The sequence below is a fragment of the Triticum dicoccoides genome, chromosome 6A (assembly GCF_002162155.2).
Source record: "Triticum dicoccoides isolate Atlit2015 ecotype Zavitan chromosome 6A, WEW_v2.0, whole genome shotgun sequence".
NCBI classification, from domain to species: domain Eukaryota; kingdom Viridiplantae; phylum Streptophyta; class Magnoliopsida; order Poales; family Poaceae; genus Triticum; species Triticum dicoccoides.
Window position 1 is genome coordinate 65,949,891 of NC_041390.1, and position 71,258 is coordinate 66,021,148.

Sequence of the window (71,258 nt, forward strand, 5' to 3'; positions counted from 1 at the left end):
TGCTTATTTAGGCTGATTACTACTCGCGAGATCGATCCATATTCTTGCCCAAGCTGAGCTTCTATGTAACAAGAAAAATGTCGCCATTAGAAAATAAATTTACTTTATTCTTTTATTAAAATGAAACTGAACTTTATGGAAAACCCTATTTGAGGCGTGATGCAGCACCGTTATTACCCAAACAAAGATATTTATCAAAATATAAAAAAAGCTGAATCATTTTACTTTCTATTCATTTGTATATTCAGTTTTGCTAAGTCTCAGTCGACTGAAACTTGGTTATGTCTCAGTCGATGCTATATTCTTTCGATCTTGCATGGGGATCCAAGCAAAATTTTGTTTTTAGCTCTGTTCTTCTTATGTACTATATGTCACTTGACTGAGACTTGGTTAAATCTCAGTCGAATGAAACCTAGCCACACCTTTGTATATTTCTTTAAAACAAAAATGAAACAACTCTCTTGTTCCATAGCTGTTTGAGTGAATTCCATTGAAAATCTATGTCTATAAGAAAGTATCGAAGTCCTTACTTCACATAGAACTAAAATCCTGCTATCTATAATTACCTAAGTTTTACTCCCTCCGTCTCATAATGTAAGACGTTTTTTGACTCGCATTATGGGACCGGCGGAGTAGAAAGTAGTTGCGGCTTCACATAGGGGGGCCGACAACTCCTTCTTCATTTATTTTCTTATCATTTCAAGTTTATTTCTTCAAGTTTATTTTTATTTTAACATAAATTTTCAGAATTTTTAAAAATAGCACTTTTTTAAAAAAATGTTCAAAATATAAAAAAAATCATGTCTTCTAATTTTGTTCAGAATATTTTAAAATGTTCAGAATTTATTTTAAATATAATTTCAAAATTGTTCATATTATTTTTTAGAAAATTGTTCATAAGTACTAAAATTTAAAATATTTATAATTTCAAAAATGTTCATTTTTAGGAAATTCAGAAATTATTTTTTAGGGAATTTCAAAAGGATAACATTTCAAAGTTTGTTCACAAATCCAAAAAATATTCACATTTTCAAAATTTGCTTGTAAATTCGAAAACAATTCAGGGAGTTTCAAATTTTGTTAGTGTCTTCATTAAATGATATTCCTAAAATATTAATTTAATAAATTTGAAGTGTTTAAAAAATATTCACTTTTAGAAAAAATGCATTCATAATTTCAAAAAATATATTTAATTCTGTCTTGACTTATTGTTCTTATACCCCGCGCTGCCTATAGAGACACTGAAGCTTAGCAACTACAGTGCTAGCGACGAGGCTCACTAGTGGGAACTGGGAGGTCCCTTGTTCTCCCTCACGTGCACATGACTTTTGTTTGCGCGTTGTTGGGCCAGCTTAGGTGGGTGAGCCCCTGTGCAGCGTGTGTCTATTATACGCAGCGTGCAATACATAGGATGTCCAGAACTTTACTTCAAGTCACTTCCACCTTCCCATCAGAGAGTTTTTTCTTTTCCGTAGATTCGTGTATTCAAAATGTTTGATTTCTTAAACAATGCATCCAAAACATGAACCGTTTTCGCCGTTAAATTTCTCATGTCAAGACTTTGAAACTAAATTTTATGTTAATAGGTTTCGACAAACTTTTTTCATAAAAAACCCGAAGAACTGTAAGAAAAAAAAACAAAGTCGGAAGCACGATTTTCCCCAATTTTTTACCCAAAGCAAAAATGTGCATCCACGAGAAGCAAATTTGTGCCTCGGGCGGAAGAAGAAAAACAGCATTTTTTTTCTTTTTAAGAGGCATAGATGTGCCTCTAAGAGAAGCAAAATTGTGCCTCCACGAGAAGCAAATGTGTGCCTCTCACGAAAGAAAATATACACATGTTTTTTTTCTTTTTTGAGAGGCACAACCGTGTCTCTCGCGGAAGCAAGCTGGCGCCTCCATAAGAAGCAAAGTTGTGCCTCTCCCTGAAGAAAAAAACATGTTTTTTCTCTCTTTCCATGAGACACAACTATGCCTCTCGTGGAAGAAAACATGTGCCTCCACGAGAAGCAAACCTGCACCCCCCGTAGAAGGAAAATACATGTTTTTCTTTTCTTTTTCGAGAGGCACAGCTATGCCTCTCGCGGAAGGGGAAAACACGGAAGGGGAAATCCTATATGTGAAGTAAGAAGAAAGGGGGTTGGGCTACTAAAATATATATGAACTTCATGAAATATACATATGCATTTTTTTGTTGTACAAGTGAGAAGATATGGAGTATCACCCTTCTTCACATCTATAAACGGACGTTGGACGTTGGATAGTTAAAGAATTTCCATCTATTTTGCAAGCATTTTCTGTCCAACCAAATGCTCAGATCACGGCATTGATCAACGATGACAGGCGTTTGCGCAGGTGTGTGGCCCCGCACCTGCGTGTCCCTATGAATTTTTGTGGTTACTACAAATGTTTATGTTTTATATCCAACTAGTTGGAGGATGGAGTCGGGGTCGTAAGAGTAACTACAACAAGAACCCCCAAACTCGCCTCAAACGACCGAGCGGCCTGCCCGGGCACTGTCTGGACGAAATTTGCCCACCTATCTAGGCTACCCAAACCCATCCCAAATGCCTAGGCTGTACGACAACCGCCATATCCAGCCCATATTTGGGGCGGATATGGGAGGCTTGGACGCGCCCTGACACCACTGCAACGTCCCTCCAGTCTGGTATGGCCCACGCCGGCCCCACCACCATCCCCACAAAACATAAATCTAGACCCAAACCCTAGTCCTAAACCCGCACTCTGCTTCACTTCTCTCGTTCTCTTCGCTCCCCTCCGTCCTCTCCCATTCCAATCTCCGGTCCCCTCTATTCCCTCCGCCATGGTCTGTTGGAAATATGCCCTAGAGGCAATAATAAAATGGTTATTATTATATTTCTTTGTTCATGATAATTGTCTATTGTTCATGCTATAATTGTGTTATCCGGAAATCGTAATACATGTGTGAATACATAGACCACAACACGTCCCTAGTGAGCCTCTAGTTGACTAGCTCGTTGATCAAAAGATAGTCATGGTTTCCTGACTATGGACATTGGATGTCATTGATAACGGGATCACATCATTAGGAGAATGATCTGATGGACAAGACCCAATCCTAAGCTTAGCTCAAAGATCGTGTAGTTCGTTTGCTGTAGCTTTTCTGAATGTCAAGTATCATTTCCTTAGACCATGAGATTGTGCAACTCCCGGATACCGTAGGAGTGCCTTGGGTGTGCCAAACGTCACAACATAACTGGGTGACTATAAAGGTACATTACAGGTATCTCCGAAAGTGTCTGTTGGGTTGGCATGAATCGAGACTGGGATTTGTCACTCCGTATGACGGAGAGGTATCTCTGGGCCCACTCGGTAATGCATCATCATAATGAGCTCAATGTGATCAAGTGGTTGATCACGGGATCATGCATTACGGTATGAGTAAAGTGACTTGCCGGTAACGAGACTGAACAAGGTATTGGGATACCGACGATCGAGTCTCGGGCAAGTAACGTATCGATTGACAAAGGGAATTGTATACGGATTGATTGAATCCTCGACATCGTGGTTCATCCGATGAGATCATCGTGGAGCATGTGGGAGCCAACATGGGTATCCAGATCCCGCTGTTGGTTATTGACCGAAGAGTCGTCTCGGTCATCTCTGCATGTCTCCCGAACCCGTAGGGTCTACACACTTAAGGTTCGGTGACGCTAGGGTTGTTAGGAAGACTTGTATGTGATTACCGAATGTTGTTCGGAGTCCCGGATGAGATCTCGGACGTCACGAGGAGTTCCGGAATGGTCCGAAGGTAAATATTTATATATGGTAAGTTGTCATACGGTCGCCGGAAAGGTTCGGGGGCATGTCGGTATTGTACCGGGGCCACCGGAGGGGTTCCGGGGGTCCACCGGGAGGGGCCACCTCTTCCGGAGGGCCTTATGGGCTGTATGGAGAAGGGAACCAGCCCAAGTGGGCTGGGGCGCCACACCCCCCTAGGGCCCATGCGCCTAGGGTTGGGGGAAACCCTAAGGGGGGCTCCCCCTTGCTTGGGGGGCAAGCCCCCCTCCCCTTGGCCGCCGCCCCCCCTCTAGATCTCATCTAGAGGGGGTCGGCCCCCCTTCCCCTTCCCCTATAAATAGAGGGGTGAGGGGAGGGCTGCAAACAACATGCAAGGCGCAGCCCCTCCCCTCCCCAACACCTCTCCTCCTCCATAAGAGCTTGGCGAAGCCCTGCCGGAGTATTGCAGGTTCATCACCACCACGCCGTCGTGCTTCTGTTGGAGCCCTCTTCCTCAACCTCTCCCTCCTCCTTGCTGGATCAAGGCGTGGGAGACGTCCTCGCTCCATACGTGTGTTGAACGCGGAGGTGCCGTCCGTTCGGCGCTAGAATCTTCGGCGATTTGGATCACGTTGAGTACGACTCCATCAACCCCGTTCTCTTGAACGCATCCGCTCGTGATCTACAAGGGTATGTAGATGCACTCCTTTCTCCCTCGTTGCTAGATGACTCCATAGATTGATCTTGGTGATGCGTAGAAAATTTTAAAATTCTGCTACGTTCCCCAACAGTGGTATCAGAGCTAGGTCTATGCGTAGTTACTATGCACGAGTAGAACACAAAGTAGTTGTGGGTGTCGATATTGTCAATTTGCTTGACGTTACTAGTCTTATCTTGATTCGGCGGCATCGTGGGATGAAGCGGCCCGGACCAACCTTACACGTACGCTTACATGAGACCGGTTCCACCGACTGACATGCACTAGTTGCATAAGGTGGCTGGCGAGTGTCTGTCTCTCCCACTTTAGTCGGATCGGATTCGATGACCAGGGTCCTTATGAAGGGTAAATAGAAATTGGCAATTCACGTTGTGGTTTTGGCGTAGATAAGAAACGTTCTTGCTAGAAACCTATAGCAGCCACGTAAAAACTTGCAACAACAATTAGAGGACGTCTAACTTGTTTTTGCAGCAAGTGTTTTGTGATGTGATATGGCCAAAGGATGTGATGAATGATATATGTGATGTATGAGATGATCATGTTCTTGTAATAGGAATCACGACTTGCATGTCGATGAGTATGACAACCGGCAGGAGCCTTAGGAGTTGTCTTTATTTATTTATGACCTGCGTGTCAACATAAACGTCATGTAATTACTTTACTTTATTGCTAAAGTGTTAGCCATAGTAGTAGAAGTAATAGATGACGAGACAACTTCAAGAAGACACGATGATGGAGATCATAATGATGGAGATCATGTGTCATGCCGGTGACAACGATGATCATGGAGCCCCGAAGATGGAGATCAAAGGAGTAAATGATATTGGCCATATTATGTCACTATTTGATTGCATGTGATGTTTATCATGTTTTACATCTTATTTGCTTAGAACGATGGTAGCTTAAATAAGATGATCCCTCGTAATAATTTCAAGAAAGTGCTCCCCCTAACTGTGCACCATTGCGAAGGTTTGTTGTTTTGAAGAACCATGTGATGATCGGGTGTGATAGATTCTAACGTTCGAATACAACGGGTGTAAGACAGATTTACACACGCAATACACATAGGTTGACTTGACGAGCCTAGCATTTACAGACATGGCCTCGGAACACAGAAGACCGAAAGGTCGAGCATGAGTCGTATAGAAGATACGATCAACATGAAGATGTTCATCGATGTTGACTAGTCCGTCTCACGTGATAATCGGACACGGCCTAGTTAACTCGGATCATGTTATACTTAGATGACTGGAGGGATGTCTGTCTGAGTGAGAGTTCATTTAATAATTTGATTAGATGAACTGAATTATCATGAACTTAGTCTAAAATCTTTACAATATGTCTTGTAGATCAAATGGCCCACGCTGTCCTCAACTTCAACGCGTTCCTAGAGAAAACCAAGCTGAAAGTCGATGGCAGCAACTATACGGACTGGGTCCGGAACCTGAGGATCATCCTCATAGCTGCCAAGAAAGATTATGTCCTAGAAGCACCGCTAGGTGACGCACCCGTCCCACAGAACCAAGACATTATGAACGCTTGGCATACACATGCTGATGATTACTCCCTTGTTCAGTGTGGCATGCTTTACAGCTTAGAACCGGGGCTCCAAAAGCGTTTTGAGAGACACGGAGCATATGAGATGTTCGAAGAGCTGAAAATGGTTTTTCAAGCTCATGCCCGGGTCGAGAGATATGAAGTCTCCGACAAGTTCTTCAGCTGTAAGATGGAGGAAAATAGTTCTGTCAGTGAGCACATACTCAAAATGTCTGGGTTGCATAACCGCTTGACTCAGCTGGGAGTTAATCTCCCGGATGACGCGGTCATTGACAGAATCCTTCAGTCGCTTCCACCGAGCTACAAGAGCTTTGTGATGAACTTCAATATGCAGGGGATGGAAAAGACCATTCTTGAGGTATATTCAATGCTGAAATCAGCAGAGGTAGAAGTCAAAAAGGAACATCAAGTGTTGATGGTGAATAAAACCACTAAGTTCAAGAAAGACAAGGGTAAGAAGAACTTCAAGAAGGACGGCAAGGGAGTTGTCGCGCCCGGTAAGCAAGCTGCCGGGAAGAAGCCAAAGAATGGACCCAAGCCCAAGACTGAGTGCTTTTATTGCAAGGGAAGTGGTCACTGGAAGCGGAACTGCCCCAAATACTTAGCGGACAAGAAGGCCGGCATCACGAAAGGTATATCTGATATACATGTAATTGATGTGTACCTTACCAGTACTCGTAGTAGCTCCTGGGTATTTGATACCGGTGCGGTTGCTCACATTTTTAACTCAAAGCAGGAGCTGCGGAATAAGCGGAGACTAGCGAAGGACGAGGTGACGATGCGCGTCGGGAATGGTTCCAAGGTCGATGTGATCGCCGTCGGCACGCTACCTCTACATTTACCTACGGGATTAGTTTTAAATCTCAATAATTGTTATTTAGTGCCAGCTTTGAGCATGAACATTGTATCAGGATCTCGTTTAATACGAGATGGCTACTCATTTAAATCCGAGAATAATGGTTGTTCTATTTATTGAGAGATATGTTTTATGGTAATGCTCCGATGGTGAATGGTTTATTCTTAATGAATCTCGAGCGTACTGCTACACATATTCATAGTGTGAATACCAAAAGATGTAAGGTTGATAATGATAGTCCCACATACTTGTGGCACTGCCGCCTTGGTCACATAGGTGTCCGACGCATGAAGAAGCTCCATGTAGATGGACTTTTAGAGTCTCTTGATTACGAATCAATTGACACGTGCGAACCATGCCTCATGGGTAAAATGACCAAGACTCCGTTCTCAGGAACAACGGAGCGAGCAACCAACTTATTGGAAATCATACATACTGATGTGTGCGGTCCAATGAGTGTTCAGGCTCGCGGTGGCTATCGTTATGTTCTCACCCTCACTGATGACTTGAGTAGATATGGGTATGTCTACTTAATGAAACACAAGTCTGAGACCTTTGAAAAGTTCAAGGAATTTCAGAGTGAGGTTGAGAATCAACGTGACAGGAAAATCAAGTTCTTGCGATCAGATCGTGGGGGAGAATACTTGAGTCATGAATTTGGCACAAACTTAAGAAAATGTGGAATGGTTTCACAACTCACGCCACCTGGAACACCTCAGCGTAATGGTGTGTTCGAACGTCGTAATTGCACTCTATTAGATATGGTGCGATCTATGATGTCTCTTACCGATTTACCGCTATCATTTTGGGGCTATGCTTTAGAGACTGCCGCATTCACTTTAAATAGGGCTCCATCGAAATCCGTTGAGACGACACCGTATGAATTATGGTTTGGGAAGAAACCTAAGTTGTCGTTTCTAAAAGTTTGGGGATGCGATGCTTATGTCAAGAAACTTCAACCTGAAAAGCTTGAACCCAAATCGGAAAAATGCGTCTTCATAGGATACCCTAAAGAAACTGTTGGATATACCTTCTACCTCAGATCCGAAGGCAAGATCTTCATTACCAAGAATGGGTCCTTTCTAGAGAAAGAGTTTCTCTCGAAAGAAATAAGTGGGAGGAAGGTAGAACTTGATGAAGTATTACCTCTTGAACCGGTAAGTGGCGCAGCTCAAGAAAATGTTCCTGAGGTGCCTGCACCGACTAGAGAGGAAGTTGATGATGATGATCATGAAACTTCAGATCAAGTTGCTACTGAACTTCGTAGGTCCACAAGGACACGTTCCGCACCAGAGTGGTACGGCAACCCTATCTTGGAAATCATGTTGTTAGACAACGGTGAACCTTCGAACTATGAAGAAGCGATGGCGGGCCCAGATTCCGGCAAATGGCTGGAAGCCATGAAATTCGAGATAGGATCCATGTATGAAAACGAAGTATGGACTTTGATTGACTTGCCCGTTGATCGGCGAGCCATAGAAAATAAATGAATCTTTAAGAAGAAGACAGACGCGGATGGTAATGTGACCATCTATAAAGCTCGTCTTGTTGCTAAGGGTTATCGACAAGTTCAAGGGGTTGACTACGATGAGACTTTCTCACCTGTAGCGAAGCTGAAGTCCGTCCGAATCATGTTAGCAATTGCCGCATTCTATGATTATGAGATATGGCAAATGGACGTCAAAACGGCATTTCTTAATGGTTTCCTTAAGGAAGAATTGTATATGATGCAGCCGGAAGGTTTTGTCGATCCTAAGAATGCTGACAAGGTGTGCAAGCTCCAACGCTCGATTTATGGGCTGGTGCAAGCATCTCGGAGTTGGAATATTCATTTTGATGAGATGATCAAAGCGTTTGGGTTTATGCAGACTTATGGAGAAGCCTGCATTTACAAGAAAGTGAGTGGGAGCTCTGTAGCATTTCTCATATTGTATGTGGATGACATACTGTTGATGGGAAATGATATAGAATTCTTGGAAAGCATAAAGGCCTACTTGAACAAGTGTTTTTCAATGAAGGACCTTGGAGAAGCTGCTTATATATTAGGCATCAAGATCTATAGAGATAGATCGAGACGCCTCATTGGTCTTTCACAGAGTACGTACCTTGAAAAGATATTGAAGAAGTTCAAAATGGATCAGTCAAAAAAGGGGTTCTTGCCTGTATTGCAAGGTACGAGATTGAGCACGGCTCAATGCCCGACCACGGCAGAAGATAGAGAAAAGATGAGTGTCGTCCCCTATGCCTCGGCCATAGGGTCTATCATGTATGCTATGCTGTGTACCAGACCTGATTTAAACCTCGTCGTAAGTTTGGTAGGAAGGTACCAAAGTAATCCCGGCATGGAACACTGGACAACGGTCAAGAATATCCTGAAGTACCTGAAAAGGACCAAGGAAATGTTTCTCAATTATGGAGGTGACAAAGAGCTCGTCGTAAAGGGTTATGTCGATGCTAGCTTCGACACAGATCTGGATGACTCTAAGTCACAAACCGGATACGTGTATATTTTGAATGGTGGGGCAGTAAGCTGGTGCAGTTGCAAGCAAAGCGTTGTGGCAGGATCTACATGTGAAGTGGAGTACATGGCAGCCTCGAAGGCAGCACAAGAAGCAGTCTGGGTGAAGGAGTTCATTACCGACCTAGGAGTCATACCCAATGCATCGGGCCCGATGACTCTCTTCTGTGACAACACTGGAGCTATTGCCCTTGCCAAGGAGCCCAGGTTTCACAGAAAGACCAGGCATATCAAGCGTTGCTTCAACTCCATTCGTGAAAGTGTTCAAAATGGAGACATAGAGATTTGTAAAGTACATACAGACCTGAATGTAGCAGATCCGTTGACTAAACCTCTCCCTAGAGCAAAACATGATCAACACCAGAACTGCATGGGTGTTCGATTCATCACAATGTAACTAGAATATTGACTCTAGTGCAAGTGGGAGACTGTTGGAAATAAGCCCTAGAGGCAATAATAAAATGGTTATTATTATATTTCTTTGTTCATGATAATTGTCTATTGTTCATGCTATAATTATGTTATCCGGAAATCATAATACATGTGTGAATACATAGACCACAACACGTCCCTAGTGAGCCTCTAGTTGACTAGCTTGTTGATCAAAAGATAGTCATGGTTTCCTGACTATGGACATTGGATGTCATTGATAACGGGATAACATCATTAGGAGAATGATGTGATGGACAAGACCCAATCCTAAGCTTAGCTCAAAGATTGTGTAGTTCGTTTGCTGTAGCTTTTCTGAATGTCAAGTATCATTTCCTTAGACCATGAGATTGTGCAACTCCCGGATACCGTAGGAGTGCCTTGGGTGTGCCAAACGTCACAACATAACTGGGTGACTATAAAGGTACATTACAGGTATCTCCGAAAGTGTCTGTTGGGTTGGCACGAATTGAGACTGGGATTTGTCACTCCGTATGGCGGAGAGGTATCTCTGGGCCCACTCGGTAATGCATCATCATAATGAGCTCAATGTGATCAAGTGTTTGATCACGGGATCATGCATTACGGTACGAGTAAAGTGACTTGCCGGTAACGAGACTGAACAAGGTATTGGGATACCGATGATCGAGTCTCGGGCAAGTAACGTACCGATTGACAAAGGGAATTGTATACGGATTGATTGAATCCTCGACATCGTGGTTCATCCGATGAGATCATCGTGGAGCATGTGGGAGCCAACATGGGTATCCAGATCCCGCTATTGGTTATTGACCGGAGAGTCGTCTCGGTCATGTCTGCATGTCTCCCGAACCCGTAGGGTCTACACACTTAAGGTTCGGTGACGCTAGGGTTGTTAGAAAGACTTGTATGTGATTACCGAATGTTGTTCGGAGTCCCGGATGAGATCCCGGACGTCACTAGGAGTTCCGGAATGGTCCGGAGGTAAAGATTTATATATGGGAAGTTGTCATATGGTCGCCGAAAAGGTTCGGGGGCATGTCGGTATTGTACCGGGGCCACCGGAGGGGTTCCGGGGGTCCACCGGGAGGGGCCACCTCTTCCAGAGGGCCTTATGGGTTGTATGGAGAAGGGAACCATCCCAAGTGGGCTGGGGCGCCACACCCCCCTAGGGCCCATGCGCCTAGGGTTGGGGGAAACCCTAAGGGGGGCGCCCCCTTGCTTGGGGGGCAAGCCCCCCTCCCCTTGGCCGCCGCCCCCCCTCTAGATCTCATCTAGAGGGGGCCGGCCCCCCTTTCCCCTTCCCCTATAAATAGAGGGGTGAGGGGAGGGCTACAAACAACATCCAAGGCGTAGCCCCTCCCTTCCCCAACACCTCTCCTCCTCCATAAGAGCTTGGCGAAGCCCTGCCGGAGTACTGCAGCTTCATCACCACCATGACGTCGTGCTGCTGTTGGAGCCCTCTTCCTCAACCTCTCCCTCCTCCTTGCTGGATCAAGGCGCGGGAGACGTCCTCGCTCCGTACGTGTGTTGAACGCGGAGGTGCCGTCCGTTCGGCGCTAGGATCTTCGGTGATTTGGATCACGTCGAGTACGACTCCATCAACCCCGTTCTCTTGAACGCTTCTACTCGTGATCTACAAGGGTATATAGATGCACTCCTCTCTCCCTCGTTGCTAGATGACTCCATAGATTGATCTTTGTGATGCGTAGAAAATTTTAAAATTATGCTACGTTCCCCAACATGGTCGGCTCTGGCTCCCATGACTTGATAGGATGGGGCTCGCGGCCAGGGACTCGTCCAGCCCGGACGAGGAGGAGCCCCCGCTCCGCATTACACTCCGGCGCTTGCAGATGGACCGAGGGATCCTCCTCGACGGCCATTAGCTATTCCTCCGTGGTGACGGACGCCGCCCTGCCCGCTCTCTGCCATCGATTCTGAGGTGGTAGCGCGAGCACGAGCATCAGCGCCCAGCTACACCAGCACTGGCCCTCGCAGGGAGCCATTGGGTGCTAGTGCCTGCATCACCCAGCCAGACGGCACGTGAGCTGTAGTTGGAGACGGTGGGCCGCGCCTAACGCATTGTGAGGGGGGCAGCGACGGGCGGAACGAGTCACGACTACAGGCCGTCCATATCCTCGCCAGAGCCGTTGTCATCTGCAGAGGATGACGACACGATGGTCCACCTCGCAATCCGCAGGTGGTACACGTCAGTAGAGAAGGACGCACGCCGCCAGCGTTGTGAGAACGCGGCGGCTCTCCGTCGCGCGCTCGAGGAGTCGGCCAAGGTGACGCGGTCGAAGAATGTGGCAGCGGAGAGAGCCACCGGCTCGTGGCGAAACAGAACCGTGCCGCCTGGCCCTTCGTGGGCCTCCTCACCTTGTTCTTTGGCTCCGGCTTCGACGATGACATCGGCTGTACGATGGATGACGACTAGCTGCCCGTCACGGATGCATCCTCCGCGGAGAGCTGCCGAGATCCCAAGGGAAAGCGACCGACATCGAAGTGGTGAACTCCGGCCACCCCTGTATATTTTAATCTATGCTTTTATGTTTAATTAGCAAAAATTAGAACTGCTTCGTCCCTTTTGTTTGAACTATGTGGACGTCTCACGATCGGAATTGCTTAGTTCTTATGGTATATGCTACCATTGACGTAGTTTGCATGTGTTTGTATGAAATATAGTAAGCAAATTTGGGGTTTGTTGTGGACTTAGGGAAAAGGCAATTGTTCGGGCACTACCAGCGGGCGTGTCCGGACGCGCCTGCCGTCGTTTGGGGGCACAATCTGGTACTTCCAGTTGTATATGCTCTAATGTATCCATTTAAGTGCATCGAGCATCCAGCTACAATCTAATGGCGCATGATTATTCTATATTTTTTTGCACCATAGGCTTTACTTCTATCCTAGTCATCCCTATGTGTACAGAGCAAAGAACACATATGCATGTAGTCTTGCTAGCACAAGTATTACCGTATGCAATTGATTGCCAGATGCATTGACAAAATTATGACAATCACATGGTTTGGTTGGGTGCTATTATATCAATACTGACCACCACCTAAATAGCTTGTACAAGCAACCACTTGTACAATGAGCCACAAAAAATGGTGATAAGCAATACCATAGAAGGTAAATTTACCAAAATCATGTGCAAAACCAAGATGCATAATTTACAAAACAATGAGACCGGGACACCACATTCCTAAGATCCAACCATTTACAAAACATGCGGGTTACATTTTGTAGCTTTGAGTTTCACTTCCCCATAAATGAACCAAACTAGGACAAAATAGCAAAAGTGAAACAAATAGATGAATTCCGTTGAACTATTCAACTCACATGATTAGAAAAACCACACCAAAACGACTTGGTCAAAGCATCATAAGCATGCTCTCGAAATAGTATGTGTTTTGAATGATAAGCAAAAACAAATACAATTGAATTACTTTTCTTAATGTCGCCATCAAACAACAAACCAAAATATAATCACAGATTAGAAGGATGTATTAACTGATGAACAAGCATTATGAAGAAGTGGAACTCAATGCCTACAATGAACCAAACTGGGATAGAATAGCCAAAGTGAAACTCAAAGCATACAATGAACCAAACATGCGGATTACCATGTCTTTACCTGGTTCTCTCTACAAATAACAAATAATCCAAATTCAGATGAATGATAAGTTCAATTTCTAGCCACTGCAATCGTCCAAGAATGGAGGCTGGCATACTCATTCAAAGACGTAGGAATGAATAATTTCACTAGCTGGAAGTACGTGCAAGGTCAACATTAGGTGGTTGCATAACATCATAACTCAAAAGCCTGCAGTCCAACAAAAGGCATCGGCTAATTACATGAGTACACATGAAATAAAGTTCGAAAAAGGACATATAAGAATTTTCGGATTGGAACAGGTTCAGAAAGCCTCTACACACAACAACACATATACTCCCTCCGTTTCTAAATATAAGCCTTTTTAGATATTTTAATATAGACTACATACGGATGTATATAGACATATTTTAGAGTGTAGATTTACTCATTTTGCTCTATATGTAGTCTATATTAAAATCTCTAAAAAGGTTTATATTTAGGGACGGAGGGAGTATGTCTTACTGGATAGTCTTTGCAACTCTTACCAGATTACTCAAGGAGTACGTAGACATCTTGGGTTCAATAATCTAACACAGGATTGTAGTGGATGCATTATGCCCATGATGTCGTAGTATGATCTTTCCCCAAAATGGTGTTACAAAGTAGCAAATATGTTTCATTTTAATCATCTAACAGCAAAACTAGAAATATTTAGATTGATTTGTGAACTTGTTGCTCACCATCTTCCATTGTCGTGGATGTTAATGTTCTTGCCTTGATCCTATGGATTGTTGAGAGGCCCTTCCCATCCATGTAGAAGCATCTACTGGGGTTCACGCATCACGAGCACAATAGCTAGAAAACATGATGGAGGTCACGTCACAGTTGGTGAGGTAGATTTATTGGCAGAGGAAGGAGGTTCACATTGAGGGAGAAGAGGCGATGTGGTTGAATTGAAGACCGAAGTTGCAATTGGCCGTGGAGCAGGTATGGCCGTATGGGGTGTGCATCCAAGGTCAATGAGCAGGACCAAGACGCCTTCGTCGCTAGCCACCGATTACCCTCCTCGCGGGCCACTAGCTGCACTTGAGGGGGGCCATCAACATGTGGGCATCCTCCATGGCAGGGATAAGAGATGTATACAAAGTAGGTCCTTCCCACTTTGGCTGCTGACAACAACAAAGAGCAAAGCGAGCCAGGGTTGATGGAATAGGGGGTGTGGTGTAGGAGCAAGCATTGAGGGCACTCGGGGACCCATCAACTGCGAGAATTCAGGTGGCGAGGACGCGGGAGCTAGAAAAGAAAAGGAAAGGAACAAGAAGCAAACGAGGTAGCAAGGTCTAGCATAACGTGCGTGCACGGCGTGCAGAAGGGCATGGCGGCCCTGAGAGGAGCGAGTGGTTAGAATGACATAAGGGCTAGAAAGGCAGCAACACATCAAGGAGTAGCGAGATGAGGGTGGCGAACCAATGCCGAGCAACAGGCACATGTGGCGAAGCATGGGCGCGCCATCCTCCTCTCTATCGGTGTAGCCACTACTATTGTTGGATGTAGGACACTGGCGGAGCGTGCCGAATAGATAAGGTGGAGTGCGCATGAGAGTGTTTCGTCGAAGAATATGAGATGGTTCGAGATAACTCCACATCAACCAACGATTAAGATGTGCCCATGGTATGAGAATGCTCCTAGCTAGCGAACCCTGCATAAACTTGGAGGAGATAATCACAGTCTATCCCTAAGGAGGGGATGAAGAGTTATTCATAGTCCAGCATATCATAGCCTATGTTTTAGTGTGCCAAAGGCCACTTACAAGCCTGGGAAGCCACATGGAGGTCAGACGCACGCAACGAGGTCTGGTACCCCGATAATCCTAGATGCATGAAGTCTGCAAGGCATGTGGTGCATTTGGTAGTGTCGAGGATGGCGCTTTAAAGTTATAGAGGTACCTTGGCATGAGTGTGCTTCGGTCGGAGGCTCGAGTAGGCGTGGAGCTTGGGCACGCGAGGGGTAAATGGTGAATTGGGGCTGTCGCCAGCCTATTTATAGACTGGGTAAGAACCCAAGCGATATGGCAAACTCTAGGCATGCGCAGTAACTTTTTGCTAAAAAGACGCCCCGAATCTCATGTTGACAATATTTGAAATTATCCACCCAAAGATTCGTTATAAGGTTGTGAACACGTGTCAGAGCTGATGGGATGATGTCACGATAAGAAGCGGGAAAATCATCAAGTGTGGAAAGATTTCAAGACCCGGCAACCTCTGGACCTAGAAAGAGACTCGACAGTATGATTCTGAAAGAAGAGGGAGATATCAAGACTCAAGAGATGAATCAAATGCCGGATCTAAAGGAATCAAGACCCGGGATGCAACCCTTCACATATTTTCTTATCTTATTTTCAAGATGGAGTTTAGCATGGATAAATCCCTGCTAAACTGGGGGCTAATTTTTGGATATTCCCCATGGGCGATACCCGGCATAGTTAGACCCGACCCCGAGCCTGGTAGTCCTAAACATGCTCTGTTTGAGTCGCACTACTTCCGGGCCTCAATGGGAACTAAGCCAGGACTAAGGGCATGAACGAGACCCGACCCACGGTTGCCGCTCTTGGATGAGTCTTGTGGGCCGGCTCACAAGGAGGACCATGAGAAAGGCTTTCCCAACTTGGAGAGGAAGATGATCATGATTCAGAGTAGGAGACGAGTTAGAGAATACAACCGGGAGTCTTCTATAAACCAGGGACTCAACCTATTATATAAAAAGGAGTTTTTGGGACGAAAAAGGACAAGTTACAATCTTTGGAGAGCTAGGTAGCAGAAGCAAATCCTCGTAATTAATCGACATCATCATCAATAGCAATCAAGCAGGAGTAGGCTTTTACCTTCACCGTGAGGGGCTGAACCTGGGTAAACTCATGTCCTTCGTTTCCGACCAACCCTGTTCAAGCTACCACCTAGTTGGGATGACCTCACCACTTAGTCCTTTCACAAGGACATCTGTCATGTCAAAACCATGACAAATATGGCTGTCAATGATCAGTGTTATTTCAAACCATACATATGTTGAACTTATTATAGAATTCGAACTTGCAACAATTTATACTCTTCAAGGTTCTGTAAATATGTCCAGCTAATACTATACTAGAAATTACTATTAAGATATTGGTTAGACATTATTATTTACAAACCTATATTTAATGACAACTAAAATATACATGAACACTATGTAGTTTATGGAATTGTCACATTAAATCAAAGATAACATTATGGACAAAGTGATTAGTGATAAGAACTAAAACTATTAATTATAAAGATTAAAGTATGTGGTTGACAATACCAACTAAGTAATAAAAATATAACTGTTAATATTGCAATGTGATACAAATAAAATAAAATAATTTGGTATAAAACTATTTATTTTAATTTGGCATGGGTCCCGAATTTATTTGGATGCCGCCGTGTGCGTGCGTACCTATACGTCCTAGCCGCCACAACAGGTGGCCGGCCGGAGCATGCAGCATAGCCAGATCTAGCCTGGCCGAGGGCGACGGTGTGGGCGTGTGGGTGCTTGCTACGCCTATGCAGGAGGGAGGGAGGAATGGAGGTGGGGATGGGCAGCGAGAGTCGTGACAGTGAGTGTTATATACAAAGGGAGGTGCAGGTGACACCCACTGAGAGAGAGATGGTGGCAACCCAGTTAACGTCATCCCTCTGCTCTATGCATAGTGAAAGGGTCCCCCGCCCTTACAGGGTTGGTTAGGTGGTTACGGCGCGAGCAGAGGTAAACCAATCCCATTAGTCTTAATTAATGTCTCTCTCTCTCTCTCTCCTGCATCGTCCCATCAAATGCGTGTTGGATTGATTGATTTATTATTTTCTCATGTATCCTCATGTATCGCCTTTCGACATGCACTCCAGATGGCCCAGAGTGTTACCGTCATCAACAGAAATTGCTCCGGCGGAAGGGACTCGCTCATTGAAAAGAGCCAAAGCTTTGCATCTGGCTGCGTAGTCATGGTCAAATGCTCAACCAGTTCCTCGTTTGACAGTGCCCATACACAACGAGATGCAGTACACTCCAGCAAGGCATGGCGCCAATTGTCAGGCGCTCCACAAAGAGGGCATAGGCAGATAGTTGCCATGTTACGGTGGAGAAGTACATCCCCCGTGGGGAGTGAATGTTGAGCCAAACACCATGCAAAGAACCTCAACTTGGGTGGAACTATGATCTTCAAAAATGATAGCCATCCCTTGGATCCAGTCCTCGGAATTAGATGGGTCCTCTCTTTCTTTCAGCCAAGCCTCGCGACTGATCTTTGTTTTGAGGACCATTCGGTATGTAGATCGGACAGAGATACAACCTTTAGGATCCTCCTGCCAAGCCCAAAAATCATCGACTTGCCGTGAGCAAAGCGGGATTTGTAAGATTGCCTCCACATCAATAGGAAGGAACACCTGACGAATTAAGTCCTCTCGCCATGAATTGTCTTGGCGGTATTGATTAGTTCTATTTACTATCTAAATAGTTTTGTATGTTGTTATACAAGCGAATTTGTATGTGTAAATCTTTCTTTTATCGTTCTTGATATTACTGAATAATGTACAATTATATTTATGCAATTTAATATGTTTCATGTGATCTTATATTTACAGAAAATCCTCACACTTCATTATACAAATAGATGAGCGCAGCAACGCGCGTCATCAATGATCTAGTTAACTCTGAAACCAAGCGCGGGGGATTTGGTACAAGGGACGAGATAGATTTCATCACCCCGATCCTCGGTATCCAGTTCTGTGACCAAATGCTCGTTGAAGTTCCATCTCCAATCCTTCTGATTGCTCCCTGCTTGACAATATCTCTCTCGTCCAGGATAGCACGCCGAACCTGGGAGGGGTGTGCCCCCAACTCTCACTACTAGGAAAAGGGCTATAGATGGAATTGACACTAATGGCGCACCAGACATGTGGTGCGCCATTACTATATACTAATGGCGCACCATGTGTTGGTGCGACATTAGTGTGCAAATACTAATGGCGCACCACGTCCACGGTGCGCCATTAGTAATTTTTTTTTAATTTTTCAAAACTACTAATGACGCACAGTGGGAGTGGTGCGTCATTACTAGTTGAACTAGTAATGGCGCACCACATCCACGGTGCGCCATTAGTAAAAAAAATTAATTTTTTTCAAAACTACTAATGGCGCACCGTGGGAGTGGTGCGTCATTACTAGTTCCACGGTGCGCCATTAGTAACTTGGCCCAAACATTCGCCGAATGCACCCCCCCCATGGACCGCCTTTTCAGTTTCAAAAAAAATAAAAGAAAATGATAGAAATGTCAAAAAAATAAAAGAAAATAAGATTCCCATGTGATATGTGGTCTAGTTGTTAGCAAAATTTACAAACATGAATTTTCGACTTTTTTGTAAAATCTCTCGAGAATTTGTAAAAATAAGCATAACTTTTGCGTACGAACTCGGATGAAAAAGTTTTTTATATGAAAAATCATCTACTCGAAAAGTTATCCTCAAAAACCTAACAGAAAAAAAGATATGGGGCTTTTAAGATCTGGAGAGGCAAAAAAATTCAAACTTACTAATGGCGCACCTGCCCATGGTGCCCCATTAGTATCTTCCCGCCTTCAAAATTCAAAATAAGTCAAAAAATAAAAAATAAAAAGTTAGTAATGGCGCACCTGCCCATGGTGCGCTGTTAGTATCTTCCCGCCTTCAAAATTCAAAATAAATCAAAAAAATAAAAAAAAGTTAGTAATGGCGCACCTGCCCACGGTGCGCCATTACTATGTCTTATATATGGCTGGGCGCACCTCCTCCACTCCACCATACTACCCTCCTCCTCTCCGGCGACCTCCTCGTCTCCGGTGACCTCCTCCTCCTCTCCGGCGACCTCCTCCTCTCCGGGGACCTCCTCCTCCCTCCTCTCCTCTCCTCCCCTCCCCTTCCCTCACGGTTTCTCCTCCCTCCTCTCCGGTGAGCTCCTCCTCCCTCCTCTCCTCCCATTCCCTCATGGTTTCTCCTTCCTCCTCTCCGATGCTTCGGTGAACTCCTCTCCGGCGACCTCCTCCTCCTCTCCGGCGATGTAGGCGAGCGCCTCTCCGGTGACCTCCTCCTCCTCCTCTCCGGCGAACTCCTCTCCGGCAAAAGAACACAGCAAAAGAACGTACAAGATCCAAAAACAGAAACAAAATTTGAAATAATATCGTGCCAAAAAACGAGCAAAAAAATGAGCAAAAAATGGGCAAAAAAATCACGATCCAGATCCAAATTCAAAATTCAAAAATAGCAATGGCGCACGGTGGGGGTTAGACGGTGCGCCACTACTATTTTCCCGCCTTCAAAATTCAAAAATACTAATGACGCACCGTGGCTTATACTAATGGCGCACCAGTGGCCTATACTAATGGCGCACCGTGACCTATACTAATGGCGCACCAGTGGTGCGCCATTAGTAAAAAATACTAGTGGTGTGATACTAATGGTGCACCAGTGATGCGCCATTAGTAGGCAAAACTGGTGCGCCATTAGTAGCCCTTTTCCTAGTAGTGTCTGCTTCCAGAATAGAGCAGTTGGGAAAGTATACAGCTTTAAGAATTCTGACACTTAATGCTGATGGCTCATTCATGATTCTCCAGACTTGTCTTGACAATAAGGCCAGATTAAAAATCTCTATGTCCCGAAATCCAAGGCCTCCCAAACTCTTTAGTCTTGTCATCAAACCCCATGCTATCCAAGCAGGTTTGCGTTTACCTCTTTTACTTCCTCATCAAAATTATCGTATGATTGAAGTCACACTCTCGCATAGCCCTCTAAGCAACCTCTCTAATGGCCTACACCTTCTTGCTAGCTGAATCTCGAGGGTGAGAGAGCCCAACGTCCGCCTGCTTCACTCGAGAAAACACCGAAAGTAGGTTGAGAACTTCACCTCCCCGCATCCAGCTACTGTCGCACCACCTTCAATCCTTATCACCGGGAGAGGAAGGGATGAAAGATGAAGGATATGTTGCTGCAGCCTCCAATATTTGGTTTAGTTTTTTAGTGAAAAACTTTTTCTTTTGAGGCAAAACCAAATAGTATTTGATTTTTTTTGGTTTTTTTAGGGGTAAAAGCCTTTTATTACTCAAAATCCACAGAAAGTGGGATACAAGTTTGGTCATGTGGCTGGCCAAACCACACATGACGCCCTGGGAGTAAAGACAAAGCATATTTAGCTAACTTGTGGGCTTCAACATTCGCCGCCCGCCCTTCAAAAATAAACTTGCTAGTAGATGGAACTCTATGTCTAATCTCTCTGATTACAGCACCATATGCTCCTTGGCTTCCCTTGGCTAGATCGTCAACAACCTGTTTGCAATCGGATGCCACGATGTAGTTATGTAGGTTGAGGTCTTCTGCCAACGCCACGGCTTCGCGACATGCTATGGCTTCCAGCGTTGGTGCATCCCATACACCTGCAATGACGAGCGCTGAGCTGCCCAAGTAAAGACCCTGGCTATCTCTGCATATAGCAACTGCTGACCCTCCTCTCTCCGACCGGGTGCGCGCATCTACATGGATCTTTGCATAGTTTGCCGGGGGTGCCCTCGGTCTCGCTGCCCTTGTGTTCCCAGTCGTAGTCCGACTATGTTTCTTGGGCTTTCTAAGCACACCAAGATCTTTAATGTACCTAGATACGAAGGCCGATATTGCATGTGGAGTCTGAAAGATTCCTTCATGTATAGCTTTCCTCCTAGATGTCCAGACAGCCCAAAGCGTCACTGCCACCAAGGTGAACTGCTCGTGCGAGAGGGACCCCAGCAGATTGAAGAGCCAGCTCTTAGCCCGGTTCTCACTTGTGGCAACAATGTCGCAGCCTAACTCCTCGTCCACAAGCGCCCAAGTACATCTCGAGACAGTACACTCGAGCAAAGAGTGTCGCCAGGAGTCCGGAGCGCCGCAAAATCCACATGTGCTCGTCGTCGACATATTCCGATGTGCCCTCACATCTTCAGTTGGCAGTGATTGTTTCGCAAGTCGCCATAAAAACATTCGAACCTTCGAAGGCACCTCCGTCTTCCAAAGAGACTTCCAAGAGCTGGACTCCGCATGCGAAGATGAGGATCCCGATGCACCATATAACCAAGCTTCTCTTCGCTGCATCGTCGCCACGAGCATATTGTATGCTGACCGCACCGTAAACTGGCCCGAGCGCTCGTGAGCCCAGCCCCAGAAGTCGTGCATGGGTGTTGTGGGCAACGGTATACTGAGTATTAATTTAGCATCAAAAGCAAGGAATGTGGAGTTGATAAATGTCCTGTTCCATGATGCATTTGTGTGATCTATCAGTTCCGAAACCGTGACTGGTGGTGCCGCTGCTAGAGATCCATAAGGTCTCATCATCTCTAGGCGTGGGATCCAGTTTTCTGTCCAAATGTCCGTGCTCTCTCCATTGCCAATGCGCTTGATTAAGCCCAACTTTAAGATATCTCGCCCCTCCATCAGGGCTCTCCAGAACTGCTGACTCGGGTGACTCCTAAGTGAAGCTTCAAGGATGCTGGAATTTGGAAAATAAGCACTCTTCAATATACGCGCACTGAGGGAATCGGGATCCTGTAACATACACCAAACCTGACGAGCCAACATAGCAAGATTAAACAACTCGAAATCCTTGAAGCCAAGGCCTCCCATGCTTTTTGGTTGAGTCATAGCCTGCCAGGAGACCCAGTGTGGTTTGCGCTGGCCGTTCTTGCTTCCCCACCAGAACTTCCTGATCAATGTGTTGAGATGCTCGCATAAGCCCCTTGGCAATTTGAAACATGACATGGAGAAGACAGGTATTGCTTGAGCCACCGCTTTGACCAACACCTCCTTGCCCGCAGAGGACATCGTCCTCTCAACCCAGCCTTGAATCTTATTCCACAATCTGTCCTTTAAATATTTGAACGCGCCATTTTTTGAGGCTCCCACATCTGTGGGCATACCTAAGTATTTCTCATTCAAAGTTTCGTTAGGGACGTTCAAGATATTCTTAATGTCATTGCGAACCACCTCGGGGACACCTTTACTGAAGAAAATGGACGACTTGTCAAAATTTATCCGCTGACCTGTGGCTGTGCAGTAGATATCCAGGACTTGGTTCACCTCGGTAGCCCCCACACCGTTAGCCTTGAAGAACAGCAGGCTGTCATCAGTGAATAATAAGTGGTTAACTAGTGGCGCCGTAGATGCCACTCGGATCCCACCTAGGTTGGATGACTCTCTTTGTGATTTTAACAGGCACGAAAGACCCTCTGCTGCTAACAAGAACAAGTATGGAGATATCGGGTCCCCTTGTCGAATACCACGTGACGGACTAAACTCCTCGAGCCTTTTACCATTGAACAAGACAGAAAATTTCACTGAAGATACCATGCTCATAACAATGTCCACCCACCTGGGATTGAATCCCAGCTTCAACATTATTGCCTGGAGATAGGGCCATTCAACTCTGTCATAGGCCTTCATCATGTCTAACTTGAGGGCACAGGACCGGTGTTTTTTGGCTTTGTTCCTTTTCATAAAATGCAAGCACTCATAAGCTGTTATGATGTTATCTGTGATCAATCTGCCTGGAACAAGAGCTGACTGCTCTGGTGAGATAATATCAGGAAGTATTTGCTTGAGTCGGTTGGATATTACCTTGGACGCGATCTTGTAGAGGATATTGCATAGACTGATCGGTCTGAACTGTTTGAGGAGAGTAGGGTTTTTTTACCTTGGGAATGAGGACCAAGATCATGTCATTGATGCAAGCTACCGACTCATTTCCCTCTACTATTTTGAGGACCACCTTCGTGACCTCTTCTCGACATACTTCCCACTGGCGCTGAAAGAAGTGAGCTGGGTATCCATCCGGACCAGGGGCCTTAATTGGGAACATTTGAAACAAGGCGCACTTGACCTCCTCATTGGTATATGGAGCATTTAGGAGAGCATTCATATTAGGCGTTACCTTGGTTGGGACGTGTCGGAGAACTTCCTCCATATTGTGCACCCCTTCTGACGTGTACAAGTTTTTATAATACGCCCTTGTCATCTCCTCCAACCCGGTTGGGTCCTCAATCACTTGGCCCTGCTCATCATGCAATGATTTGATTTGATTTTTGCGTCGCCTTCTACTTGCGCGTAGGTGGAAGAAGTAGGTATTTTTGTCTCCTTGGACTAGCCATTCCACACGCGCTCTCTGGCGCCAAAGGATTTCCTCGTGATGAAAGAGCTCCACCAGTCTGTCAACAATTTTAGTTTCTTCCCTGGTAGGACCGGATCTACCTGGGATAGCCCGCAGAAGTTGTAGCTGTACTTTAAGCTGTGATATTTGCTGTCGAACCGAGCCAAAACTCTGCCGATCCCAAGCCGAGAGGTCGCCTGCCAAGTCTCCCAACTTTTCATGCAAAGATTGCACGCTCCCTCCATCCTGCATGCTCCACCTGCCCGCTACAGTGGTAAAGAGAGATTCCTCTCGCTCCCACATGGTCTCATACTTAAATGATTTGGGACCCGCCCTGCATGCATTCATGTTACGTAGTGTGAGAAGGATCGGAATGTGGTCGGAGCCGGCTGTCGTTTTATGATGCAAAGTAGAAACTGGCAACGCCAACAGCCACTCCGGATTGGCCAGACATCTATCCAACCGAACACGAGTATATGTGCCTCCAGTAACCTTTTTTTCGAATGTCCAGGTTGTGCCTGTGTACCCTATGTCAGACAATCCACTAGTATCAACCGCCTCACGAAACCCGTCGATCTGGGCTTGGCTCCGGCTGCCAACGCCATCATGTTCGCTCAGGTTCAAAACCTCGTTGAAGTCACCAATAACTGCCCATGGCCTGTTTTGTGTCTCCGCTATGTTTTTCAGGGTGTTCCAAGTGTTTTGCCTGTTGGGTACCTGCGCATCGCCATAGACAAAAGTGACTCGGACCTGCATGTCCACCAAGTTGTCAACTAGAGCATCAATATGGTACCTTGAGTAACCAATTATTTCCACTTTTATTTCATCATTCCAAAAAATACAAAGACCACCGCTTCGTCCAAAACTACTCACTGCAAAACTTTTATTAAATCCTAATCCTTCCGCTAACCGTTCAACCCTCGACCCTTCTAATTGTGTTTCAAGAATACAGAGGATTGAGGGAGCAAATTGCCTCGCAAGAGTGCGAAGCTCACGAACTGTCGCCGCTTTGCCAATTCCGCGGCAGTTCCAGCACAGGAGACTCATTGCGCCGGGCGAACCCCTCCTTGGGAGTTCGCCAAACGTGCATCAGGGGTCTTGCTAGTTGTTGCACTCTTCGCAATGTTTGTTTCAGCTGTGGAAGGACTCGGCTTGTTTCTCTTTGTCTCCTGCTTGGATGTGGGGCTAGGAGGGATTGCCGGAGGCGGCATTATTAAGTTTTTGTTAGCCTGGATAGGGTGCTGTGGCTGTACGGTTTTTGGATCCATTAGAGCAGCCCTTTTCCTGTTTCTGTCCAGGTCTTCCATGGTGACATCGCTGCTTGACAGGTCGGGATCCACATACTGCTGGCTGCCAGCTGCACCTCTAGCTGCAGCTCTACCGCCACCTCGCCCAGTCCGACCGTGACCGCGGCCACCTCCAGGACTCTCCTCCCCTCCCGGGCCTCTGCCAGGGCCACGGAACCAACCTGCTTTGATGTCCTTGAAGACTAGTGCTTTTGGCGGGTGAACTCCGTCGCCGCACTCCTTATACAGGTGCCCCAGGTAACCACATACAGCGCACCAATCCGGCAGCCTCTCATACTTAATTCTGAAGATGACACGCTCCATCCCGTCCTTCTTCTTGACAACCAATGAGACTGCGTTTTTAAGAGGCTTCGTCACATCTATCCTCACCCGAACCCTGGCAAAATTGCCCTCAAAGTCCTGTGACCTTGGCTCGGCAAATATGAACTCCCCCACAGTGGACGACAGAGCCTTGATCTTGGAAAAATAACCATCAGGCAGATCATGAATTTGCAGCCAGATATCGATCTTTTTGAGTTCGATGGTTGATGGCTTGGTGAATCCGTCGTATGGCGCTAAGACCACCGCCTTACCCTTGAAGTTCCACGGTCCTTCCTCCATTACCCTCTCCCAGTCGCCAAGGCACGAGAATTGGAGTGTATAGAGGTTGTCTTCCAAAGGCCTGATCTTAACTTCCTGCGCCAGATCCCACGCCACCCGCATGCCCCTGTAGAACCAATATTGGCTGTAAGGTTTTTCGGTGTGAACCCTAGCGACCGCCATCCAACGGGTCGCCTCCTGCGGCAATTCTCCGTCCTCAACCACTACGTCTTGCAGATCATCTTCTCTTAGACCAAGTTCCTCCATCATCAATTTAAGTTCGGAGGCCGAACCTGACGCCGATGAGTTAGCAGCCATGATTCTCTCGCTCGGGGTGTGGTTCCGCGAGCGGTATTGACCCTATCTCCGCCCCCTCTGCGTGGCCACCACGTCCTAGACGCAGCAGACCACCTCCTGGGGAGAACGGCAGGGGACGACAAGCTCTACGGTGAAGGCGTAGCCGTCGCCCGAGAGGAAGAAACCCTAGCTAGAGGGGAATCACTACATTTTGATGAAATCGATGTCAGAAACGCGGGCTTTGTAGACCGGAACCCGGCCCACCGTACATGGCCATTGGGCTCGATCCAACCCGCTAGCTGGGTGCTTCCTCGGTTCTTCCGGCTAAAGTGGCGTCGTCTTCGTCGTCGTCTCCCTCCTCGCCTCGGCGGCGTTGACTCTGACTAGCGTCGCCATGAACTCTCTACTTCTCAGGCCGCTCCCGAGCGCGACCACGAGCGGGAGCCTGGTCGGTCGGGTATCCCCGGCGTCGCCGAGGCTTCCCGGCGCGGTGGCGTGGCCCCGCGACGGGAGATGCCGTCGCGGCGGCGTTGCGGCGGCGGGGGCGTGGATGGAGGAGGCTGCGCGGCGTAACCCGGCGTTCTCGGAGTCTTACCGGCCGGCGGGGCTGCCCCGGCCCAACGGCACGGTGCTGGAGGCGCAGGGGCGGGTGTGCACTGGGCCCGAGCAGACGCGGCCGCTCGGGGAGGAGCAGGCCATGCGCGTCCTCGACACCATCCTCCGGTCCGGTGAGCCTCCCCCCACTCTCCGGAGGCTTCGTTTTCGGTGATCGCTAGCTTCGATTCTGCATTTCTGGCAACATTTTGCGGCGCTAGCGAGCATGGTTGGTGGATTTTCACATGTAGATGATGTACTTTTCATGAGATAGCTTCACAAATCACTCATGCGCTCTGCTGCCTGTAAAATGTAAACTGGCTAATTTTGCTTACAAGTACTGCTTTCATTGGCATCTGTGGTTGATTGCAACTTGCGAGTCACTGAAATTTAGATGTTTGCTGCAAGTCTGATGCCTGCTTTCTGTTGTCCTAGACACATTGTATAGTTCAAGTTGGCTCATGGCATTTACTCAATTGTTATTGTTTACAATTTGCTAGTAAGGTTTTATTTGAAATGCACTGATAGGTCTGCTTTGGAATCTGTTTATTTTCATCGCCTTCCATCAAAATTCACGCTATATCTTCTGTGTGAACTCATGTGTAGCGACGGGGGAACTCAAGGATGAGCCAGTGTCCAGTGCACAGCTGGGTGCATTCTTTGCTGGCATGACAATAAGAGCTAATTGTTTTCCGGAGGCCACCCAATGGAGTGAGGGGGAGCGACGTGCCATGAGCCTATTCTGGCCACGCCTTGTGCATGTTCTTCCTCCGGAGGTGAAGTTTATAGCAGACCCTGAAGGAACGATCATGGGAGCAAATGGTTTAACAGGACCTCGTTATATTGGTCAAGGAACTGCAGAGATGAGACTTGTTGGTGCTTTGAGGGAAGTACTTGCTGGTGGCCATTTAGGTTATGAGGAAATTCAGTGTGTACTAAAGGATGTTCTACCATTTGGATCAATGGGTGCAAGTTCACCATCAGTTAGTGAAGCACTGCTAGCAGCATTTTTAATTGGACAGCGGATGAATAGGGAAACCGATCGTGAGCTAAAAGGATATTGTCTAGCCTTTGATGATGAACTAGGTAGCACTAAGTGGGCTTATTTTTCTTAAACTGTATAGAAAAAACAACAATTTCATTAACACCACTTTTTTTATCAGGCCCTCCCCCAATTGCTGATGTTAATTCCTTGACACACTATGGTGAGCCCTATGATGGGAATACACGCTTCTTTAGGAGTACTCTGTTCGTTGCGGCGGTTAGAGCCTGCTATGGTGAGGCTTGTCTCCTTCATGGCGTTGAATGGATGCCACCTAAGGTCAGTGTGAAGCATATGCTGCAGTAGTCATCGTACATAAGAGTATTCTTAGTAGTATCAATCTTGTGGTTTGATGGCAGGCTTATCTGTTATATAATATATGAAAATCCTGTGTATTACTTAAAATCAAGGTTTTCAGGGTGGGATAACAGAAGGGCAGATGCTTAAATTCATGGGTGCAAACACACACTTGTCTCCTACGCAGGCCAAAACACTATTGGAGGTGTGTGTGCAGTTCTGCATACTTTGCCGACAACCTTTTATATTTTACTGCTGGTTGCATCTGACACATGAAATGTTTGGTTGCTTTCAGGATAAGGATACTGGTTTTGCATATCTGAATCTCCAAGAAGCTTGCCCACCATTGTAAGTCCACATTTTCTTGGTAGCTATGTACCAATGTCTCAAGGCATTGTTGATTGAACACTCCTGCAGATGTTCCATTTTGGATGGAAACCGGCTTTGCATATTACAAATAGCAAGAACATTATATACTTTCAGTGTGAAATCATCTCTTTGATTTGAACTGTAATCCTGTATTAAAACAAATCATTTGCTCAGGTAAGTTACTGGTATACTCGTCTTGCATGCAAAGGTGTTTACTTACTTGGTGCTATTGTAGATATTCGATTATCGGGCTCAGGGAGCATATTAAGAAAAGACCACCGTTGGCTACCTCTGAGAAAGTTCAACAATTTGTGAGAGTGAGTAACTCTTCCCATTGTGTGTTATTGTAAGAAGTTAAGAACTGATAGCATGAGAGCAATTCTATGATATAGCAATTGTTCAACTCTATGTATTGGTATGCTATATTTACAGTAATCATTTGTGCTTATTATGCAGAGATATTGCTCACAATTTCACAGCTGCCAGACCTTCAATAAACTATTTATACAAATATGTAGTGCAACCTAATGTTTCTTTTTGATAGTAAGTTGACTGTCAGTTTAAAAACTTACGTTTGCAAAGTGTTTCCTGTGATGATATTTTATACAAATTGTTAAAATATTGTTTTGAATACAGCAAGTAAAGATGGCTGGAGTTATTTCTTTTTAATTATTCAATTCCACGTCATTGAAGGTATTAGACATATCTTATAGGTATCACCTACCTTATGAGATTATAGGAGTATCTGTTGAGAAGTATTGAAATGTCTTTTTGTTATTTGATCATGTACATATCTGTTCTGTTGTAAAAGTTGCAAATGCTGCTTCTCTTAATGCTACTGGTTTATGTCTTTATTTGTTTTTCACCAGGCACGAGGAAGAGAGTCAATGGTTGCTGGATTTTATCATGTGGGCTATGAAGATCCATTGCTTATGCTTATGAGAAGGAGAACTGTTCATGCTGGATTAGTTGTGAAGGTAAGTATTTTTTTAACTTTCTCTCATGCCATGAGGGTTTGAACTTAATGTTACTGTTATTCGTTTGCCCTACCTAACCCAAATTTATTACCCCCTCTGATCCATATTAATTGTCGCTGCTTTAGACAAATTAATATCGATCCAAAGGAGTATTATTTATGTGATTTTCTTAATAACTCACTTTGGAAAACTTGGCCTGGTTGCATCAATATCATTTTGAGTGGCATTTCTCATGGATAGAATCTTCTCTGGATTTTTGGATCTAATACAGTCCTCTCCCTCTATTCTTCTTATCTGAATGCATATCTGGTCGATAAATACCATTCATTTCTCAATTTATTTATTTTTACTCCTGCTAAGACAAATTTATGGTATCCACTTAGGGTGAGGAAGGTGCACTTTCTTTGACAACCAAAGAAAGATCGGCCCATGCTTCCAAAGGGATTCCAGTGAACCACTGCTCAGGGTTCCGGACACCAAGCAGCGCAAACTTCTCCGAAACTGACGGTACAAACATGAAACCCGCCACCCTTTTTATTACTTATATATTCACAGTGGTCACTATCGTGTATACTGGAGATGGCAGGGCATTTTTTATCCTACCACTTAGGTGGAGGGGAAATTCCTTATTGAAGTTAAGAATATCTTGAATTTTCTCATGTTCGAGATTTGTGTTATACCTTGGTTACTTGGTAGCCCATTCATATAGAAGAAGGTGCATCTTTATGCCATTGATAAGCACAAAGAATACTAAGATTTTCAATTAGGACAGCCTGCTCTGATTTGTGAATGCCCGAGAACTTGGTTATGATATGAAGCCAGTCTGAGCTTGTCTCGTGTATCTTACAGGTATTTCGAGAGAAAGTTTCAGAGTTGCTGTGAATGCTCAGGAACTTGGTTTCAAATCCACTGAAACTCCAAGAACTGATAAATCAGTAAGTCTTTATTCCCTGGCTGTGGTTGCCGCTATCTTCATTTCATATTTCTACCGCCGCGTTCCAATCAAGGACACCTCTTATCCATTCAACTTGTTAACGACATGTGTTTTCTCTATGCATAGTCGTTATTATTTTTAACTTACTGTGTTGCCAAACTGAACCAGGTACTGAAAAACTTGGAGCTGGGTTTGTCAGCGCTGGGTGGAGACAAAGGGCCTGCTTATGACCGAATAGTTCTTAACGCAGCTATGGCTGACCACTTGTTAGGCTGTAGCGGAGCTCAGGATATCAACTCCGCGCTTGACAGGGCAAGAGAAGCCATCGACAGCGGTAATGCTCTGAGAAGGCTCATGAACTACATAAAAATCTCGCACAAGGTGTCCTAGCTAGTCGCGAGCGCGTGCTGACTGTACAATTTTGGTCCCAAAATATACTCTGCCTTTCTCAACTGGGAAATCGCCTTACACGGCACTGGAAAATTTTGTAACCCCTCATCATGGTAGTGTCACTGAGAAGGTGGGGCCAGGCCCCACATGTCGTTGACGCAAGCGATGAGAAAGTATTGCAGTGGCAAAGAAAGAGATTTGTCTTTCAGTTTGCTCAGTTGACACGGAGTGTCGACTTGCGCGAATGCTCTCTTACCAGGCCTTGTTAATAAATTAAGTTTAACTGAAAGGAATCACAGTTTGTTGAGGATTTTATTAGCGGTGAGAAATACTTGGTTAATCTAATGTTCGTCATGTCATCAGAGGAGGGCGATGATCTGTATAACATATGCAAACTATGTTCTTGAGATGTGGCTGTGTGAAATGCTGAATACTTGCATCAACTGTGAAGGTTGGATGTGTTATATTTTGTTTTCGTTAGTATTTTTTATAATGGCTTGACTATTTACTTCAAAATAGAGATGATACTCCGTGCATTACTCCGGAGATTGTTTGAAATTATTTCAATGATATATGATAGTATGAAACATTACCATTTGGATTAACATTACAAAAATTAAACTAAATACATACTCACTCCGTCCCAAAATAAGTGACTCAACTTTGTATTAAAGTTAGTACAAACTTGAGTCGCTTATTTTGGCACGGAAGGAGTATAATTTTTTGAATTGGACAATTGCATAGTTGTAGAATATTATTGAATATGAGTTGCATGCATAGTGCAGGTTTTTCTCCATGCGTATGCATGATGGCATGATGAATTGGCATAGTTGCATATTGAAACGAGGAGTGCTACACAGCCGACGTTTTTCCGACCGATGCGTGCACGACAGTAGCTAATCACTGTTCGATGAAACCCCTCTAGAAATAAGGAACGTGAGATCCTAGCATCGTCCAGGTGGTGACGTACATAAAACATCGTGTGTGAAGTGCTACGCAGCCGTGTAGCAGCCGACGTTTTTCCGACCTATGTGCATGACAGTAGCTAATCACCGTTAGATGAAATCCCTCTAGAAATAAGGACCGTGAGATCCTAGCATCATCCACGTGACGTACATAAAACATCCTCTGTGTGAAGCTATTCGGTATTGAAAGAGTTAGAATATAGTTAATGGGATTTGATAAACTATAGGGCAAGTCCAACGCCATGCACCAAATAGCCCTGGAATGTTCGGACTGCATGATCTGAACACTATTTGCTATCACTTTTTGCCATATAACGCCGTGCATCAAATGCGTCCGAGCGTTTGAATTCCCACAAATCGGAACTAACCCGAGGGAGGTTTGCGGGCAGGGCATCTGGATGTCTGCAACTTAGGCATCAACTTAGCGGGTTCATCCAAAAACACGTCCAAAAAAAACTAAATCCAAATGAAGCGCTCAGCGCGCGACGCGTGGCGACGGCTGGATGCACCACTTGACGCGCTCCCAAGCAAAAAAAAAAAGACCTTTACAGGAACCCCAAAAAGTAACCATTGGTTAGTTGGTCTCATCATCCTTCGTATGGCTCGGAAGGTGCCTCTTCCAATTCTTCCGATATAGCTCACAGAAACAAAAAAAAAACACCAGCACGCAACCAGCAGATTTTATTTTATTTTATTGGAATTCGGTTTATTCATCATTAATCATGGTTGTACTACCATGATTAATGATGTAGTTTATTGGAAGTTTTCTTTGAAAAAACTGTATGTATCACACAATAAAGATCCACATGGTAGCTGCGGTGGTCAGTTCTTGTAGCTGCCGGCGAAGTAGGCGAGGCAACCGACGAGGGGCGCGTTGGTGTAGGTGACGGGCTCCGACCGCGCGTAGTCGACGCGGTCGTCCGGGAACGCGTCGTTCTCATCCGGCCCGCCGACGACGGCGCCGGTATGCACGTTGGGGTTAGGCCCGGGGGCGTTGAGGTAGCTCCGGTAGCCCTCCTGGCAGCCGATGTGCGCCGGGTGCGCGGCCACGGACGGCATCGACGACGCCCTGTGGTGGATCCTCTGCGGGTAGCGCGCGCCGTAGCCCACCATGTAGGACATCCCCAGCGGGTTGTCGCCCAGCACGTAGTCCACCTGCCGCTTGGCCAGGGCCCTCAGGTTCCTGTGGGTGACTGGGCGGCTGTTCTGGCAGGAGAAGGCGCGGCGGCGGGAGGCGGCCATGTACTTGGCGTAGGTGGTGAGCAGGAAGCTGGCCGAGGCGACGTACTGCATGTTGACGTTGCCCGGCCGGTGCATGAGCCCGCCGGGCGTGTACGCCGTCGTCGACGACGGGGAGCTGGAGTTGGGCAGGATGTGGCAGATGAACTCCTCCGCTTGGCGCGTGAACGGCTCCAGCCTCTCGTCCCCGTCCAGCAGAGCCCTCTGCATGCAGATTGCAGACACAGACGCGCACAACGTGTGAGCTGAGTGGATCTGTGTGGCTGGCATTGGGGGGTTGAACTGAATGGCGTGTTTTCGTTCGTTACCGTACCCGTGAGAGAAGCACGCGCGCCCCGGCGAGCTTGTTGTCCCAGCTGAACACGTCGAGGTCGTCGTTGGCGCCCAGGGAGATGAGGTCGTTGAGGTAGGAGCTGTTCTTCGTCGCCCACAGCAGCCATGCACATCCCCACAGGAGCTCGTCCTGCACACCGTGCACGCATGCTCGTTACAAGAAACACGTACGCACAAGGGATTACATAAAGCTTTTCAATTCGTTGCACTTGCACGGTGTGATCTTTGAATTGCACCTTGTAGCCGGAGTGGGATGGGTAGTAGTTGCCCACGCCGCCGCCGACGTGGTCGCTGTACTTCCCCTGGTGCTGCCAGGCGAACGCCATCACGTCCCTGGCCGCCGCGAGCAGCCTCCTGGAGTAGGCACGGTCGGCGGCCCTGAACACCACGCTGGCCGCGGCGAGCGCCGCCGCGGTCTCGCCTGCGACGTCGGACCCAGGGGCGGACGCCGACACCGCGTACACGTCCCGCGGCGTGTCCATGTCCTCCGGCCGCTCCCAGCAGCGGTGGTCGGCGTCGGCATCGCCCACTCCGACGTAGAGCTTGCCCGGGGTCGCCTTGGCCGACTTCAGGAGGTAGTCCGTCGCCCAACGTACCGCGGCGCGCGCGTCGTGGACGCGCCCGTCCATCCGCCCGCCGTACTCGATGATGCTCCAAGACAGCATGGTCGCGGTGAACGCCATGGGGAAGTTGAACTTGACGTTGTTGCCGCCGTCGTAGTACCCGCCGGTGAGGTCAACCTGCCGCCAACAAAAGTGAAGCTCAACACGTTGAATCAAGCATGCGCCACAAGGATAAGTGGTACTGTAGTACAGTGGAGACATCGCTTGCTCACGTTTGCGGCCGAGCCGTCCGACATGGCGGAGTTGGATCTCCACTTGACGGCCTGGTCCGGCGGCAGGCGGCCGGACCTCTGCCCCTGGAAGAAGAGCAACGACTTGGCTAACGCGTCGGCGTAGTCAGGGTGCCCGGCGGTGAGGACATGGCTGGAGAACCAGACGAGGGAGAAAGCAAGAAACACAGCCGCGCGTGATGATGGTGCCGAATTGCTCATGTTTTCTGCCTACTGCTATCGTACATCGCAATGCACGGCGATTATTTATGGAGTGCGTAGAACTCGCCTGCATGAGACATAGTCTCGTGACAATAACTAACATGACATTATTTTTAGCCCGTTTTTGTTGGCAGGCCACAGCTAGGGTTTGTTTCTTGTTGGGCTTTTCTGTCACTCGTACAAGGAAAGGAGGAGGAAAGAGTTATAGTTGGTTAGTTTGTTTGCTAAAGCAATTGAAAGACAAATAAAAAAGGAGCACACATTGTATATTAGGCTTGATTGGGGCCTGCTGATGAATGACTGAACGCATGGGTAATGACTAGAAGAAATCAAGAAAGTGAGAGAAGGATGTGAGGATTTTCCATACTAGGCTATAACATGAAATTATAAAAGATTAAAAAGAGAAACGCGCCCTCGATGATAAATAATCATTTTGCTTCAAGTTCGATTAGGATGTCATTTCCATGTGGTTGAAACCAGACAGACAATATGAAACAGAGAGGAAAATATGAAAAATTGCAGTTGCAGTTGCAATCCCTTTGGAATCTTACAATTGTGATCTCACTTGAAAACTTAAAGTTACGCCCTACTTTAAAGCATGCAGTTGCGATCCCATTTGAGAACTTGCAATCGCGATCCCCTTGAAAACATGCCTTGCAACCTCATTTTAAAAATCGGCAATTGCGATCTCATTTTTTATAAAGAAAATCATGATTTTGAAAACAAAGTTCACCAACTTCAAAAAGTTTAGGATCTGCTTAAAATAATATGGAAAATAAAAACCCACAAAAATAAATTCACCCTCTTGTCGGCTAAGTTCCAACAGTGTTTTGGGGCTATGCAGTTGCAATCATGTTATAATGCTCTGTTATAACGCTAGTGGTGGACATATAACTAGCCAACCTCTCCCCTACTCGCCCAGTTGCAGCTGTGTTTGGGTTCGTGCAGTTGCAATCGGGTTACAATGCTTGCAGTTGAAACTCTAATGGTGGACATGCTAGTAGCCGACAACAGTTGCAACTGGCTTGTTCCGACCAGTTGTAATCGCTTTATGCTCGTGCAATTGTTTTGGAGTTACAACGCATGCAGTTACATGCCTAGGGGTAGACATGCAACCGACTCACACACTCCCCCCAACCCTAGTTGTAGTCGGGTTCCGAGTTCCGACGCTTGCAGTTGTACGTCTAGTGGTGGATATATAACTGCCCGATAATTCCTCATCCGACCCCAGTTTGTAGTTGTTTTGTGCACGTGCAGTTGGGTTATAATGCTTGCAGTTGCATGTCTAGTGGTGGACATGCAACTGGCCCGACAACTCCCCACCCAACCCCAGTTGCAGTCGTTTTGTTCCCATGCAACTACAGTTAGATTACAAAGCTTCGGTTACACGTCTAGTGGTTTTTGTAGTTGCATGTCTAGTGGTGGACGCTTACCTAGATTAACAACTCCCGATCGCCTCTAGTTGCAATTGTTTTGTGCATGTGCACTTACAATCAAGTTATAATGTTTGTAGTTTTACGTATAATGTTTGTAGTTTTATGTATAGTGATAGACATACAATTGACCCGACTACCCTCCACCCTATCTTAGTTGCAGTCGTTTTTGTGCATGCGAAGTTGCATAATAAAAAGTAACTGCAATAAATGTTGGAAATATGCCCTAGAGGCAATAATAAAATGATTATTATATTTCCTTGTTCATGATAATTGTCTATTATTCATGCTATAATTGTATTATCCGGAAATCGTAATACATGTGTGAATACATAGACCACAACACGTCCCTAGTGAGCCTCTAGTTGACTAGCTCGTTGATCAAAGGATAGTCATGGTTTCCTGACTATGGACATTAGATGTCATTGATAACGGGATCACATCATTAGGAGAATGATGTGATGGACAAGACCCAATCCTAAGCTTAACTCAAAGATCGTGTAGTTCGTTTGTTGTAGCTTTTCTGAATGTCAAGTATCATTTCCTTAGACCATGAGATTGTGCAACTCCCGGATACCGTAGGAGTGCCTTGGGTGTGCCAAACGTCACAACGTAACTGGGTGACTATAAAGGTACATTACAGGTATTTTCGAAAGTGTCTGTTGGGTTGGCACGAATTGAGACTGGGATTTGTCACTCCGTATGACGGAGAGGTATCTCTGGGCCCACTCGGTAATGCATCATCATAATGAGCTCAATGTGACCAAGGGGTTGGTCATGGGATCATGCATTACGGTACGAGTAAAGTGACTTGCCGAGAACGAGATTGAACAAGGTATTGGGATACCGACGATCGAGTCTCGGGCAAGTAACGTACCGATTGACAAAGGGAATTGAATACGAGATTGATTAAGTCCTTGACATCGTGGTTCATCCGGTGAGATCATCGAGGAGCATGTGGGAGCCAACATGGGTATCCAGATCCCGCTGTTCGTTATTGACCGGAGAGCCGCCTCGATCATGTCTGCGTGTCTCCCGAACCCGTAGGGTCTACACACTTAAGGTTCGATGACGTTAGGGTTGTAGAGATATTAGTATGCAGTAACCCGAAAGTTGTTCGGAGTCCCAGATGAGATCCCGGACATCACGAGGAGTTCCGGAATGGTCCGGAGGTAAAGATTTATATATAGGAAGTCCAGTTTCGGCCAGCGGGAAGGTTTCGGGGGTTACCGGTATTGTACAGGACCACCGGAAGGGTCCCGGGGGTCCACCGGATGGGGCCACCTATCCCGGAGTGCCCCATGGGCTGAAGTGGCGTGGGAACCAGCCCCTGATGGGCTGGTGCGCCCCACCCAAGGGCCCAAGGCGCCTAGGGTTGGAAACCCTAGGGGGCCGTTGCCCCCCGAGGGGGCATGCTGAAGGAAATATGCCCTAGAGGCAATAATAAAGTTATTATTTATTTCCTTATTTCATGATAAATGTTTATTATTCATGATAGAATTGTATTAACCGGAAACATAATACATGTGTGAATACATAGACAAACAGAGTGTCACTAGTATGCCTCTACTTGACTAGCTCGTTAATCAAAGATGGTTATGTTTCCTAACCATGGACAAAGAGTTGTTATTTGATTAACGGGATCACATCATTAGGTGAATGATCTGATTGACATGACCCATTCCATTAGCTTAGCACCCGATCGTTTAGTATGTTGCTATTGCTTTCTTCATGACTTATACATGTTCCTATGACTATGAGATTATGCAACTCCCGTTTGCCGGAGGAACACTTTGTGTGCTACCAAACATCACAACGTAACTGGGTGATTATAAAGGAGCTCTACAGGTGTCTCCAAAGGTAAATGTTGGGTTGGCATATTTCGAGATTAGGATTTGTCACTCCAATTGTTGGAGAGGTATCTCTGAGCCCTCTCGGTAATGCACATCACTTAAGCCTTGTAAGCATTGCAACTAATGAGTTAGTTGCGGGATGATGTATTACAGAACGAGTAAAGAGACTTGCCGGTGACGAGATTGAACTAGGTATTGGAATACCGACGATCGAATCTCGGGCAAGTAACATACCGATGACAAAGGGAACAACGTATGTTGTTATGCGGTCTGACCGATAAAGATCTTCGTAGAATATGTAGGAGCCAATATGGGCATCCAGGTCCCGCTATTGGTTATTGACCGGAGACGTGTCTCGGTCATGTCTACATTGTTCTCGAACCGTAGGGTCCACACGCTTAAGGTTTCGATGACAGTTATATTATGAGTTTATGAGTTTTGATGTACCGAAGGAGTTCGGAGTCCCAGATGAGACCGGGGACATGACGAGGAGTCTCGAAATGGTCGAGAAGTAAAGATCGATATATTGGACGACTATATTCGGACTTCGGAAAGGTTCCGAGTGATTCGGGTATTTTTCGGAGTACCGGAGAGTTACGGGAATTCGCCGGGAGAAGTATTGGGCCTTATTGGGCCATACGGGAAAGAGAGAGGGGCTGCCTAGGGCAGGCCGCGCCCCCCCCCCCCCAAGGCCTAGTCCGAATTGGACTAGGGGGAGGGGCTGCACCCCTTCCTTGTTTCCTACTCCTACTACATGGAAGGACTCCTAGTTGGACTAGGAAAGGGGGAATCCTACTCCCGGTGGGAGTAGGACTCCCCTAGGGCGCGCCATAGAGGCCCTCCCCTCCTCCACTCCTTTATATACGGGGGCAGGGGGCACCCCATAGACACACAAGTTGATCTTCGTGATCGTTCCTTAGCCGTGTGCGGTGCCCCCCTCCACCATATTCCACCTCGGTCATATTGTAGCGGTGCTTAGGCGAAGCCCTGCGACGGTAGAACATCAAGATCATCACCACGCCGTCGTGCTGACGGAACTCCTCTCCAACGCTTTGCTGGATCGGAGCCCGGGGATCGTCATCGAGCTGAACGTGTGCCAAGAACTCGGAGGTGCCGGAGTAACAGTGCTTGGATCGGTCGGATCGTGAAGACATACGACTACATCAACCGCGTTGTCACAACGCTTCCGCTGTCGGTCTACAAGGGTACGTAGATCACACTCTCCCCTCTCGTTGCTATGCATCACCATGATCTTGCGTGAGTGTAGGAAAATTTTGAAATTACTACGTTCCCCAACACATGCGCCCCCCTGGTTGGAAACCCTAAGGGGGCCGTTGCCCCCAGGGGCCGCCGCCCCCCCTTTTAGATGGGATCTCCAAGGGGGCATGCGCACCCCTAGCCCCTATGTATAGTGGAAGGGAGGGAGGGCAGCCGCACCTTGCTCTTGGCGCCTCCCTCTCCCTCCGTAACACCTCTCCTCCCCGCTTGTGCTTGGCGAAGCCCTGCCGGGATCCTGCTGCATCCACCACCACGCCGTCGTGCTGCTGGATCTTCATCAGCCTCTCCTTCCCGCTTGCTGGATCAAGAAGGAGGAGACGTCTTCCCAACCGTACGTGTGTTGAACGCGGAGGTGCTGTCCGTTCGGCACTTGGTCATCGGTGATTTGGATCACGGCGAGTACGACTCCATCATCTCCGTTCACTTGAACGCTTCCGCTCGCGATCTACATGGGTATGTAGATGCACTCCTATTCCCCTTGTTGCTAGAATACTCCATAGATTGATCTTGGTGATGCGTATAAATTTTTAATTTCTGCTACGATCCCCAACAGTGGCATCATGAGCTAGGTCTATGCGTAGTTACTATGCACGAGTAGAACACAAAGTAGTTGTGGGCGTCGATATTGTCAATTTTCTTGCCGTTACTAGTCTTATCTTGATTCGGCGGCATCGTGGGATGAAGCGGCCCGGACCAATCTTACACGTACGCTTACCTGAGACCGGTTCCACCGACTGACATGCACTAGTTGCATAAGGTGGCTGGCGGGTGTCTGTCTCTCCCACTTTAGTCGGATCGGATTCGATGAACAGGGTCCTTATGAAGGGTAAATAGAAATTGGCAATTCACGTTGTGGTTTTGGCGTAGGTAAGAAACGTTCTTGCTAGAAACCTATATCAGCCACGTAAAAAACTTGCAACAACAATTAGAGGACGTCTAACTTGTTTTTGCAGCAAGTGTTTTGTGATGTGATATGGCCAAAGGTTGTGATGAATGATGAATGATATATGTGATGTATGAGATTGATCATGTTCTTGTAATAGGAATCACGACTTGCATGTCGATGAGTATGACAACCGGCAGGAGCCATAGGAGTTGTCTTTATTTATTTATGACCTGCGTGTCAACATAAATGTCATGTAATTACTTTACTTTATTGCTAAAGCGTTAGCCATAGTAGTATAAGTAATAGATGACGAGACAACTTCAAGAAGACACGATGATGGAGATCATGGTGTCATGCCGGTGACAACGATGATCATGGAGCCCCGAAGATGGAGATCAAAGGAGTAAATGATATTGGCCATATCATGTCACTATTTGATTGCATGTGATGTTTATCATGTTTTACATCTTATTTGCTTAGAACGACGGTAGCTTAAATAAGACGATCCCTCGTAATAATTTCAAGAAAGTGTTCCCCCTAACTGTGCACCGTTGCGAAGGTTCGTTGTTTCGAAGCACCACGTGATGATCGGGTGTGATAGATTCTAACGTTCAAATTCAACGGGTGTAAGACAGATTTACACACGCAATACACTTAGGTTGACTTGACGAGCCTAGCATGTACAGACATGGCCTCGGAACACAGAAGACCGAAAGGTCGAGCATGAGTCGTATAGAAGATACGATCAACATGAAGATGTTCACCGATGTTGACTAGTCCGTCTCATGTGATGATCGGACACGGCCTAGTTAACTCGGATCATGTTATACTTAGATGACTTGAGGGATGTCTATCTGAGTGGGAGTTCATTTAATAATTTGATTAGATGAACTTAATTATCCTGAACTTAGTCTAAAATCTTTACAATATGTCTTGTAGATCAAATGGCCCACGTTGTCCTCAACTTCAACGCGTTCCTAGAGAAAACCAAGCTGAAAGACGATGGCAGCAACTATACGGACTGGGTCCGGAACCTGAGGATCATCCTCATAGCTGGCAAGAAAGATTATGTACTAGAAGCACCGCTAGGTGACGCACCCGTCCCACAGAATCAAGACGTTATGAATGCTTGGCAGACACGTGCTGATAATTACTCCCTCCTTCAGTGCGGTATGCTTTACAGCTTAGAACCGGGGCTCCAAAAGCGTTTTGAGAGACACGGAGCATATGAGATGTTCGAAGAGCTGAAAATGGTTTTCCAAGCTCATGCCCGGGTCGAGAGATATGAAGTCTCCGACAAGTTCTTCAGCTGTAAGATGGAGGAAAATAGTTCTGTTAGTGAGCACATACTCAAAATGTCTGGGTTGCATAACCGCTTGACTCAGCTGGGAGTTAATCTCCCGGATGACGCGGTCATTGACAGAATCCTTCAGTCGCTTCCACCGAGCTACAAGAGCTTTGTGATGAACTTCAATATGCAGGGGATGGAAAAGACCATTCCTGAAGTATTTGCAATGCTGAAATCAGCAGAGGTAGAAGTCAAAAAGGAACATCAAGTGTTGATGGTGAATAAAACCACTAAGTTCAAGAAAGGCAAGGGTAAGAAGAACTTCAAGAAGGACGGCAAGGGAATTGCCGCGCCCGGTAAGCAAGCTGCCGGGAAGAAGCCAAAGAATGGACCCAAGCCCGAGACTGAGTGTTTTTATTGCAAGGGAAGTGGTCACTGGAAGTGGAACTGCCCCAAATACTTAGCGGACAAGAAGGCCGGCATCACGAAAGGTATATGTGATATACATGTAATTGATGTGTACCTTACCAGTACTCGTAGTAGCTCCTGGGTATTTGATACCGGTGCGGTTGCTCACATTTGTAACTCAAAGCAGGAGCTGCGGAATAAACGGAGACTGGCGAAGGACGAGGTGACGATGCGCGTCAGGAATGGTTCCAAGGTCGATGTGATCGCCGTCGGCACGCTACCTCTACATTTACATACAAGATTAGTTTTAAATCTCAATAATTGTTATTTAGTGCCAGCTTTGAGCATGAACATTGTGTCAGGATCTCGTTTAATACGAGATGGCTACTCATTTAAATCCGAGAATAATGGTTGTTCTATTTATATGAGAGATATGTTTTATGGTCATGCTCCGATGGTGAATGGTTTATTCTTAATGAATCTCAAGCGTAATGCTACACATATTCATAGTGTGAATACCAAAAGATGTAAGGTTGATAATGATAGTCCCACATACTTGTGGCACTGCCGCCTTGGTCACATAGGTGTCAAACGCATGAAGAAGCTCCATGCAGATGGACTTTTAGAGTCTCTTGATTACGAATCATTTGACACGTGCGAACCATGCCTCATGGGTAAGATGACCAAGACTCCGTTCTCAGGAACAATGGAGCGAGCAACCAACTTATTGGAAATCATACATACTGATGTGTGCGGTCCAATGAGTGTTGAGGCTCGCGGTGGCTATCGTTATATTCTCACCCTCACTGATGACTTGAGTAGATATGGGTATGTCTACTTAATGAAACACAAGTCTGAGACCTTTGAAAAGTTCAAGGAATTTCAGAGTGAGGTTGAGAATCAACGTGATAGGAAAATCAAGTTCTTGCGATCAGATCGTGGGGGAGAATACTTGAGTCACGAATTTGGCACACACTTAAGAAAATGTGGAATAGTTTCACAACTCACGCCGCCTGGAACGCCTCAGCGTAATGGTGTGTCCGAACGTCGTAATCGCACTCTATTAGATATGGTGCGATATATGATGTCTCTTACCGATTTATCGCTATCATTTTGGGGCTATGCTTTAGAGGCTGCCACATTCACTTTAAATAGGGCTCCATCGAAATCCGTTGAGATGACACCGTATGAGTTATGGTTTGGGAAGAAACCTAAGCTGTCGTTTCTAAAAGTTTGGGGATGCGATGCTTATGTGAAGAAACTTGAACCTGAAAAGCTCGAACCCAAGTCGGAAAAATGCGTCTTCATAGGATATCCTAAGGAAACCATTGGGTATACCTTCTACCTCAGATCCGAAGGCAAGATCTTCGTTGCCAAGAATGGATCCTTTCTAGAGAAAGAGTTTCTCTCGAAAGAAGTAAGTGGGAGGAAAGTACAGCTTGATGAAGTACTGCCTCTTGAAGCAGAGAGTAGCGCAGCTCAGGAAAATGTTCCTGTGGTGCCTGCACCGATTAGAGAGGAAGTTAATGATGATGATCAAGATACTTCGGATCAAGCTCCTACTGAACTTCGTAGGTCCACAAGGACACGTTCCGCCAGAGTGGTACGGCAACCCTGTCTTGGAAATCATGTTGTTAGACAACGGTGAACCTTCGAACTATGAAGAAGCGATGGCGGGCCCAGATTCCGACAAATGGCTAGAAGCCATGAAATCCGAGATAGAATCCATGTATGAAAACAAAGTATGGACTTTGACTGACTTGCCCGAAGATCGGCGAGACATAGAAAATAAATGGATCTTTAAGAAGAAGACAGACGCGGATGGTAATGTGACCATCTATAAGGCTCGACTTGTCGCTAAGGGCTATCGACAAGTTCAAGGGGTTGACTACGATGAGACTTTCTCACCCGTAGCGAAGCTGAAGTCCGTCCGAATCATGTTAGCAATTGCCGTATTCTATGATTATGAGATATGGCAAATGGACGTCAAAACGACATTCCTTAACGGCTTTCTTAAGGAAGAATTGTATATGATGCAGCTGGAAGGTTTTGTCGATCCTGAGAATGCTAACAAGGTGTGCAAGCTCCAACGCTCAATCTATGGGCTGGTGCAAGCATCTCGGAGTTGGAACATTCGCTTTGATGAGATGATCAAAGCGTTTGGGTTTATGCAGACTTATGGAGAAGCCTGCGTTTACAAGAAAGTGAGTGGGAGCTCTGTAGCATTTCTCATATTATATGTGGATGACATACTGTTGATGGGAAATGATATAGAATTCTTGGAAAGCATAAAGGCCTATTTGAACAAGTGTTTTTCAATGAAGGACCTTGGAGAAGCTGCTTATATATTAGGCATCAAGATCTATAGAGATAGATCGAGACGCCTCATCGATCTTTCACAAAGGACGTACCTTGACAAGATATTGAAGAAGTTCAATATGGATCAGTCCAAGAAGGGGTTCTTGCCTGTATTGCAAGGTGTGCGATTGAGCATGGCTCAATGCCCGACCACGGCAGAAGATATAGAAGAGATGAGTGTCATCCCCTATGCCTCAGCCATAGGTTCTATTATGTATGCCATGCTGTGTACCAGACCTGATGTAAACCTTGCCGTAAGTTTGGTAGGTAGGTACCAAAGTAATCCCGGCAAGGAACACTGGACAGCGGTCAAAAACATCCTGAAGTACCTGAAAAGGACCAAGGATATGTTTCTCGTTTATGGAGGTGGCCAAGAGCTCGTCGTAAAGGGTTACGTCGACGCTAGCTTCGACACAGATCTGGATGACTCTAAGTCACAAACCGGATACGTGTATATTTTGAATGGTGGGGCAGTAAGCTGGTGCAGTTGCAAGCAAAGCGTCGCGGCGGGATCTACATGTGAAGCAGAATACATGGCAGCCTCGGAGGCAACACAAGAAGCAATCTGGGTGAAGGAGTTCATCACCGACCTAGGAGTCATACCCAATGCGTCGGGGCCGATGACTCTCTTCTGTGACAACACTGGAGCTATTGCCCTTGCCAAGGAGCCCAGGTTTCACAGGAAGACCAGGCATATCAAGCGTCGCTTCAACTTCATTCGTGAAAGTGTTCAAAATGGAGACATAGAAATTTGTAAAGTACATACGGACCTGAATGTAGCAGATCCGTTGACTAAACCTCTCCCTAGAGCAAAACATGATCAACACCAGAATTCCATGGGTGTTTGATTCATCACAATGTAACTAGATGATTGACTCTAGTGCAAGTGGGAGACTGTTGAAATATGCCCTAGAGGCAATAATAAAATGATTATTATATTTCCTTGTTCATGATAATTGTCTATTATTCATGCTATAATTGTATTATCCGGAAATCGTAATACATGTGTGAATACATAGACCACAACACGTCCCTAGTGAGCCTCTAGTTGACTAGCTCGTTGATCAAAGGATAGTCATGGTTTCCTGACTATGGACATTAGATGTCATTGATAACGGGATCACATCATTAGGAGAATGATGTGATGGACAAGACCCAATCCTAAGCTTAGCTCAAAGATCGTGTAGTTCGTTTGCAGTAGCTTTTCTGAATGTCAAGTATCATTTCCTTAGACCATGAGATTGTGCAACTCCCGGATACCGTAGGAGTGCCTTGGGTGTGCCAAACGTCATAACATAACTGGGTGACTATAAAGGTACATTACAGGTATCTCCGAAAGTGTCTGTTGGGTTGGCATGAATCGAGACTGGGATTTGTCACTCCGTATGACGGAGAGGTATCTCTGGGCCCACTCGGTAATGCATCATCATAATGAGCTCAATGTGACCAAGGGGTTGGTCACATGATCATGCATTACGGTACGAGTAAAGTGACTTGCCGGGAACGAGATTGAACAAAGTATTGGGATACCGACGATCGTGTCTCGGGCAAGTACGTACCGATTGACAAAGGGAATTGAATACAGGATTGATTAAGTCCTCGACATCGTGGTTCATCCGATGAGATCATCGAGGAGCATGTGGGAGCCAACATGGGTATCCAGATCCCGCTGTTGGTTATTGACCAGAGAGGCGTCTCGGTCATGTCTGCGTATCTCCCGAACCCGTAGGGTCTACACACTTAAGGTTTGATGATGCTAGGGTTGTAGAGATATTAGTATGCGGTAACCCGAAAGTTGTTCGGAGTCCCGTATGAGATCCCGAACATCACGAGGAGTTCCGGAATGGTCCGGAGGTAAAGATTTATATATAGGAAGTCCAGTTTCGACCAGCGAGAAGGTTTCGAGGGTTACCGGTATTGTACCGGGACCACCGAAAAGGTCCCGGGGGTCCACCGGATGGGGCCACCTATCCTGAAGGGCCCCATGGGCTGAAGTGGCGTGGGAACCAGCCCCTGATGGGCTGGTGCGCCCCACCCAAGGGCCCAAGGCGCCTAGGTTTGGAAACCCTAGGGGGGCGTTGCCCCCCGAGGGGGCATGCGCCCCCTGGTTGGAAACCCTAAGGGGGCCGTTGCCCCCAGGGGCCGCCGCCCCCCCTTTTAGATGGGATCTCCAAGGGGGCATGCGCCCCCTAGCCCCTATATATAGTGGAAGGGAGGGAGGGCAGGCGCACCTTGCTCTTGGCGCCTCCCTCTCCCTCCGTAACACCTCTCCTCCCCGCTTGTGCTTGGCGAAGCCCTGCCGGGATCCTGCTGCATCCACCACCACGCCGTCGTGCTGTTGGATCTTCATCAACCTCTCCTTCCTCCTTGCTGGATCAAAAAAGAGGAGACGTCTTCCCAACCGTACGTGTGTTGAACGCGGAGGTGCTGTCCGTTCGGCACTTGGTCATCAGTGATTTGGATCACGGCGAGTACGACTCCATCATCCCCGTTCACTTGAACGCTCCCGCTCGCGATCTACAAGGGTATGTAGATGCACTCCTATTCCCCTCGTTGCTAGAGTACTTCATAGATTGATCTTGGTGATGCGTAGAAATTTTTTAATTTCTGCTACGATCCCCAACAATAAAAGAATCGCGTACAAAGTTGACTAACCAAATTACCATGAATCATGGCACATTTTTAAGGTTGTGACCAGGCGAGTCTGCGAAAAATTAAAAAGAAAAACCAAAATGCAAAAGAGAAGAAAAGAAAAACCTTAGAAAAATGACACTCACCATGTGACTATCCCACTATAGTTGTGCGTGAGACATGTGTTGATGCAACTTTGTTTGCGCGGATCAAAAACAAATGGACGATGAAAAGTACTGGAAAGAAAAAATATAATAAAAATCTGAACATTGCACCGGAGGAGAACAAGAAAAACAAGAAAAAAAAATCCATGAGCAAAAGAATGCAAATCAAACGAAACAAAAGAAAATAAACTTTTAAACCCACCGCGCTAGGGAAGACCAAGAAAGGCGAAAAATAACCTATGAGCCGAAAAAACGAAACAACCAATAAAAATGAAAAAGTGATTTCAAAATCTGTTTCACCAGGGATGATCAAGAAAGATGAGGAACAACCCATGTGCCAAAGCAGCCAGCAGAACAAGCTTACAGTCCCAAAATAACTCCAGAGGCCTGCCAACAATAAAAGACGGGTCATGCCCTGTTGTCCCATACGATTAATAAGAAACACGACATTCCCTTGCAAAGCGCTCGAATCTTGAAGCATTTGATCGACGTCTGGCATATGATTAAGACACAACTGCTTCTCAAGTAGCTAAGGAATAACAAAATCCGTTGACAAAAAACAAAAATAAACATGTGACAACAGAAAAAGGATATAATTTTGTAAAATAGAAAATAAACAAATAATCAAGAAAAAGGAAATGTGAAAATAACGAACATATGCTTATTAGCTGCGGACCGGCTGCACGACCAGCACCTGCCGAGTCACATGCTTTACCGGACGAAGAACTGGGTGACCGCTTGCCGCCAAAGCATCATCCTTCTTCCTTTGTTTGTGGCAGTGAATGGTGTGTGTGTGTGTGTGTGTGTGTGTGTGTGTGTGTGTGTCAAAATGCACGGGCTCAACCTCGCTTTTGTATGGGACGACTTTGTGAGTCCGATGTGGCAAACTTTCTTCGGATTTGCGAGAATTCGGACACAAAGATCAGTACACGAATGTTTGATGGACGGTGTCGCAGAGCACAAAGTATCCGGACAACATGGTGTGAACACGCATTCATTGGAGATGCACTAATAAAATGAAGCCAGACATAAGGAAAAAAGCGAGCCTATTAGAGCAGAATATTATTAGCCGTGCTTCTCAAGTAGCTAAGGAATAACAAAATCCATTGACAAAAAACAAAAATAAACATGTGACAACAGAAAAAGGATAATATAATTTTGTAAAATAGAAAATAAACAAATAATCAAGAAAAAGGAAATGTGAAAATAACGAACATATGCTTATTAGCTGCGGACCGACTGCACAACCAGCACCTGCCGAGTCACATGCTTTACCGGATGAAGAACTGGGTGACCGCCTGCCGCCAAAGCATCATCCTTCTTCCTTTGTTTGTGGCAGTGAATGGTGTGTGTGTGTGTGTGTGTGTGTGTGTGTGTCAAAATGCACAGGCTCAACCTCGCTTTTGTATGGGACGACAGTACACGAATGTTTGATGGACGGTGTCGCAGAGCACAAAGTATCCGGACAACATGATGTGAACACGCATTCATTGAAGATGCACTAATAAAATGAAGCCAGACATAAGGAAAAAAGCGAGCCTATTAGAGCAGAATATTATTAGTCGTGCTTCTCAAGTAGCTAAGGAACAACAAAATCCGTTGACAAAAAACAAAAATAAACATGTGACAACAGAAAAAGGATAATATAATTTTGTAAAATAGAAAATAAACAAATAATCAAGAAAAAGGAAATGTGAAAATAACGAACAGATGCTTATTAGCTGCGGACCGACTGCACAACTAGCACCTGCCGAGTCACATGCTTTACCGGATGAAGAACTGGGTGACCGCCTGCCGCCAAAGCATCATCCTTCTTCCTTTGTTTGTGGCAGTGAATGGTGTGTGTGTGTGTGTGTGTCAAAATGCACAGGCTCAACCTCGCTTTTGTATGGGACGACTTTGTGAGTCTGATGTGGCAAACTTCCTTCGGATTTGCGAGAATTCGGACACAAAGATCAGTACACGAATGTTTGATGGACGGTGTCCCAGAGCACAAAGTATCCGGACAACATGGTGTGAACACGCATTCATTGAAGATGCACTAATAAAATGAAGCCAGACATAAGGAAAAAAGCGAGCCTATTAGAGCAGAATATTATTAGTCGTGCTTGAAAAGACGATACGGGTCTTAATAATAAAAAGAAAAAAAGCTGCGTCTGCCGGGAGTCGAACCCGGGTCTATTGCTTGGAAGGCAATTATCCTAACCGTTGGACTACAGACGCTGAGTGATTTCTGACTTCAAATAAACTTTACAATGCAACAAATGTACCATACCGTTCCGTAGGAACGCAAATGAAGCCCAGAAGCCGAGTCCGACTCGCAAGTATTTCTTCCTTCGCGCGCCCGCGCCGCCGTGTCTCGCCATTCCCGCCGCCGCCGCCGAGGCCGAGAGAGGAGGACGCCGCGAAGGCTCGACGGCAGCCAGCGCAGCAGTTGGCGCGTCCGCGCGCGGCCAGCTCCACGGCGTGCCCGCCACCTGTTCGACGCTCGCTCGTCCACCTCCGCCGCGGGCCCATGGCCGGCACCTTCGCGCCTGCTCAGGAACCCCGTCGCCGCGACGGGAGGACCGAGCACCGCGCGCGCGTGGGGGGCCCGGGCACAGTGCGCGACGGGACTGTCTGTTCAGCAACTGGTGCTGCTGATTGCTGACCCAAGCCGCTTCTCGTTCGCCATAGCAATTTCCGGCCCGGGGGCTGCCAGAATGCCGCTGGGATCACGCAGAGCGCTTTGTCCGTCGCGCCGCACGCCGGACAGCCCCGGGTGAAGTGCAGCTAATGGCGGCAGTCAGTGCCTTGACTTGTTCCAGACAGGCGATGTTTGTTACCGCCACCGAATGCCCACCACCTGCTCGACGCTGGTCCTCCTCCGCTGAAGGTGGAAGTGGAATGTCCATGTCCTCTCTTCTGAACTCACTGAGGGTCGCCACCTTGTACGGGCGCGGAGCGTCGCGAGAGCAGGACGGGGACAGATGGTGGAGCCTTACAAAGGGGACATGCTTAATGCAATTGGGATGTTCATCATGCGAAGATCTTCGCCATCGCATCACATCAGGTTTGCCCATAAGTCTATAACTGTTTCCAATCTCCGCAGCCTTAATTTTGCTCGTACCATCGGCTGGGTCAAACAACACAAGTAGATCCTTCTTGTTCCTTTTTTTTTGCTGGGAACAGATCCTTCTATTTCTTGTACCTGTTCTAGTCATTATGTTTGACTTATAGTTACCGCTGAATGTGCAATTCATTTACTGATTACATAATTCAAGTTTTCTACCATCTTTTAGCATGGCCTGATACTCTGGTTGGCATTGCATGTTCCTTCTAGTAATTTCTTTCAATCATTCTAAGCTCACACTGATCAGAACCAAACCAAAACACAAAGTAACCTCACATAGTTGTAGGAGGAAAGACAAAGTATGTTGCGTGGTGATCATGAAAAGTGAACATATATTAGTAAAAAAGGAAGACGCAACCTGACTTTCTCATATCGCACTCAGTTATGCCTCAAACTCAAACAATTACCAAACCTTGATTTACACACTATCTATATTTACAAATCGTTCTTCAATCACACAACATTTCAATGCAATGGCCATAGCGAAACCTTGATGTTTACTAGTACCATCACGCTATACTAGACCTCAAGTAAATAGCATACAAATGTACAAATAGCAACAAAAATCAATATACACACACTAAGGTGAATGCAGTCTCAAGCTTTTGGTGATTCAGATTTTGTGTGCCCAGGCTTGCCTATAATAGCTTTCTTCACTTTTGCTAGTTGGTGCTTTACCTTTGATCCGACACCAGATAAGATATTATGCTTTTTAGGTGATGCCTTCTGCCCTGCCTCTCGGTCTTCAATTTTCGTTGGTGCATCATCAGTGAAATTCTTAGCTTCCTCGTCACCATTTGTCTTCTTGTCATAACTCTTCTCTTCTGCCATGTTTGATACATCTTTCTTTGGACTTTCTTCTTCATCTGTGCTGAACTCTGGCTCTTTTATATCCACAACAGTTTCTTCACTCCCAGGAGCTTCTGTTAGTGAAACCACATCGAGATCACGTTTCTGATTGTGTGACGCCTTCTGTACTACTCCTTGTTCTTCAACTTTGGTTTTCGCTTCATCAGGGAGACTCTTAGCTTCCTGTGCACCCTTTGTCTTCTCATCATAAGTTTTCTCTCCTGCCATATTTGATTCATCTTTCTTTGGACTTTGTTCTTCATCTGTGCTGAATTCTGGCTTTGACTCCACAATTTTTTCTTCAGCCTCAGGAGCTTCTTCTGGTGAAGCCACATCGAGATCATGCTGATGAACCTGTGAATTAAATGTTTCTTGCTCTTCCTGTGATTGTGTGTTCACTGTTTGCACATGGCTATCGACAGTTTTGTTTACATTCACTTCTTTGATCACAGGCTCTCTTATGGGCAAAGAAATCTGATCACCTTCATCAGATCCTTCAGGAGATTCTTGTGCAACTTCCATCTCCTGCAGCTTCTGCAAATCAGATTCTCCTGGCTTGTCTAGCAGGTTGTTCTTCTCCATCACAATTTGGTCGCCTGCAGATTCATCTTGCTTATCTTGGTCTATATGCAAGCTGGAACCATCTAACTGAATTTCCAAAGCTTTCTCAGAGTTGTCTAGTTCACTGTTTGAGAACTTAGAGCTTTGTTTTTCGTCCTTGCATTCTGAGCCTGCAGAAATCCCCTTTTCAGGAACCAAAATTATCTCATTGCCCATAACTGGTTCAGTAATTTCACCCTTCTGCTCATCAGATATTGCTTCTGTGCTTTTCTGCGAGATATCATGCTCATTTTCTATCTGTTCTTCTGTAACTCCACCTGTGGTGGTTGTCTGCTGATTCTTTTCTTCCTTGTCTACTCCATTCTCCAGTTCTGCCTCTACAGTACTTTCGGCCTCAGTGTTGGAAGATTCATTGGACTCTTCTCTTTTTGTGCTCAGGGGACTTTGAAGATCGTCAGTGTCATTAGGCAAATTCTTTTCATCACCCATATTTGGTTCTGTCAACAAGAGTGTTTGCCCGGACACTGCATCAGAACTTCTATTTTCAGGTAAAGGCTTGTGCTGAAGGTCTGTTATTCCTTCCTCTAATGTGTCCTCTTGAGAAACCTTTGGGTTTGTTATGTCATGAAGGTTGCTCTTCAAGCTTCCTTCTTCAATCTGTGTTGTCGCTTCCATATGTTCCTGACAAACAGAATTGGTTGCCTTTTCACCCAGCTTGATGTCTCTAGTTTCCATTTCTGTAGTCAGGCCAGATCCACCAGGTACCATTTCACTAGAAGTTTCACCCTGGACATTGTTTTGGCATACTGGTGCTTCCAAATCATGAGTGTCCCTATTGAGCTCTTCATCCTTTTCCAGCTCGATATCATGTGTTTCTTCAGAGCCTTCTATATTATGTTTTCCTTGTTCAAAGATGCGTTCATTGTCCACCTTATTTTCTGTTGGGATTGGCACCAAGCTTTCTTCCTGTTGTGAGGTGATCAAAGAACTGCCATCTTTTGTGGTTTCTTCTTGCTTCTTTTCAGCCTTAAATTCCGAATTTCCATCTGGCTCATTGCTCTCTTTTCCCATTATCAGGTTCATCAGAAAATGGGAGACAGGCAAATAACTCTGTTCAGCTTCTTTTTCTTCTTTCTCTGTGTCATCAGTTTCTTGCTCTTGTACGTTCTCTCCATCTTGTTCTTTGGTTATTTGACTCTCTTCTTGCTCTTCTGATTCGGTGGGGAGTGGCTTCTCTGGAAACAACTCTCTTTCTGTTACCTCTAAGCCAGATGCCTGTTCGGTTTCATTTCCATCCACGGCGGAGTGTGCAGGAAGAGCAGGCTTATGATGTTCATTGTCTTCGTTCATACTTTCTCCTGATGCTGTAACTGCAGGTGAAGCCTCAAGATTCCTTCTGTTGTCCTCAATGGTCTCGAGATTTTCATCAGATAGTGCCACATCAGATCCACCAGCCTAGATTGGAAAAATGAAATTAGCTTTAAAAGAACAAACTTAAATCTTCATTAATAGCTAAGGAATTTGTCCACTGACCTTATCGTAGATTGCTTCACCGCGTTTGACTGATTCAGTGACTGCTGTATAGCCAGTCGCCATTTCCTCATTCGAGTCAGTTTCAACTTCTGCACCATTCTGCTCTGTTGCCAACTTGTCATCTACAACCTGAATGATAGATTTCCCCCCACTTATTTCTCTTACTATAAAGTAACAGCCTTAATAATTTATTAAAAGAAGATTTGACCAGAAAATTTGGTCGCACAAACTTTTTAAGAGTATCAGTACTGACCTTTGGATGAAAGCTCAAGTCCTGCAGTCCAGACGCCTCTTCATCTACAAGTTTGGTCTCAATTTCGTCATGATTAACATTGGTGTCTTCATTTTGTATTTCTTCCTTCTTTTCCACTTCATCAACGATCTCTTCTTCTGATGCTTGAATGGCCTGCATACCATCATTGGCGTTGTTTATGCATTCTTTCTCTTCGGAGTGCACTCTGGATTCAACATTCTGAGGAACCACTGTAGGATCCTGCACATCAATTAATTGCTCATTTTGCTGATCATTATTATATCATTAAATATTAGATGGAGCATGAATGGTATCTTTGTTAACGGCAGATGAAGAAACAAGCTACTCTCTACCACTGAAATTACAGACGCAGATGCTGTATAGAAGATTTTTTTCTACTGGCTGTAAAGCTCAAGCTCATGTCTCTTCATTTTATTGATATTCTGTATTGCCTGTACAATTTGTTTTGTTATTGCAATCTTACTTTGACTTTCTTTAATGTTAATCTTATCTGCTGTTAAAAAAAGGGGATTATCTTTAAAGGAGTCCAGATGTTTTCATCTTTGATATAGTTACCATAAAAATGGAAAAGGATTATTATTATTTTCAAAGTATATGAAATCATGAGCAGTAATCACGTCAATAATTCTTACATTCTCTAGCATTTCTTCATTTGAAGGAGCTAGGTCAGATGCTTTCTGAAGATCCTTCTCGACGGGTAATCCCAAATAATTTTCAACCTACAAGATGAGTAAAAAACATAGTTTTTTTAGCATTACTGTTGAGAAGTCCATCAGTTCAGACTTTTGGTTGCGTTGGCTAGTGCATGAAGCTTAACATGGTATCAAAGCTAAGGTCTTGAGTTCAGTCCTGGCTTTCCCAGTTTATCCAAAATTGCTGTTCCCCCCTTGTGTCCACGTATAGGCCTCTTGAGCCATACCTCTGAGTCTATCCACGTGTTGACTTCCCACGTCACATGTGAGAGGGGGTGTTGAAGTGTATATGTGGATTGCCTAGCGCTTTCCATCAGTTCGGACTTTTGGTTGCATTGGCTAGTGCATGAAGCTTAACAGTTTCCACCAATCATGACTTCATGAGTACTGTGTTTTTTAGCTCTTTACTGTAAAATTTTAACATATGTTGGTGTATGCCATTGTGAACTACGTATGAGTCATTCCGATATATTTACTTCAATCTTAATGATGCTTCTGCTTAATAGCGAGCCGTTTAATTATGAAGTGCACTGGGATGGAGATGATGATATATCACAAGATGGAGATGATAATTCTTGAAAAAAAATGCTTGCTAATCAATGTTTTACATTACGCTCAGGGTGATATCAGTTACGTGTATTAGGAATATCTTGCCCTTTAAAATTTAACAGTTTTCTACATACTAGCATGGAAAATTGGTGTTTATTAGAACAGTACTAAAAGTTTTAACTTTGAACTTATGTGGTCCAGCATATAAGTTTTTAATGAAACAAGATCATGCCTAAATTTCTCATACTGTGCTAATTAAAATTTTGGACTGACCTCTTCATTTTTAGTTTCATCAGTTGTTCCATCCTGTTCATCAGTAGAAGTTTTTGCTACTGCTGCATCTATTTCTGTATTCTCCTTCTCATCTTCATTATATTTTTCAGCATCAGCATCAGTATATAAAGTGCCAGTGTTGTTGGGTGCATCTTCTTGTGCAGTTGTTTCTTCTATTTCCGTGGAGTTCTCAACCTTCGCATCTGTAATGCTTGGAATGGATTCTTGGGCTATATGTAGGGTTTGTTCATTCTTGAGCATTTCAGTAGTCACTGCCTCTGTTTGTTCAGCCTGGACAATCATTAAATAGGAGGTGCATGAGAAAAATTTGAAGATAAATTACAAAATGCATCGAGTTATAGAATCTTCACCTCAAACACATCAGCGTCGTCTTTCCTATTTGTCGTGACAATTTCGTTGCTCTGGGGCTCCAATATTGTCTCTCTGGTGAAATCAGCCCTACTGTCATCACGATTCTGCTCATCTGTCTGTATTTCTTCCGTTTGCTTTTCAATCGCCTCATCTTCTTTCTTCTGCTGATCCAAGTTAACCTTTTGCACGTGGTCATCTGGCTGCTCAGTGGTTAAATCCACTGACCGCTCACACACCTGCATTTGAAGCTCCACATTGTGAAGTTGCTCGTCATCTTGATCATCGGTATGGTCACCACTATGTTCAATTACAGATTTTGGCAGTTCTTTGATTTGCTCAATATTGTTTGAAGTCCCTACTGTATCTTCACCAGAAATTTGTACAACATCTTCCTCAGTAGCGCTCTCGTCCTTGTGAGTTGTGAAAGCAGTTTTTTCACCCAAGTCAGATGATTCGTCCTGTATCAAATGCATCAGTGAGCATGCTCAAATTCAGACGAGTAGTGGTAATATTTCGCTGCTGTTATAGATTGCAGAATTATGCAATCGAAATGGAATGCTTTTAAAGTACAAATCTTCAATCTAGTTGCACTTTACAACTTCAGGCAATAATCAGTTTTACATCACTTGGTTAGATCTTTGTAATTTTTTGTATACACCATCATTGTCAGACAATGATAGTAGTGAATCTACAAGTCGATAATTACAGAGTTATGATGGATGAGCTTCTATGTGTCTCTTGCTAGATACAATGTTGCAGCGGAATTAGATATACCGAGGTTATTTATTCAGTTTAACCAAAACGACCTACTTAAAAAAATTAATCATGCAAATATCAGTTTCAGTATATTTCGGAGTTCTGAACAAGTTTAGCACTACCTACATCTTTTAATATCTAACATATATGCAAGTGATATAAGTGCTAAACGTCTCAAATAGATGAAAGAAACTATCGGTTAAGGGCACATACCTTTTGTTCTCTTGGCTCTTGTATTTCCTCTTTGATGTTTTCATCCGCCAAGATTGCATTGCTGATTTCATTTCCCAAGTTCTCTTCGTCTAACTCAACAGGATTTTGTTCTGGCGCCGTTCCATTATCTGTTGGAGATGGTTCCTCCAAAGTAGCAACTTCTGTTTTTTGAGAGGAAATTTCTTCCCCGTTGATGGCTTCAGTGGCCGTGATTTCTTCTGCTTCATCCATGTCATTTACTTGTTGAATATCAGAAGTTGGCTCAACTGTTGCTATATCACGTTCTGAAACTGGCTCCTCTAAACCAGGATCTTGGCTTAAATGGGAGGCTTCTTCACCTTCAGTAGCATCAATACATTTGTTTTCTTCCACTGATTCTAGTCCACGCTCTTGTTTAGAATCAGCAAGCGGGCCGATTTCATTTGCAGCATTGTCTTCTGCAGTTGGTTCTTCAAGGGTGGCACCATTACTTTGGCCTGTTTCTTCTGCCTTTACAAGTTGACCCTTGCTGTCTTCAGCCAATTCTGATTGATGTGCTGATTGGACAAGCAAATTTGGGTCAGTTCCCGGTTCACTGCTGGCATTCTGTACATGTGTATCTTGAGTATGCTTTACTACTGCTGTTTCTTCTTCTGTTGGAGTAAGCTCAGCAGAAGTAGAAACAATGCTTTGTTGAGGTTCCCCTTGGTTTTCTGTGGTGTCAGTGCATGCCTTATCTTCGACTGCTTCTTGTTCTGGGACTTGTTGAATATCAGGAAGTGCTGCACTTGCTGTTAAACTGTCATCTGTGCTCTCATGAGGGATTTCTCCAGTCTCCATGGCTTCAGTGTCATTTATCTCTTCTGCTGGGACATTATCCGGTGTTATACCGTCTTGTGCTTCAACAGGTTCAATATTCTTCATCTCTTCTAGTGCTGGCTCCTTTGCTAGCGGTACATCGATTTGTACGTCAGCAGCTGCCTCATCCGCAAGAGTAACATCTTCAGTGAGCTCACTGATGTTTGTATCAGCGCTCTTGTGGACTGCTTCAGTTTCCATGGTTTCAGTGTCCTTCACCTCTTCAGCTGGCAGGTCAGTTGCTGATTTGTTTTCTTCCACCTCAACAGGTTCAGTATTCTTGAGCTCTTCTAGTTCTGGCACTTGTGCTTGTGGTATATCATCTGTTGCCTCAGCTGCTATTACATGTTCTTCAGGAGCTGCCTCATCTGCATGAGCAATATTGCCTTTTACATCCTCAGTGAGCTCATTGATGTTTGGATCAGTGCTCTCATTGATTGCTTCAGTTTCCTTGGTTTCAGTCTCCTTCACCTCTTCTGTCGGCAGGTCACTCGCTGATATGAATTCTACCACTTCAACTGGTTCAGTATTCTTGATTTCTTCTAGGTCTCGCTCTTGTGCTCGTGGAATATCAACTGTTGCCTTGGATGCTATTACATGCTCTTCAGGAGCTGCCTCGTCTGCATGAGCAACATTGCTTGTCACATCCTCAGTGAGCTCACTGATGTTTGCATCAGGGCTCTCATTGATTGCTTCAGTTTCCTTCACCTCTTCTGCTTGCAGGTCACTTGCTGATCTATTTTCTTCCACCTCAACAGGTTCAGTATTTTTGATCTCTTCTGGTTCTGGCTCCTGTGCTTGTGGTATGTCAACTGTTCTCTCAGCTACTGTTACGTGCTCTGCATGAGGTTCCTCATCTGCAAGAACAATATTGCTTTTCACATCCTCATTGAGCTCGCTGATGTTTGCATCAGTCCTTCCGCTGATTGCTTCAGTTTCCTTGGGTTCAATTTCCTTGACCTCTTCTGCTGACAGGTCACCTGCTTCAGTATTCTTGATCTCTTCTAGCTCCGGTTCTTGTGCTTGTGGTATATCGACTGTTGTCTTAGCTACTGTTACATGTTCTTCATGAGCTGCCTCACCTATAAGAGCAACGTTGCTTTCCATATCTTCAGTGAGCTCACTGATGTTTGCATCAGTGCTCTCGTTGATTGCTTCAGTTTCCTTGGCTTCAGTGTCCTTCACCGCTTCTGCCGGCATGTCACTCACTGATGTGTTTTCTTCCACCTCAACAGGTTCAACATTCTCAATCTCTTCTAGTTCTGGCTCTTGTGCTCGCGGAATATCAACCGTTGCCTCAGTTGCTGTTACATGCTCTTCAGGAGCTGCCTCGTCTACATGAGTAACATTGCTTGTCACATCGCCAGTGAGCTCGCTGATGTTTGCATCAGTGCTCTCGTTAATTGCTTCAGTTTCCTTCACCTCTTCCGCTGGCAGGTCACATGCTGATCTGTTTTCTTTCACCTCATCAGGTTCAACTCTCATGAGCTCTTGTAGTTCTGATACTAGTGCTTGTGGTATATCAACTGCTGCCTCAGCTGCTATTACATGCTCTTCTGGAGCTGCCTCATCTGCACGAGTAACATTACTTTTCACATCCTCAGTGAGTTCACTGATGTTTGCATCAGCGCTCTCGGTTATTGCTTCTGTTTCTTTGGCTTCAGGGTCCTTCACCTCTTCTGCCGGCTGATCACTTACTGATATGTTTTCTTCCACTTCAACAGTTTCAGTATTCTTGATTTCTTCTAGTTCTGGATCTTGTGCTTGTGGTATGTCAACTGTTGCCTCAGTTGCTATCACATGTTCTTCAGGAGCTGCCTCGTCTGCAGGAGCAACATTAGTTTTGACATCCTCAGTGAGCTCACTGATGTTCGCATCAGTGCTCTCATTGATTGCTTCAGTGTCTTTCACCTTTTCTGCCTGCATGTCACTTGCTGACATGTTTTCTTCCACATCAACAGGTTCAGTATTCTTGATCTCTTCTAGTTCCGGCTCCTGTGGTTGTGGTATATCAACTGCTGTCTCAGCTACTGTTACATGCTCTTCATGAGGTTCCTCGTCTGCAAGAGCAACATTGCATTTCACCTCCTCTGTGAGCTCGCTGATGTTTGCATCAGCACTCTCGTTGATTGCTTCAGTGTCCTTCACCTCTTCTGCTGGCAGGTCACTTGCTGATATGTTCTCTTCTACTTCAACAGGTTCAGTATTCTTCATCTCTTCTACTTCTGGCTCTTGTGCTTGTGGCATATCAACTGTATTATCAGCTACTGTTACTTGTTCTTCTTGAGCGGCCTCGCCTGGAAGAGCAACATTGTTTTTCACATCTTCAGGGAGCTCACTGTTGTTTGCATCAGTGCTCTCGTTGATTGCTTCAGTCTCCACGGCTTCAGTATCCTTCACCTCTTCTGCTGGCAGATCATTTGCTGATATGTTTTCTTCTACTTCAGCAGGTTCAGTACTCTTGGTCTCTTCTAGTTCTGGCTCTTGTGCTTCTGGTATATCAACCGTTGCCTCAGTTGCTATTACATGCTCTTCAGGAGCTGCCTCGTCCGCAGGAGCAACATTGCTTGTCACATCCTCAGTGAGCTCGCTAATGTTTGCATCAGGGCTCTCATTGATTGCTTCAGTTTCCCTCACCTCTTCTGCTTGCAGGTAACGTGCTGATCTATTTTCTTCCACCTCAACAGGTTCAGTATTCTTGATCTCTTCTAGTTCTGGCTCCTGGGTTTGTGGTATGTCAACTGTTCTCTCAGCTACTGTTACCTGCTCTGCATGAGGTTCCTCGTCTGCAAGAGCAACATTGCTTTTTACATCCTCATTGAGCTCGCTGATGATTGCATCAGTCCTTTCGCTGATTGCTTCAGTTTCCTTGGGTTCAATTTCCTTGACCTCTTCTGCTGACAGGTCACCGGCTTCAGTATTCTTGATCTCTTCTAGCTCCGGCTCTTGTGCTTGTGGTATATCGACTGTTGTCTCAGCTACTGTTACATGTTCTTCATGAGCTGCCTCATCTATAAGAGCAACATTCCTTTTCATATCTTCAGTGAGCTCACTGATGTTTGCATCAGTGCTCTTGTTGATTGCTTCAGTTTCCTTGGGTTCAGTGTCCTTCAGCTCTTCTGCCGGCATGTCATTAGCTGATGTGTTTTCTTCCACCTCAACAGGTTCAACATTCTCAATCTCTTCTAGTTCTGGCTCTTGTGCTCGCGGAATATCAACCGTTGCCTCAGTTGCTGTTACATGCTCTTCAGGAGCTGCCTCGTCTACATGAGTAACATTGCTTGTCACATCGCCAGTGAGCTCGCTGATGTTTGCATCAGTGCTCTCGTTAATTGCTTCAGTTTCCTTGGCTTCAATTTCCTTCACCTCTTCTGCTGGCAGGTCACCTGCTGATCTGTTTTCTTCCACCTCGTCAGGTTCAACATTCTCGAGCTCTTGTAGTTCTGACACTTGTGCTTGTGGTATATCAACTGCTGCCTCAGCTGCTATTACATGCTCTTCTGGAGCTGCCTCATCTGCACGAGTAACATTACTTTTCACATCCTCAGTGAGTTCACTGATGTTTGCATCAGTGCTCTCGGTTATTGCTTCTGTTTCTTTGGCTTCAGCGTCCTTCACTTCTTCTGCCGGCAGGTCACTTGCTGATATGTTTTCTTCCACTTCAACAGTTTCAGTATTCTTGATTTCTTCTAGTTCTGGATCTTGTGCTTGTGGTATGTCAACTGTTGCCTCAGTTGCTATCACATGTTCTTCAGGAGCTGCCTCGTCTGCAAGAGCAACATTAGTTTTGACATCCTCAGTGAGCTCACTGATGTTCGCATCAGTGCTCTCATTGATTGCTTCAGTGTCTTTCACCTCTTCTGCCTGCATGTCACTTGCTGACATGTTTTCTTCCACCTCAACAGGTTCAGTGTTCTTGATCTCTTCTAGTTCCAGCTCCTGTGGTTGTGGTATATCAACTGCTGTCTCAGCTACTGTTACATGCTCTTCATGAGGTTCCTCGGCTGCAAGAGCAACATTGCATTTCACCTCCTCGGTGAGCTCGGTGGTGTTTGCATCAGCACTCTTGTTGATTGCTTCAGTGTCCTTCACCTCTTCTGCTGGCAGTTCACTTGCTGATACGTTTTCTTCCACTTCAACAGGTTCAGTATTCTTCATCTCTTCTACTTCTGGCTCTTGTGCTTGTAGCATATCAACTGTATCATCAGCTACTGTTACATGTTCTTCAGGAGCGGCCTCGTCTGCAAGAGCAACATTGTTTTTCACATCTTCAGGGAGCTCACTGTTGTTTGCATCAGTGCTCTCGTTGATTGCTTCAGTCTCCACGGCTTCAGTATCCTTCACCTCTTCTGCTGGCAGATCATTTGCTGATATGTTTCCTTCCAATTCAGCAGGTTCACTATTCTTGATCTCTTCTAGGTCTGGCTCTTGCGGTTGTGGTATAGCACCAGTTGCCTCTGTTGCTTTTGCATGTTCATCAGGAGCTGCCTCGTCTGCAAGGGCAACATTGCTTTTCACATCATTGATGAGCTCGCTAATGTTTGCACCAGTACTCTCATGAGGGATCATCTCAGTTTCCATGGCTTCAATGTCCTTGATCTCTTCTGCTGGCAGGTCCCTTGCTATTATATTATCTTCCACTTCAACAGATTCACTATTCTTGATCTCTTCTAATTCTGGCTCTTGTGGTTGTGGTATAGCAGCAGTTGCCTCTGTTGCTTTTACATCTTCATCAGGAGCTGCCTCATCTTCAAGAGCAACATTGCTTTTGGCATCTTCAGTGAGATCACCAATATTTGCAACAGGGCTCTCATAGTGGATTTCTGCAACCTCTATGGCTTCATTGTCCTTCACCTCTTCTGCTGGCAGGTCATCTGTCATTACATTGTCATGCACCTCAACGGGCTCAGTATTCTCCACTGGTGGTATATCAACATGTGCCCCAGATTCCTGTACGTGTTCTCTGGGGGTTTCCTCCTCAGCAATTGCATCAGTGCTTTTCACATCTTTACTTTCCTCCCTCACTATTGCTGATTCTAAATTCTCTGCTTGAGTGGCAGGACTGGGTTCTGTCATCTCGTTATCTTCTGGTGTGGACTGCTCAGAACCAGAGACAGTGTGAGATGGGGAGATGCCTTGAGGTTCAGTAGCTTCAGTGTCCCTGAATTCAACCGGTTCTGGCTCTTGAAGCTGTTGAATGTTAACATCTGTCAGGATTGCTGTGTTATCTTCTGTTGTTATTTGTGGCTCATTTTCTGTCAAATTTTCTTCAGCATCTGTTTGATGGGAAGCTTCTTCAATTTGAACATCCTCACTGTTACCAATCTTTTGTGATTCGAGCTTCTTTGCTTGTACATCACCAGTTGGGTCACTTGATAGTAACTTGTCTTCCTGTGCTGTTTCTCCAACGATAGTCCCACTGTTCTGGTTGGATATTTCTTCAGTTTTCACATCATCAGGTTTCTCTATGAGCTCTTCGGTTTGTACTTCTTTGATATCAGAAGCTGCTTCTTTTGCTGTTTCATCTTTTGGAACAGACATGCTTTCTTGCGAGATAGCTCGAGGCTTAGTGGCTTCACTGTCTCTCATTTCTTCAGCAGGTTCTGGTTCCAGGATCTGTGGTTCACTCACTGCCATATTTTCTTCTGTTTTGTGATCTTCTGACTGAGTAGCATCACTTTGAGGCATTTCTTGGCCTTCAGTGGCTTCATTGCTGCTCACTTCTGCTGATTCCATCACAAGCGACTCACTTATGGTTAGGTTATCTTCATGAGTTGGGTTCTCAATGACGGCAGCATCCATTTCACCAGATGCTTCACTCACTTCAGTAAATTCAGCATTCTTCTTCTTTTCTGACTGTAGCTCCTGCGCTGATTGCATATCAACAGCTGCCTCTCTGGCAAGATCATCACAACTTACTTCACGTGCTGTTATATTTTGTTCTGAAGCAGGCTCCTCAGAAATGGAAACATTGCTTTCCTGAGGGAGAGCTTCAGTTTTAATGGCTTCAGTATCCTCCACGCTTACTGTTGATTCAGTCTTTGGCACATCACTCGGTATAATATCTTCTTGAGCTGCGTCATTCAAGAGAGCAGGATGCCTTAGGTCAGAAGCTTCTTCTGTTTCAACAGGTTCAGTGTTCTGTATTTCTTCTGTTTCAAGCCCCCGTATTTGCTGTTCAGGCACATCTTCACTTGTTAGCACATTGTTTTCTTGATCTGCCTCTTCAACAGTTGCCGCACTAGAGGTTTCGACGATATTCTCAGCTGTGTTCTCCTTGATTTCTTCTACTGATGCTACATTTTCTACCTCTTGGGCATCACAGCTTGGTACTTCTGCTGTTACATCATCTTTTACAGAGTCCTCCTCAGGAGCAGAAATAGTTCTTTCATGGCAGATTTCTTGAGTCTCAGAAACTTCTGCGTGCTTAACTTCAGCTGATCCTTGTTCCAGGGTTTGCTGGATATCATCATTCGATGGCTCAATTGCCGTAGAATTATCTTCTGTTACTAGCTCCTCTGAAGCAGCAGCACTTTGTTGAGTGATTTCTTGAGTTTCAGTGGCTCCAGTGTCCTTCACCTCTTCTTTTAATCCTATCACCTGGGGCTCACATGCTGGTACACTGTCTCCTTCTGCAAGGTTATTGATGACATCAGCATGTGGTTGATTGGAAGCTTCATCCATGTCGACAGTTCCAGTGTTCTGAGGTTCTTCTTCTTCCAACCCTTGAACTGGCTGCATATCTTCTATTGCCTCCTTATCTTCGGTTGCATCTTCAGCAATTGTCACATTGCTTTGATCGGAGGTTTCTTCAGCTTTGGCATCTTCAAGAGCCTTTATTTCTTCTGACTCCACATTATTTAAATGTTGGAGGTCAGAACTTGGTTCAGTGATTGTTGCATTATCTTCTGGAGTTGCCTCCTCAGAAGCAATACCACTTTGGTGAACTGTTTGCTCAGTATCAACTTCTTTGGCATCTGCTATTTCTTCTGCTAATCCCTGGTTTTGCACTTCTTGAACATCAAGAGCTGGCTCCCTTGTCACTGCATCATGTTCTGGAGTTGTCTCCTCAGAGGTGGACACATTGCTCTCATGAGAAGTTTCTTCAGTTTTTTCAGGCAGAGGGTCACTGGTTTCTTCTGTTGATTCTTGGTTCAGCACTTCTTGATCACCACCACTAGTATTCGGAAGGGCGTCAGGCTCATCCACATTAGGCTCCAAAGAAGTTTGGACTCCAGCAGGTGCTTCAGCTACAACCTCTTCACCAGGAATACATGGCACGGTTGCGGGTTGTGTGTCCTCAGTTACTTCTTCTGGTTCCAGATTGTGGCCTTGTTGAGCATCAATTGTTGGCTCAACATCATTGTCAGGCTGCAGTGTGTCTTTGTGCACCATTTTGCTCTCTATTGCAGCACCTTCTACATCTTGTTGACAATGTTCTTTTGGCTCTTCATTATCATGTTTTAGAAGGCTGGTATCTTCTGCAGTGTTCTCAACATGGCCTAAAGAATCAATTGCCTCTTCGCCATTACTTGTGCTGCTCTGATCGGTGCTTATTCCATCTGGTGAAGCTTCTACCTGCTCGTTACCTTTCTGACCATTTTCTTGTGGCTTCTCATTAGCGATCTTCCCTTCTTTCATATGACCATTCAGAGAAGCATGTGTACCATTTGGGGTATCTTCTTGAGGAATTTCGACTACAGAGGGTGCTCTTTCTAAAACTTGATCCTCTGTAACCTTCATTCCTTCAGTTGAATCCATGGCTGTTGCCTCGTCCTTCATCTCCCCATGAGATGAAAGCTTGCTGTCTAGGTTCATTTGCAAATGGGTTGTTCCTAGATCCCCAGCTTCCACTTGAATTTCCTGGGAAATATTCAGGTAAATCGAACATTTAACTGAAAGTACACCGAATGCGACTCAGGGTTTGCATAATTACAAAAGACAGGGTGGCAAAAATAATACGATGAACTCTGCATTCTTAGATTTAGTATAGTTTAAAATTGCGTGCTTTCAATAATAATTCATCAAAAGGACATCCAACGACATTAGGCTACTGTACACTATAATACTACAAATATAATTTCCTGCATGACAGCAATGATTTCCGGCTGGCTAATTATGTCTCACTAGTATGTGACACTGAATGGCACATGCAGGTTCAGTGCATCTAAGAGTATTTCAGAGACTGGTCAACAAAATGGCAGGAATAACTTGTTAAACAATACAGCAGTACCACATGCCAACACAGGTGGGCAACCAGCTGAAATCTTAGCTTAGCATATGGGCATCCTAACTGGACAACCTCGTGACTCAAAGAGCCTTGGCAAATTTTTACATATATAATTTTATCTTTAGTGGAATAGTGCTGCAATTATATGCTTCTGCATGCTTTAAGTGACTTTTGTGCGCTTTATGCCTTTGTCTTACCACAGCACACTTGACAATTCACACTCAGTGTAACTTTTAGGCTGAACAGTTCTTATAAATGTTGACCTTCTCACCATCTATACTGTATTCCTAGACAAACTATTTCCTCTAGATAGCTAGAACCGTTGAAGAAAATATCTAGCGCTTTGTTGAGTTTTCGCTAACAGTATTTTATTAATATCGGTTGAATCTGCATGCCAGTTAACTTCATATCAAGTTCAGGAATGAATTATCAAGTGGACAAACATATGATACGACTAGTGAATTCTTCTGTCAGTAATCAAGAGAACAGAGCAGAGTGTATGATAGGCTTATACTTGTATATGTTGATTTGTTCCGCCCACCAAGTTCCCTGAAACATGATCCTTGGAAACAAGCGATAATACATGCTATTTTCTGTACAATTATATCTGGAAAATAACCTTTTCTGGAAAGCCGGACAGTTTGTTATAAATCAAACTGGAACCTGATCACTCATGTAGTTTCGTTCACTTGTTGCATGCTTTGACTCTGATTCTTTTGTTTAGGAACACAAAAATGTGATCAGTGTCGTTTCAACATACAAAACTGACTGCATGAAGAACCATCCCTAGATGCTAGAGGGAGATTAACAAAACAAAGGGATCGCGGAACCAAAAGTACGATGCAATGATGATATCTATTGGAAACTGGGCAGAGTCTATTGAACTGTTACAAATATGCTCACATCCTCACTGTGCAGCTGATTCCGCGACACTGATGCTTTCTGCGTTGCTTTACATCTTCACAGAGTATGTATGCATGCATGGAAACAGAAGGAAGCAAGTGCTGCAAAGAAACCTCAAGAGACTACAAGGAGCCATTGCGTACCTCCCCATCTGCCGCTTCTCGCGCTTCGTCTTCCGTCGCCATTGCTCCAGATCAGGATGGGAAGAAGGAAAGAAAGAGAAAAAAAAAGAAAGAAACAAAGAAAGAATGGGAGGGAGAGAGGGGGAGACAGAGGCCTCTTAACATAAAAGTCTTGTGGGTGCTTGAAAAGCTGGTGGTCTTTATACCGACCTTTCCTCTGTCAGACGTGTTTTCTATTGCCGAGCAGCGGTTAGGAAAGCAGCGACAGACTGACAGTGCTCTTGACAGTGAGTTGGTACTCGCTTAATCACCCACAAACCTTGATTAAGTGGGAGCGATTATCCCCGAAATGGCAGATCAGTGAACATGGAGGCTCAGCATTAGGTGCCAAAATGCCAACTGGTGCTTGGGGCACATGGTAGTGGTAGCTGGACCAGTGTGTTTACAGTCTTGCATCGCCGGGACCCACAGAACCTTTTCCCTGAGGAATTATTGGATCCATAATTGATCGAAGATTATCTCGTTCTTGGATCCTATCTCTCGTTCTTTTTTTGCCTGTAGAGTGCGGCTCGAAATAAGATTTTCGGTGTAAGAATACTATCATCTGCCTCTTTTTTGGTTGCTTGGTATTACATAAACATTAGTAGTACTACATGATTGCCTTTGTGATGTCCCTTCAGGTGCAAATTATCTCCTACCGTTGGATCATTTGATACATTCAGCTTTGGATGCAAATGGCTAAAGGCGGGCCCCGAAAGGCTGTGTCCAGCTTACCTCTCGATGCACTGGGAATTCAAGCCGACGACGGATCTGTCCAATTTTTCCCGCAGGCCATCGAAAGCTCGGCTGAATCGGATCGTGCGGAAAGCGGGACAGGATGAAAGTAACTTCACCCAAGGAGCAATGGTATGCTGTATTTCCAGGTAAACACTTTCCAGAAAAAGTTATGTTAGCTCAGGTGTCGTTCTTCTCCCTGCATCTTTTTCAGCAGTTGAATCTCAGACGGAATGAATTATTCCGATTTGACAAGAATACTAGTTATGAGAGTCTCTTTGCTGTTGAGATCATTGCTTTATTATGATCCGGAGCCGTGGAAGTCTCGACGCCTGCTAAAGTTACTTATGTCTGAAGACTGCAGGAACCACGAGGGGGGCCAAGGGGCACATCCTGAATATTGAATCTGGTCAAGTGGCTGCTTTGGAGGAGGAGAACGCCAAGTCGGCCAATCCAAAGGCGCCATGCTGGACCCCCCCGCCCACGCCACTCCACGCCATCCAAATTCCTCTTGCAGAAAAGAAACCCACCGACCTGGCCGCCCCCATCCGACCCGTCATCGTCCACGGCGCCTTATAAGAAACTACTCCTATAACCAAGCTGTTCTTATAAAACCCGAGGCAGGTAATGTTCACGGAATTCATGGATTATCCTACCACACCGCGGCGCCGAAAGAAAGAAAGAAAAGGGAGAAATGGATGGGTTTGGAGCCGAATGGCGATGACATGGATGTCTGCAGAGAAGCTTATCATCAGAGCCCCCAGCCGCCCCCCCGGTGCCCCAGTGGCTCCATCGGATCCGAGTCAGCATCATACGTAGATGCCTAACACTCTGGAGATAAAAGAAGATGAGAGGTTGATGTTTTGTTTGCTGGCACTGTTCGCTTTTGCCCCCCTGGAATATAAGCGGCCGTCACTCCCATCACATGGCCCTCCATTCTATCCTGCTCCACAGGCTAATTAGCAGCCGCCAAAGTGTTACCCCCACCGTTTTAATTAACACTGCTGGATTAAGTTAGCTAATCTCCGCATACGATGATTCTTCAGACATCATCATCTGGAATGAAAAATAATACAAGTAATAACAACAACAATAATGGAAGGTCGAATAGGAGACGAGAGGAGGGATTCATTTGGACGAGAGGAACAGGAGAAGCGAGGGCATTATTTTTAGCCTGTGATGATCGGAGGAGAGGAGTTGGCGATTTTGGCATGCACCGGCCGCGCAGAAAGGCGTCTTGGCATGTTGTGCCGCCAAAGCGCTCGCCACCTAAGGAAGTGATGGCACCGTCACGTCTTGTCATCTGCGAATGTGGACCGTCAGTTCGTTCCGGCAATTTGAGCCTGGCAGGGAATATTTGATAACGATGTTGTAGGTTTAGTATAGGGCGAGCAATTTAATATTTTGCGAAGAGCTAGGGCGGGCAAAACATTGCTAAAGGCGGTGTAGATTGGTGTGGGGTGAGAAGCAATGCTGGTGCAGCTCTGTGTTTGTTTCCTGGAGGTCGTCGATTGGCCGGTGCTCGTGCCGTATACGCCATGAGTTCGTAGGCTGGATGAGAAAGGCAGGGCAAAATTTTACAGGGAGACACAGGAGCTTGAAATGGGTGTATGGATATTGCATATTCCTTTTTTTTTTTTTGCAAAAGTGATCCAGATCTGTGATTAAAGTTCATCGAAAGTACAAAGCATCTAAAATATAATAAAGACTACATCGAGATTTCAAGACTACCAAACAACAACTACTGCCGTCAGAACGAGCTATTGATGTGCCGCTGTCGTCGCTCCCCTACCGGAGCTGGCTTGACCTTGTCAATGACAACTGGGAAGTCTTCGTGCACGTGCCCTTAAGGACCAGCGCTCTGGAGCCGTAGTTGTTGCCGTTGAACCCTTGCATAGATCTGAAGCACCTGACACCAAATCTTGTCACATGGCGAGAAACCTCTAACCTCACCGCCCCCCAAAAATGATAAGAATCTATGCCGAAGCTCCTTCGACTACGTCTAGATAGACAAACTTGAGGAGGATCGAAGCCTGGAAGCAAACTCGAAGTAGTGCTGTCGTCCGCCCAAGCGCCACACCCGCGAGGACTAAAAGCATCCCTAACGGCTGCCCTATTTTAGGCACAAAATGGAGGCGGAGTAACAAAATTGGGGCACACAAACTAAATTTTTTTTAGCACGAGAAGTCGCCGTCTCCAACAACAACTCTAAAATAGGGGAGCCACACTGCAGCCGAACCACAATTTGCATATGCATTTCAACTATAATATGCATGAAACATACGAATTTTTGCACCACAACCATGCAAAATGACTACACGCAATTTTTCCCTAATAATAAAGTACGGATTGTTTCTGGTCGTCCGTCATTGAGATTGCCTCCGAAGTTGCTAATAATTACCCGATGCCACCGAAGAAAAAGGATTCGGATTTACTACAAAATCACCGCGGCGACCGTTTATTAAGAATCCTGATACAATACTGTACCACAAGCACGCACGTACTCCCTCTGTTCGGAATTACTTGTCACATAAATGGATGTATCTAGACGTATTTTAGTTGTAGACATATCCATTTTTATCCACTTTTAAAACAAGTAATTTGAAACGGAGGGAGTAGAAGTGTAGCATGATGGTAAAGGCTGCAGGCCTCGACGAGGTCGTCCAGGGATTGATCCTTGGTTCTGCCCTTTTTCCCCTCTTATGCGCGCCTCCTCCTCCGACACGTGGTAACGGGCCGCCGGGTCATGGCGCCCCCTTCTATTTTGTTTTCTTTTTGCTTTTTACCTTTTTATTCCTGTTTTTGTTTTTTCTTCTCTAAATTAATTCGGGATTTATAAAAGAATCAAATTTGAAAAAGATGAGAGTTTCTTAAACTCCAGCACGTAGTAACAGGCCGTGTCATGGCGCCCCCTTCTATTTCATTTTCTTTTTGCTTTTTACTTTTCTATTCCTGTTTTTTTTTCTTCTCTAAATTAATTCAGGATTTATAAAAGAATAAAATTTGAAAAAGATGAGAGTTTTTTAAAGAATAAAATCATAAACTGTTTGTCAATTCAAAAAAAACATTCAAATAATCATAAAATATTCATAATTTCAAAAAAATCACATATTCTGAAAAAAATCATGATTTAAAATAAAATTTCGTGAAACAAAAAATATTCATGATTTTTAAAAAATGATACAATATCCAAAACATATTCGGCAATTTTTAAAAAAGTCCATGGAATTTTAGGAAATGTTCACAAAAATTAGAATAGATTCGTAAATAATGAACAAAACGAACCATTGCTTACGTAGAATTTTATTAGGGGATCTGTAGAGGTAATTTTATGATTTTATTTAGTCACTTGCGTCGGGTAAAATAAAGGTTTCCATCTTTTGTACAGCGCCGAGCCCAAAAAAAATGACACAACTTCTTATGGTTTAGTTTTTGTAAGCCATATGAAAATGACTAAATGCCCTTTTTCTGCCCCCCCCCTTCCCCTCTTATGCGCGCCTCCTCCCCCGGCACGTGGTAATGGGCCGGATCGTGGCTCGCCCTTCTATTCCTTTTTTTCTTTTTTCTTTTTTATTCCTGTTTTTGTTTTTTCTTCTCTAAATTAATTCAGGATTTATAAAAAGAATCAAATTTGAAAACGATGAGAGTTTTTAAAAATATTGAGAAATCATAAACTGTTTGTCAATTCAAAAAAACATAAAAAACATAAAAAAATATTCATAATTTTAAAAAATTTGTCCACATATTCTGAAAAAAATCATGATTTAAAATAAATTTTCATGAAATAAAAAATATTCATGATTTTAAAAAATGATACAATATTCAAAACTTATTCGGCAATTTTAAAAAAAAGTCCATGGAATTTTAGGAAACGTTCACAAATATTAGAATAGATTCGTAAATAATGAACAAAACGAACTATCGCTTACGTAGAATTTTTGTTAGGGGGCCTGTAGAGGTAATTTTATGATTTTATTTAGTCTCTCACGTCAGGTAAAATAAAGGTTTCCATCTTTTGTACAACGCCGAGCCCAAAAAAAATGACACAACTTCTTATGGGTTAGTTTTGTAAGCCATAAGAAAATGACTAAATGTCTATTTTGCGTTTATACACAACTATTTATTTTCGTACCACAATTTGTGATACACACCGTTAAGCTAGGTCAAGGTGAGACACATCATTCATCAGTCTATACATCATTCATCAGTCTAGCTTAGGCAGGGGTTCATGAGTGAAGTTTTCTCAGCCAAAAATTATTTCGTTGGGACCCAAGTCATGATGAGACCATCACATTTTTAGTTCTTGAAATGAATTTTTAAAAGTCCCCCGTCTCATCATGACATCACTCAGACATAGTTTGTGAAATGATATTTTAAAAGTCCTTATCTCACCCTTGCATGTGATTTTAGATTTTTTTATATCTACCACACCTGCATAATGTGATAGTTTATCTCCCGTTGCAACACACATGCATATTTGCTAGTAACATATAAAATTCAACTTCAAATCCACCTATGAAGTTCAAATGGAAGTTATAAACATAGTGCCAACATCAACAAAAAGTGTACGATCAACATAGATAAAAGAAATATGGTTTCTCAACCATCCTTGCCACTCGTTGTTTATTTGTCCTCATCGTTGGCTTCATCTTCTTTTCCTTCATTGTGTGATTTGTGGCATTCATGTCGCCACCCATATCACCACTGGCATTCATGCCGCCACTCAAACCTCCCATTGCATTCATCGTACCTCCAAAGCCATCACTCACCATGTTAATCAAACCAGCCAGATAGCCACCCATTCCTCCCATGCCACTCATGCCTCCTCCTATGATTCCCATGCTGCCACTCATCATGCCACCTCCCCTGCCACCATGGGTCAAGTCATCATATTCATGGACTTTTTTAC

The 71,258-nt window shown here is 45.1% G+C and overlaps 3 protein-coding genes and 1 non-coding gene across 6 annotated transcripts; 1 reads left to right on the forward strand and 3 right to left on the reverse strand.

Annotated features, from left to right (window-relative positions):
- Positions 1-26,128: 26,128 nt before the first annotated feature.
- Positions 26,129-30,873, forward strand: LOC119314970 (anthranilate phosphoribosyltransferase-like). Its single transcript, XM_037589649.1, has 10 exons — positions 26,129-26,534; positions 27,007-27,486; positions 27,564-27,721; positions 27,861-27,944; positions 28,035-28,087; positions 28,344-28,425; positions 28,978-29,085; positions 29,469-29,592; positions 29,935-30,020; positions 30,188-30,873. Exons 1-10 carry the CDS (start codon positions 26,201-26,203, stop codon positions 30,407-30,409), a joined length of 1,731 nt encoding a protein of 576 aa, XP_037445546.1. The 5' UTR covers positions 26,129-26,200; the 3' UTR covers positions 30,410-30,873.
- Positions 30,874-32,028: 1,155 nt separating this feature from the next.
- On the reverse strand, positions 32,029-34,055 carry LOC119314973 (endoglucanase 11-like). Its single transcript, XM_037589653.1, has 4 exons — positions 33,782-34,055; positions 33,183-33,686; positions 32,927-33,076; positions 32,029-32,817 (listed from the first exon to the last, which is right to left on the reverse strand). Exons 1-4 carry the CDS (start codon positions 33,998-34,000, stop codon positions 32,197-32,199), a joined length of 1,494 nt encoding a protein of 497 aa, XP_037445550.1. The 5' UTR covers positions 34,001-34,055; the 3' UTR covers positions 32,029-32,196.
- A 14,395-nt stretch (positions 34,056-48,450) lies between these two features.
- TRNAG-UCC lies at positions 48,451-48,522 on the reverse strand. Its single transcript has one exon. It is a non-coding gene; the product is annotated as a tRNA-Gly (tRNA).
- Positions 48,523-49,758: 1,236 nt separating this feature from the next.
- Positions 49,759-65,832, reverse strand: LOC119314971 (titin-like). Of its 3 annotated transcripts, XM_037589652.1 has the most exons (9): positions 65,597-65,827; positions 59,666-64,183; positions 55,484-57,736; positions 54,514-54,972; positions 54,143-54,433; positions 53,261-53,347; positions 52,608-52,847; positions 52,355-52,483; positions 49,759-52,276 (listed from the first exon to the last, which is right to left on the reverse strand). In XM_037589652.1, exons 1-9 carry the CDS (start codon positions 65,636-65,638, stop codon positions 50,009-50,011), a joined length of 10,287 nt encoding a protein of 3,428 aa, XP_037445549.1. In that variant the 5' UTR covers positions 65,639-65,827; the 3' UTR covers positions 49,759-50,008. The 3 variants fall into 3 exon arrangements, with proteins under 3 accessions (XP_037445549.1, XP_037445547.1, XP_037445548.1); XM_037589650.1 differs by having other exon boundaries at positions 55,484-64,183; positions 65,597-65,832; XM_037589651.1 differs by lacking the exon at positions 53,261-53,347 and having other exon boundaries at positions 55,484-64,183; positions 65,597-65,832.
- Positions 65,833-71,258: the final 5,426 nt, after the last annotated feature.

Bases quoted from the DNA above. Each gene is read 5' to 3' on its own strand.
- LOC119314971 (XM_037589650.1), bottom strand. From the start codon at position 65,638: ATGGCGACGGAAGACGAAGCGCGAGAAGCGGCAGATGGGGAG. The intron at 54,973-55,483 runs GTATGTGCCCTT...CATTTGATACAG, and splicing joins AAGAGCCAAGAGAACAAAAG to GACGAATCATCTGACTTGGG. The intron at 52,277-52,354 runs GTCAGTGGACAA...TTTCCAATCTAG, and splicing joins GTGAAGCAATCTACGATAAG to GCTGGTGGATCTGATGTGGC.
- LOC119314970 (XM_037589649.1), top strand. From the start codon at position 26,201: ATGAACTCTCTACTTCTCAGGCCGCTCCCGAGCGCGACCACGAGCGGG. The intron at 28,088-28,343 runs GTAAGTCCACAT...GTGCTATTGTAG, and splicing joins CAAGAAGCTTGCCCACCATT to ATATTCGATTATCGGGCTCA. The intron at 28,426-28,977 runs GTGAGTAACTCT...GTTTTTCACCAG, and splicing joins AAGTTCAACAATTTGTGAGA to GCACGAGGAAGAGAGTCAAT.
- LOC119314973 (XM_037589653.1), bottom strand. From the start codon at position 34,000: ATGAGCAATTCGGCACCATCATCACGCGCGGCTGTGTTTCTTGCTTTC. The intron at 33,687-33,781 runs GTGAGCAAGCGA...TGTTGGCGGCAG, and splicing joins CGGACGGCTCGGCCGCAAAC to GTTGACCTCACCGGCGGGTA. The intron at 33,077-33,182 runs GTGCAATTCAAA...CACGGTGTGCAG, and splicing joins CATCCCACTCCGGCTACAAG to GACGAGCTCCTGTGGGGATG.